At 37.7% G+C, this 72,089-nt stretch overlaps 1 protein-coding gene across 15 annotated transcripts; it reads right to left on the bottom strand.

Moving 5' to 3' along the window:
- Positions 1-15,706: 15,706 nt before the first annotated feature.
- Positions 15,707-61,341, bottom strand: LOC101740969 (lipopolysaccharide-induced tumor necrosis factor-alpha factor homolog). 15 transcript variants are annotated; one of them, XR_009974616.1, is made up of 13 exons: positions 60,718-61,341; positions 59,822-60,080; positions 53,208-58,503; positions 50,943-51,201; positions 49,131-49,389; positions 47,319-47,577; positions 45,507-45,765; positions 43,695-43,953; positions 38,620-38,736; positions 27,890-28,160; positions 21,108-26,664; positions 17,643-17,913; positions 15,707-16,312 (listed from the first exon to the last, which is right to left on the bottom strand). XR_009974616.1 is itself a non-coding variant. In XM_038014919.2 (4 exons), the coding sequence occupies exons 2-4, from the start codon at positions 21,121-21,123 to the stop codon at positions 16,210-16,212; spliced, it is 390 nt and encodes a 129-aa protein (XP_037870847.1). In that variant the 5' UTR covers positions 21,124-21,248; positions 21,491-21,802; the 3' UTR covers positions 15,707-16,209. The 15 variants fall into 15 exon arrangements, 2 of the variants coding, with proteins under 2 accessions (XP_037870847.1, XP_037877426.1); XR_009974619.1 differs by lacking the exon at positions 53,208-58,503 and having other exon boundaries at positions 21,108-21,248; positions 21,491-26,664; positions 58,542-60,080; positions 60,718-60,879; XR_009974618.1 differs by lacking the exon at positions 53,208-58,503 and having other exon boundaries at positions 21,108-21,248; positions 21,491-26,664; positions 60,718-60,879.
- Positions 61,342-72,089: the final 10,748 nt, after the last annotated feature.

Below are 72,089 nucleotides of genomic sequence, written 5' to 3'. Positions count from 1 at the left end.
AATACAAATCCAATAGTAACAAGTATATTAGATAAGCGCGAAAATTATAACGCAGACAAATACCTGGCTTAAGCGAACAGCGCTGACACACTGATCATTCACTGATGTACTAATTTAATCAAAACACAACCAATGTTGGGAGGTGCGGGATGGCAGAGGGGCAAAAGACGGTAGTCGCCTGTATTCTATTTCAACGCGCCTAAATAGTTAAGGATTTCTTATTTTGATCCTTCAATCAACATTACTATTGTTGATCAAAGTTTTGATACGATTCTCCCAATGATTCGATTCGCTTCAATCTACCCTCCATTGCGTGTAGTGCAAGAAACACATTTATTTATTTATTTTATTATTATTTGTGGTCATAGGTTAACAAAGATTAATAATAAATGTATCACTATGTCCTGCTAGTAAAGCGTACAAATATTAGGTGTAAGTATAATCTACATAAAAATATTAAACTTAAATTATAATTATTTAGCTCTATTCTACTTTATCATCTAAATTATCTAATGTTATCGTCTAAATATTCTGACATAGTATAGTAAGCCTTATCTAATAAAAATACTAATGTCGTTTTGTTACAAAAGGCGTGTATATAAATTTTGCTTGCTTTTAACACAGTCCAAAAACTAGAAAAATAGATGAAGAAGATAATGAATTTATCTTTCTCTATCAAGAATTTTCGCAACCACCTGATGCGTCCATAGATGTACCGACTATTAATCTATATATATAAAAATAAATTCCTGTTCATTAGTCTCGCTAAAACTCGCGAACGGCTGGACCGATTTGGCAAATTTTGGTCTTGAATTATTTGTGGAAGTCCAGAGATTTAAAATGTATATAAAAATGAAAATGCTTGGAATTATATTATTATAAAAACAAACAATTTTATTTTTCCTTAGATGTGTCCCCTTGATTATATTGTATTTTATACAAAACTTGATTGTATTTTATACAAAAGTTTAGGTATTTTATTTATCGATTGAGGCACTACGAAGTCTGCCGGGTCAGCTAGTAGAAACATAAATTAGTTGCGTTTCTACGAGTATTAAAAAAAAATATGTCCATATTATGTAGTCACCATATGGTCGCATTACTACAAAAATCTGTTTGGATTATAAAATATTACTTGCTTGTTATGACGTCATGGAATGTTAATACACAGCAATATATATATACACAACTGCTCGACAACTTCATAATATACTGTTAATATAACATTATGGTCAGAGTACAGATAACACGAATCCAATAATTCATGGAATGAATACAAATTTCTTTTATATAATTTTCAATTTTCTGCTTCAGCTTGTCCTTCCTTTGGAATAGGTACCGTTTTCAAAAACGGTATTTTATGCAGAAAAAATAATAATAATCCCCTAAAAACACACTTTTTTTTTATTGCTTAGATGGGTGGACGAGCTCACAGCCCACCTGGTGTTAAGTGGTTACTGGAGCCCATAGACATTCACAACGTAAATGCGCCACCCACCTTGAGATACAAGTTCTAAAGTCTCAGTATAGTTACAACGGCTGCCCCACCCTTCAAACCGAAACGCATTACTGCTTCACGGCATAAATAGGCAGGGCGGTGGTACCTATCCGCGCGGACTCGCAAGTGGTCCTACCACCAGTAATTACGCAAATTATAATTTTGCGGGTTTGATTTTTATTACACGATGTTATTATTTCACCGTGGAAGTCAATCGTGAACATTTGTTGAGTACGTATTTCATTAAAAAAATTGGTACCCGCCTGCGGGATTCGAACACCGGTGCATCGCTTCAACCCGAATGCACCAGACGGCTTATCCTTTATGCCACGACGACTTCCACTTTAGGCCAGACCTACGGCATTTAACTTTGTTCTAGACGCTTCTTCGATTTTGGCAACAATTGAAAATCACTGACAGTGAATATTACGTACAATACTGTAAGTGTTAATTTCAAAGACAACGAAACATGAAGATGATCGACACTTCTGATCTATGTGAGTTATTATAATAAAACAGACACGAGTGATGCGCTAGTGAAACTTCGTATCTATGTTTCAGCACACAAACATTTACTGCCATAAGACAGACATAAGCCTTTTTTTAATTCCTTATATGGGTGGACGAGCTCAGCTGGTGTTAAGTGGTTACTAGAGCCCATAGACATCTACAACGTAAAATGCGCCACCTACCTTGAGATATGTTCTAAGGTCTCAGTATAGTTACAACGGCTGCCCCACCCTTCAAACCGAAACGCATTACTGCTTCACGGCAGAAATAGCCGGGGTGGTGGTATCTACCCGTGCGGACTCACAAGAGGTTCTACCACCAGTAATATCACCCCAAGCCTCCCTCAAGCCTCGCCACATCGATCGGTCCTGCGCTGCAAGGATCCAACCGAACCCTGCGATCTCAATAGGTCGTTGGTCCACCTAATAGGAGAAGTATCGACGCTACGTCTTCCGGTACGTGGTCACCAGTCGAGACCTTTTCCGCCCCAGCAATGTACACTATCCACCGCCACTTCAACGTCGCAATCCTTTCGGCTATGTCAGCTACCAACAAAACTTGGTAAGGAGAAGGTAACTAAGGATGCTTCTCTTATGGCTGAGTCAATTTAATACAGCAGCAATGGATATAGGTAACTTGGGTCGTTTCCTTATAAAGGGTCTCAAATCGGTGATTGAATAAAATTTAGACATTAGATATAAGTATTAACAACTTATCTTAACAGCCCAATCACGATCGTACGAGTTAATGTTACTACACAACTTTTAGATAGATTAACTTGTGACATAATCTATCCAAATCAAAATATGCAAAGGGACATTAAGACATGTATGCCAGTGCTAATTGCTACATACTTAAAAATATTTTGTCAAGTTGACAAGAAAACAGAAGGTAAGTAAATAAAAATTGTTTATATTTTAATCCTACTAAATCAAATGTATATTATTATCTTATGTAAGTTCCTAAAAATGCGCTGCAATTAGGGCAATAATGATTAGCGTTGTTGCAAGAATTCATACAGTAGGGAACGCAAACACACGGCCAGCAACTGAAATAAATAAAACAATACTGTAGGTGGCATATAATTCATTCAATAAAACCATCGCCTAGTACTATGCGGCTACAGACTACAGGCTACAGACTACAGGCTACAGGCTACAGGCTACAGGCTACAGGCTACAGGCTACAGGCTACAGACTACAGGCTACATATAGACACTACATATAGACACTACATATAGACACGTATAGATGGGTGGACGATCTCACAGCCCACCTGGTGTTAAGTGGTTACTGGAGCCCATAGACATCTACAACGTAAATGCGACACCCACCTTGAGATATAAGTTCTAAGGTCTCAAGTACAACGGCTGCCCCACTCTTCAAACCGAAACGCATTACTGCTTCATGGTAGAAAATAGACGGGTTGGTAGTACCTACCCGTGCGGACCTTTGTGGTCAATTGGGATCAATTCAACTAATTGTCCGTTTCATAGGATCGGAGCTTCGCTCGTAAACCCATTTTATTAAAATATTAAATTCGTATCTCGTGGCGAAAAACAACAAAATTTATTTTTATTAAGACTGTCTAATCTCTAATCTAATCTGTGTAGGGCTGCCTCATGCTGAGTATTATAATTTTTTGTTCTCAATTCACGTTATATTTAGGCATAGTTTTAAAATAGCTTACCATTTACACTTGTTTCTAACACAATTTTACTAAAGCGACTTATTATTTTTTGTTTATTTTTTTACCAGTTTAAAGAATCAGTCTAACCTCAAAGCTTTCTTCGATTAAATCGATAGTAATTTTTCTGAATGAAACAAGCAAATAAAGTATTGGTAGATACTATTTACACTGGTAGGTACCACCACCCTGCCTATTTCTGTCGTGAAGTAGGAATGTTTTTCGGTTGGAAGGGTGGAGCAGCCGTTGTAACTATACCTCAATAATTTAATGCTCTAATAATTTAAAACTGAAACCTAGAACTCATGTCTCATGGTGAGTGCCAAGATTAAAATTGTTAATGGGCTCCGGTTACCACTTAACACCAGGTGGGCCGTGATCTCATCCACCCACTAAACAATAAACAAATGCTCCAGAAAAGTATGGCAGCCCTAATTTAACACATGTGAGAGTTGAAAACATATCAGTGTCAACTAATTAAAATAATAAACAAATAGATCGTGTTGATTTGGCCGTTAATTCAATGGATAAAATTGATTAAAATTTATGCATTAAATTTATTAAAATTCTACAAAAATTAAATCATTACTTTAACTTAATTTAACCAGACAAACGAAAGACCGACACGACAATACACGTAAAGTATTTGAATGCTAATATACACATACGTAGTGAGAATACCATCGAAATAATGTTATAATTCGTAAAACCGGTTTAGACGTTCATGCGTGCCCCAAGTTACGATTCTCCTGCACGCCGATACCGGCCCGGCACACATTCCAAACAAGAACAAGGCTTAAGTACAATTTTAAATTGATTCAAAAAATCTCTATTGTAAACGTCGCGGCCTGAAGGATAAGAATCCCGCTGTACTTTTATGAGCGATATGACTTTCTGGTACAGTCGTGTTCAAATCCGACGAGCATTTACCATTTTTAAGCTATTGCATAGCTTCTATCGCAGGCCTTGAGCGCGGCGACTGAATCAAGAAATTCCGTAACGAAAATAACCTGACACCCGCACTACACCTACTATGTAGCTCGCGTTCAACACATTCACACGTTGCGCTGGTGTAGTGTTTGTGAATAAGCGCGCGGCGTGACGTCGCACTGAGCATCATGAAAAGTCTGCCCATCTCTCTCTCTCACGCGGTCTAGCTTATGAGTGTGAAGGGGACAGTTAATGTTTTGCTTTTGTTAATGTGTATAAATATAGCGTGGTCTTATTTTTATTATTGTTTTAATATTAATTATTATTATCTAATTGTAATTGAATAAGTTGATAAAAAATGCTTTGCAATAGCTTTACCGCGGCAGTTCCCGAGTGCCACATGTCTTATTTTATTATTAAACACCTACTTAATTAGCACACGTACGCGATTTATTTCAACGATGATTGAAAAATATCGTGACATGAGATTGATAGCCTAAAAAATATTATGATTAGTCTAATTACTGATGTTAGGACGTCTTATGCGTCCGCTCGATACGTACCACCACTCTTAACGATTACTGCCCAAAAAAAAATTACTAAATTAGTTCCGGTTTGAATACTTTGAGAGCCGTTAGATTAAGACTAACGTCATTCCGATAGAGGCACCCGTCACGTGCGGACGTGCTCATCGTCCACTCGATCGCCCGGTCTTTGTTCGCCCGGCTTTTGTTAGCCCGGCCATTGTTCGCGCGGCCTGTGTTCGTGGTACATCTGCCGACTAAGTGCTCTTTCTGGAAGTTTTTATTTGTTTTGTTTCCTTTTGTTGTTTCTGTGTTCGTGGTACATCTGCCGACAAAGTGGTTTCCTGCAAGTATTTATTTGTTTTGTTTCTTTTCGTAATTTCTGTTTTGTTGTGCTTTTTCTTTGTCCTGTAGTAATCGCGCCGCATTGCCACCTGTGTTCAATAGAACCGCTCAGGTCCGAGAAGTTGGGGCCTCGCCGCAAGGCGAGTGTTTTCAAGACCCGGGGCCGCCCCACCTGGGTACTCAGCGATCATGGACGCTGTATTCGCGGAATTCCTCCGACTTCGCCACCCACAGCTCGCCTCGGAGTTTTTGGCCTTCAAGGCCAATCACACTGCGAGCCCTCTCGAGGACTCCGCCGCACTCGCTGCTCCTGCGTCGCCTGTACCTGCGTGCAGAGCTTCTGCATTGAGCACCGCAGCCTCTGTCGTGCCTGCCGCTCCCGTGTCGCCTATACTGGCGAGAAAAGCTGCTGCGTCGTCCGCCGTGACCATTGTTTCAGCTGAGCGATCATCCGCGGCCTCCGTCGCGCCCTCTAAAACACCTACACTTGCTCGTAGGTCGCCTGCACCCGCCTCCTCGTGCTCCGACTCTGACTCGGACATGGAGGTCGACCTCGCCCCCGCCTCATCGACGGATGGATTCACCCTGGTACAGAAGGGTAAGAAGCGTGCCGCGGAGTCTCGAGCTCCCGCGGCCGCTAAAATTAGCAAAGCCGTGAACGCGTCGCGCCCCCGCCCTCAGACTCCCGTTGCGCCCCCAGCCCGTGCCACTCCGTCGCCGCGTCCGGTGGCACAAAATAAAACCCAGACCCCTCCCCCGGTTATCCTTCAGGAGAAGGCAGCTTGGGATCGAGTTTGCCTGGCCCTTAAGGCCAAAAATATAAATTTCACGAATGCCCGTAACCTCGCGAACGGCATTCAAATTAAGGTTCAAACACCCAACGACCATAGGGCCCTCTCTTCTTACCTCCGTAAGGAGCGTATAAGTTTCCATACGTATACGCTCCAGGAGGAGCGCGAACTCCGCGTTGTAATACGCGGAATCCCTAAAGAGTTAGATGTAGAGCTCGTAAAAGCCGACCTGTTAGAACAAGGCCTACCAGTGAATTCTGTGCACCGTATGCACACCGGTCGCGGTAGGGAGCCATATAATATGGTTCTAGTCGCTCTCCAGCCTACCCCCGAGGGTAAGAAAATCTTTAACACACAGACCGTCTGTAGGCTCTCTGGTATCGCTGTCGAAGCCCCCCATAAAAAAGGCACTCCTAGCCAGTGCCATAACTGTCAATTGTACGGGCACTCTTCCCGTAACTGTCACGCGCGCCCCCGATGTGTTAAGTGTTTGGGCGATCACGCCACGGCCCTCTGCGCTCGCGACCAAAAAACCGCGACGGAACCGCCTAGCTGCGTCCTGTGTCGAACACAGGGTCACCCCGCGAATTACCGTGGTTGCCCCCGAGCCCCTAAAATAAATCGCCGCGTCGCCCGCCAAAACCGCCTCCGAGCTTCCGGCCCAGACATCAAAGCCTCGGCACCCTCTGCGTCGCAGGCTAAGCCAGCGTTCGTTCCGGCGGCGGTGCCCAGTGTCTCGGCCTGGGCAAAACCGCTGCCGTACACGAACACGGCTACAACTCCCTCCTCCGCGATTCGTCCCGCCCCCGCGACTCGTCCCTCTAACGCGACTTGCCCTCCGACCGCGTCCGACAATCTCGCTTTAGCGATCGACTTCTTTCAGTCGATCAACTTTGAGCGCGTTAACGCTTTGGGCGACGCCATTCGCGCTGCCTCCACTGCACAACACTTTATCGCCGTTGTGCAGGAATACGCCGACGTATACGCGTCATTAAATACGTACGTCCTCCCCTCACTCCGCCGGTAATCAATGGCGTATATAAGTAGAATAAAGCCCCTATCCGTAACGATAGGATTTTTTAACGCTTACGGTCTCGCAAATCAACGTGATCAGGTTTCTGACTTTTTGCGTGACCACCAAATTGATATCTTTTTAGTGCAGGAGACCCTACTTAAGCCCGCGCGCCGTGACCCTAAAATCGCGAACTATAACATGGTCAGGAACGACAGGCTCTCTGCCCGTGGTGGTGGTACCGTCATTTACTATAGAAGAGCCCTGCATTGCGTCCCGCTCGATCCTCCCGCGCTCGCTAATATCGAAGCATCAGTGTGCCGAATCTCACTGACGGGACACGCGCCGATCGTTATCGCGTCCGTTTATCTTCCACCGGATAAGATCGTTCTAAGCAGTGATATCGAGGCGCTGCTCGGTATGGGGAGCTCTGTCATTCTGGCGGGCGACCTAAATTGTAAACACATCAGGTGGAACTCACACACCACAACCCCGAATGGCAGGCGGCTTGACGCGTTAGTCGATGATCTCGCCTTCGATATCGTCGCTCCGCTAACCCCGACTCACTACCCGCTAAATATCGCGCATCGCCCGGATATACTCGACATAGCGTTATTAAAAAACGTAACTCTGCGCTTACACTCGATTGAAGTAGTTTCAGAGTTAGATTCAGACCACCGTCCCGTCGTTATGAAGCTCGGTCGCGCTCCCGATTCCGTTCCCGTCACGAGGACTGTGGTGGATTGGCACACGCTGGGCATCAGCCTGGCTGAATCTGATCCACCATCGCTCCCGTTTAACCCGGACTCTATCCCGTCTCCTCAGGATACCGCTGAAGCCATAGACATCTTAACGTCACACATCACCTCGACATTAGATAGGTCATCGAAACAAGTTGTAGCGGAGGACTTCCTTCACCGCTTCAAATTGTCCGACGATATTAGGGAACTCCTTAGAGCTAAGAACGCCTCGATACGCGCCTACGACAGGTATCCTACCGCGGAAAATCGTATTCGAATGCGTGCCCTACAACGCGACGTAAAGTCTCGCATCGCCGAAGTCCGAGATGCAAGATGGTCTGATTTCTTAGAAGGACTCGCGCCCTCCCAAAGGTCTTACTACCGCTTAGCTCGTACTCTCAAATCGGATACGGTAGTAACTATGCCCCCCCTCGTAGGCCCCTCAGGCCGACTCGCGGCGTTCGATAATGACGAAAAAGCAGAGCTGCTGGCCGATACATTGCAAACCCAGTGCACGCCCAGCACTCAATCCGTGGACCCTGTTCATGTAGAATTAGTAGACAGTGAGGTAGAACGCAGAGCCTCCTTGCCACCATCGGATGCGTTACCACCCGTCACCCCGATAGAAGTTAAAGACTTGATCAAAGACCTACGTCCTCGCAAGGCTCCCGGTTCCGACTGTATATCTAACCGCGTTATTAAACTTCTACCCGTCCAACTCATCGTGATGTTGGCATCTATTTTCAATGCCGCTATGGCGAACTGTATCTTTCCCGCGGTGTGGAAAGAAGCGGACGTTATCGGCATACATAAACCCGGTAAACCAAAAAATCATCCGACGAGCTACCGCCCGATTAGCCTCCTCATGTCTCTAGGCAAACTGTATGAGCGTCTGCTCTACAAACGCCTCAGAGACTTCGTCTCATCCAAGGGCATTCTTATCGATGAACAATTCGGATTCCGTACAAATCACTCATGCGTTCAACAGGTGCACCGCCTCACGGAGCACATTCTTGTGGGGCTTAATCGACCAAAACCGTTATACACGGGAGCTCTCTTCTTCGACGTCGCAAAAGCGTTCGACAAAGTCTGGCACAATGGTTTGATTTTCAAACTATTCAACATGGGCGTGCCGGATAGTCTCGTGCTCATCATACGGGACTTCTTGTCGAACCGCTCTTTTCGATATCGAGTCGAGGGAACCCGCTCCTCCCCACGACCTCTCACAGCTGGAGTCCCGCAAGGCTCTGTCCTCTCACCCCTCCTATTTAGCTTATTCGTCAACGATATTCCCCGGTCGCCGCCGACCCATTTACCTTTATTCGCCGACGACACGACTGTTTACTATTCTAGTAGAAATAAGTCCCTAATCGCGAAGAAGCTTCAGAGCGCAGCCCTAGCCCTAGGACAGTGGTTCCGAAAATGGCGCATAGACATCAACCCAGCGAAAAGTACTGCGGTGCTATTTCAGAGGGGAAGCTCCACACGGATTTCCTCCCGGATTAGGAGGAGGAATCTCACACCCCCGATTACTCTCTTTAGACAACCCATACCCTGGGCCAGGAAGGTCAAGTACCTGGGCGTTACCCTGGATGCATCGATGACATTCCGCCCGCATATAAAATCAGTCCGTGACCGTGCCGCGTTTATTCTCGGTAGACTCTACCCCATGATCTGTAAGCGGAGTAAAATGTCCCTTCGGAACAAGGTGACACTTTACAAAACTTGCATAAGGCCCGTCATGACTTACGCGAGTGTGGTGTTCGCTCACGCGGCCCGCACACACATAGACACCCTCCAATCCCTACAATCCCGCTTTTGCAGGTTAGCTGTCGGGGCTCCGTGGTTCGTGAGGAACGTTGACCTACACGACGACCTGGGCCTCGAATCAATTCGGAAATACATGAAGTCAGCGTCGGAACGATACTTCGATAAGGCTATGCGTCATGATAATCGCCTTATCGTTGCCGCCGCTGACTACTCCCCGAATCCTGATCATGCAGGAGCCAGTCACCGTCGACGCCCTAGACACGTCCTTACGGATCCATCAGATCCAATAACCTTTGCATTAGATGCCTTCAGCTCTAATACTAGGGGCAGGCTTAGGGACCCCGGTAACCGTACTCGTCGAACTCGACAAAGAGGTCGACGTGCAACCTAACCCATGCATCAGCCCGCTGAGTTTCTCGCCGGATCTTCTCAGCGGGTCGCGATTCCGATCCGGTAGTAGATTCATTCGCGAAACAATTGCTCTTGAGTTGTTAGGTCTCCTTCGGAGGCGCTCGGGCAGTTGTTAGCAAATCCCACCCCTCTTGGCTGAGCCTTTGCTCGCCCACCTGTCCTGGTGAAACTGGAAAGGCGTTCAGGCCACCAGTAAACTTTCAATCATAAAAAAAAAAAAAATTAAGACTAACGAATAATAATAACGAATAATGCAATGTCAAATGTAGTTGAGACTAAGACAAGACAAGACTAAGACAAGGTAGCGGCGTTCACGTTGTGGTGTCTATATGGGCCATGAGGCTATTGATCTGTCTACTCAAGAAAAAAAACTAGCACATAATTATATTCAGTTATCTCATCAAATTGTGGGTATACTTACAAAAATACGCATAGTAATATCGCAATTATATGAGTCCTTGTGGTCGCTTTACGCTCAATCCTGGTCTGGATGTCGATGTTACATGATGGACAAACCATGGAGACCGGTGTGGGTCCAACATTTGTATGGACGTTCATGTTCTGATTCTGTAAAGAAACCGTTTAACAAACACAGATCGTTTATATCGATACTATTAGGTTTTATTGTATATTGTAATAATAATTGGATTTATAGCATATATGTGATAATTACATATATTGCTTATCCTTCCTTCGAAGCAGGATTGGATTCATTTATTTACTTCTATTTTAGCAGCGAAACAGAAACGTGGAAGTTGTTTCATTTTGACAATATGGAAATAAAAGTTTTTTTAAGCCGAAAACTTTTAAAATAAGGATTTTTTTTGTCTATTCGTTTTGGGATTGTAATCTATTTCGAGTTTAATTTTGAAAAGTAAACGTTGCTGGAAGTGAGTCTTTTGGCAACATAGAAAACGCATTAAAACTAATGAATCATAAAGTCAGGGCGTGCCCATCAGCCATTATAAAAACAAAACGCGTGTAAATAGTTACTATAAATGTATAAGTTTCATTTTAATAATACTGTACATTATTATTCATCGGGATAATGTTAAATTCACAGATACATATGTGATATTAAACGTTATTTCATTGTGATTGCCAAAAATAAAATACTTTCAAAAAACAATTGAATTTAAAAAGTTAAATTATGCTGTCTTTTCACAAAAAAAAGGTAGATGAAAAAAAAATGGAACGCTTCGGTGTTACTTCAGCGTCGGAGTACTCCAGATTTTCGTTGTTTTTGTGATTTGATTGATTGATTTTGACCAGCTTTTAAATTCAATCCGTGTTTCACCATTTTTCTTTTTAAATTAAAAACCCTCTAGACAGATACCAGCTCTGGCGTCGAATAGATTTAAAATCACACATGGTATCCGATTTTCAATTTTACGTTATTTAAAACCGGTAATCAGATGCTAAACTCAAACACTACAAAAGTCTCCTTTTTGATACAACGTTTAATTACAAAACCAAATATCAACATTTAAAAGAACCACTGACGTTGAATATTTATTTTAATAGAGAATTCACGAATATTTCATAACTTACTAGATAGAGCACACTTTGAAATTAAATAAAAATTGCTATCGTAACTTCGATCAGAATGTCCCTGGAGAATGCTATATGTTTAAAATACACTGCTTTTGTAATGAAAACAAGTTAAGGCGTGTACATCTAGACGAGTCAATATTTTTTGGTTAAGATTATGAATATTAATGATTTATTGTTCTATTCACCACGCAGCATATGGAGTGTAAATATCGAATTGTATTTATCTAGATGATAATGCTTCATTAGGCATTTCATCCAATGCAGATATGCTTATATGTTTTCAAAGTACTTCAACGTAAATGTAAAATTGTATTCAACTGTATTGAACATAAATTTAGATTCACTAAACTGTCAATCCGGAATAAAAAGCGAAGACAATGAAATAAAATATCGTTATCCAGTGATGTGTCAGGGCTTCTGCGACATCTGTGACATTGTAACTATACATGAGACCTTAGAACTTATATCTCAAGGTGGATGGCGCATTTACGTTGTGGATGTCTATGGGCTCCAGTAATCACTTGACACCAGGTGGGCTGTGAGCTCGTCCACACATCTAAGCAAAAAAAAAAAAAAAACGGTCTATGAGGAAACCTGTATTCTGAACTCATTCATAGTTAATGCTGGAATCAATTGATTTAAATTTAAGCAGCAATCGCAAAATCAACCAATTAAAACTGAGCCAATAATTATGGTATTGACATTAACAATACATTACTAACAGAGTGCCAGCTAACAACTAACAAACGCTTCACTTTAACTGGTGGTAGGACCTCTTGGGAATCCGCACAGTTAGGTACCACCACTCTGCCTATTTCTGCCGTGAAGCAGCAATGCGTTTCGGCTTGAAGGGTGGGGCAGCCATTGTAACTATACTGAGACCTTAGAACTTATCTCAAGGTGGGTGGCGCATTTTCGTTGTACATGTCTATGGGCTCCAGTAACCACTCAATACCAGGTGCGCTGTAAGCTCGTCCACCAATCTAAGCAATAAAAAAAAGAAAAAGTACTTTATTCTCAAATGAAAACAACTTGGGCTCGTGATTATAGAACAATCAACATTCTACTGTGGTAGGGATCTGGATGTACCTAATTAATTTGCAACCTTCCACACCCTAGTAATTAACCGACTTCAAAACAGGAAGAGATATTTAATTGGACTGTATTTGTCTTTTATGTGTGTTAACCTGAAACTTTTTTAAAAAACTTAAACTTTTTTAGGTGAACCGATTTTTATGTTTATTTATGTATTTTTTTAATAATTTGAAGACTGGTGTGGCTCATGTAGTTCTTTAGTCAACCTAAATAATGCAGTGATGTTATTTTCATTTTATTTTGTCAAAGTCGATTTTCCTTATTGTTAATATTATGTAGCATAATTCGACGCTTGAAAGGCAAACGTGACTAAGCGACAATGCGTGAAATTTACCGTTGACTAATTTAAAGTTGAAATACCTGAAAAAAGTTCTATTTTAACGAATCTATCTGTAGGATTGAAATGATTTTAATAAACCTAGAAATATTTTTTTTTTTGCGCATCGAATATGGTTATTGCCTATCATTTATGTACAAAGCAGTTATTGTCGCTTAGTCACGTTTGCCTTTCAAGCGTCGAATTATGTTATTGGGTAAAATACTTCTAATTTAGTTTTTAAACTATTCAATTCATTTAAGATCCAGTGTGAAGGAATCCTTAACTAATGCCTCACCGCGATAACTCGATAAACAAATAGATAAAATATTACGTTATCCTTATCATGAACGGCTCTTCAAATTTTATTCACTGAATGGAGTTTGAAAGAATTTCATTTTAGCACAAAACATAAAGCCGTGTATGATTTTTCACATTATCTAGAAACGATAGGTTAGTTGATTGTATGTCCAGAAAACAATAGACTATATGTAGGAAGTTTCGAAGACCAGGGGCATCATAACCTATGACGACGACACTAAATTGAAAACGTGAGATCGTAGACTCAATTTCATTGGAATTTGTAATCTCATCTTTATCTTTCCCATCTTTGGGGACTATAGCGAAGAGTGTGTGAGGTCGTGGAATTTCCATTGGTGTGACGAAGCCCACAAATCAGTGTTATGCCACCGATGCAACAATTTTCGCGTCCAACGAAGTGAAAATGTGCAACTTACTGGGTAAACTGGAACGAACTAGCAGAAAAATTGAGCTTCTCATATACAGAGCAAAACACCATAGTTATGTTGGTCGATTGCAGCTTGCCGCTCACTATGCCAAACAAGTTAAATTTTGAAATAATAGAAGATTTCATATGTCTAGGCTCTGTCATAGCTAGCAACGGGCTCTGTGAGAAGCTGTGAGAAGTTTACTGGTGGTAGGACCTTTTGTGAGTCCGCACAGGTAGGTACCAGCACCCTGCCTATTTCTGCCGTGAAGCAGTAATTTCGGTTTGAAGGGCGGACAGCCGTTGTAACTATACTGAGACCTTAGAACTTATAACTCAAGGTGAGTGGCGTATTTACGTTGTAGATATCTATGGGCTCCAGTAAACACCTAACACCAGGTGGGCTGTGAGCTCGTCCACCCATTTAAGCAATAAATGCAGAAGCCGAAAGCAGAGGCAGAAGTCTAATGGGCTGGTCGAACTAGATACGCTCTACCCACAACACTTCACACAATGCCATCCACGCAGCTACGCATAAACTGAGCTAGCTCAAGATAGTCAACGAGGAAGTCGTTTAGAGAGGCCACGACGCTCAGTATTGAGGATTATCAACTAAAAAAGGAATCTCTAAATAAATCGGAGCATTGATTATAGTAGAAATAGAATGGTGATATATTTTTCCTACTAACCTACCAGTGGCCCGGGGGTTTCTGACTTCACCTTAGATGACGAGCGAGCTCACGGGGCTTAGCCAATAAGAATTTGCTAACATCTGCCCTAATAAAAGCAGTGCTTTGCTGAATCTACGACCGGATCGGAATCGCGACCAGCTGAGCAGATCCAGCGACTCCGGACGGTAAGGGCCCCAGTAATGACGCAATTAAATTAAACATACCTAATATATTTTATTGCTTCTTTTTTGTTGCTTAGATGGATGGACGAGCTCACAGCCCACCTGGTGTTAAGTGGTTTCTGGAGCCCATAGACATCTACAATGTACAGCAATGCAGCATGCAGCAGCATGAGCATAGACATCTACAATCTACAATGTACAATGTACAGCTGAGCAGATCCAGCGACTCCGGACGGTAAGGGCCCCAGTAATGACGCAATTAAATTAAACATACCTAATATATTTTATTGCTTCTTTTTTGTTGCTTAGATGGATGGACGAGCTCACAGCCCACCTGGTGTTAAGTGGTTTCTGGAGCCCATAGACATCTACAATGTAAATGCGCCACCCACCTTGAGATATAAGTTCTAAGGTCTCAGTATATAGGTAGTTACGACGGCTGCCCCACCCTTCAAACCGAAACGCATTACTGCTTCACGGCAGAAATAGGCAGGCTGGTGGTACCGACCCGTGCGGACTCACAAGAGGTCCTACCACCAGCAATTATTAATTAACCAGTATGGCATAATACTTTTTTGAATTCGAATAAGATATAGATTTTTTTTAAATACTACCTTTCCTATTGAATCACCAGCCCGCATCAGTGTCTACAAGCTATCTATAAACCTCGAGACATTACTGAATTACGGTCTGAAGAGAACGCTGTTGGCAGTAATCATTTAAAACCAAATGACTGCATGTCTATCGGGCCATTTAATTCTAGAAGTCTTTTTTAAAAAAAAACGAACATACTATCAAGTAATACGAAAGCGAATCCAGCGAAATTGTTATCAGAGTATTTCAGGATAATCGCGACGTCTCAGTATTGTCTGTCGAATCCTACGTCCTTGTTTCATCCAACACTATTCATGCCGGTCCTGAGATTTAGGTAATATAAATAAAACAATTTTTTTATTCTTTTACATAATGTAATAAAATACATTAACTAAATAAATGTGATCAAGAAATATACGAAAATGCAGCTTACAGGCGTAATATTTAAGTATCTTAAACTACAAAGTGTGGTCTAAAACGTAGGTACATTAAAGTTTGTTCTTTAAAAAATATAACAAAAATTGTTTTCCATCAAAAATAGTGTAGATTTCTTAGCATATTGAATTTATTGACAATCAACACTGATAATGTTTTGTTTTGAAAATACCAACATTCAGAATCGTATAGTTGCAGCCAACACTTAGGCAACTAATGACTGAATTTATACATTATACTGTAAAATAAAACTCTGTTTTTATATGTATCCTCAAACACATTTAGACCTATTTGTTCTTCAAGGTAAAAAGCGATATCTATTTAGTGCTATGCTCAGTTCATAGCTCAAAATAGAATTAAATAACAGAACTAGAATGTTATTTTTACAGTTAATGATCTATTGAACCAACTGAAATATTTAGCGATTGTAGCTTCCAATGTACGCGTTGCAATTCGGACAGTAATGGTTTGCATCTTTGCAGGAGTCCGTGCAGTAAGGGATACAAGCACATGGGCAACAACTGAAAAAAAATTAAATACATTCATATTCAAAAGTATACACAATATTTGCATGTCGTCGTGGTCTATAGGATAAGAGGTCTCGTATCAAGCAAAGCGACTGTGTGGATGTTCAAATCCCACAAATACCATTATTTCTATTGTTTTCACGATGAAGGAATGACATCGTGTAATAAAAATCAGACCCGCAAAAGTTGTAATTAGTTACTAAACAATTGAAATATAGACCTTAATAGGCTTCAGTAACAATTTTACATCGAGCGAGCATAAGCTCGTTTATCAGCCTTTTATGCAATAAAAAAAATGTTGCATGTTTGTAAAAGTATTGACGAATTCTCCCTACTTTCTTGATCTTCACCAGGTCGACACTGCAATTAAAGTCGAAGCTATCTATACTAATATTACCTATATATATAAATCTACACTGGTTTATACGGATGTTCCGTTATAACTACTGAACCATTCATCCGATTGACTTGAAACTTGGTATCCATGTAGAAAATACATGTATTTAATGGATAGGCTAATATTTATATGAGTGTTGGACTCCCTACACCAGTTGCGGGGGCGTTAATGATGAGAATCTTTGTGGGGGTGAGAAATAATAATGTTAATTTTAAATGCCCAGCAAAGCGGACGGGTACAGCTAATTTCCTTGTTTATTTTGTAAACAAGGTAAAGTTGATTGTTTTGGAAACGGCAACACAACAAGCAACGATCATTGCGGTCAATTGATGTAAATTTATCAATTTAAATGATTACGTGGCGACAAAACTATGTGAATATTAAAATACAACTTTGCGGTTTTTTTCATTTTTATTTTACTGCATTTACCTGGTGGATCTGGTATTGAGTGGTTACAGGAGCCCGCGGCGTAGATCTGAACCACAAACTGCCACGCTCATTGAGACATGAGGTCGAAGCTCCCATAGTATTGCATAACGTATTGCCCCACGATTCATACTGGAACGCGTGACTGCATCGCAGTAGAAATAGGCAATTGACGGTACCTAATTACTTCACGATGCTATTCCCTACATCGTCGAAGTCGTCCGTGAACACTGTCAAGTTGTTTTCTTAGAGCATTTGATACTTTCATGCGGGATTTGCGATATAGTCGCATCACTTCATACTTTTTTTTCCTACCTAACCGGTAGCCTTTAGAGGTTATGCCAGCGTAACAGAGCGAGTAGGTGAGAGCTCACGGGGCTCTAACCTGAAAGAATTTGCTACCGAAGAATTGCACCGCCAAATACTCAAGATCGGAAATCTTGATACTAGTGAAAGACGGACCACGATATCAGCCGTCAATTTATTGCGTTGATAACTTACCCTATTAGGCAAAGAAGCAAAGCAAACAGGTGGGTTTTAGTCACTGGCACGTGATCTACTCTGGTGACGATTGCCGCACTGCATGAAGGGCAGCTAGTGTTCGTGGGCTCAGGGCCCATTTGTTGTGCCGGAACAACTGTAACGAACTGCTGGGGGGGCGCGGGGGTGACGGAAGGAACGGCCGGGTATAGACCTGGCTGTGTCTGGTTGTTGTACGGAGGCGGATTTTGTTGAGGCGGTGCGTAGTGCACGCCAGACAAATCGGTTTTCTCTGAAATATAAAAAATACATAGTTTGGTTCGTTAAATTTTGCATTCTTTTCACTAAGGTAAGTTATTTCCTTCTTTTTTTTAAAGGCAATTAATTTAATAATAGAATTATTTATAGACAAATTTAAAATATTAAAATAAATATCAAATTAAATTAATTTTGAAATAAAATAATTAAAATTTTTTAGCGACGGTAACCACACATACCATCAGACGGCCCGCATGCTCGTCTGTCTACAAGGGCAATAAACAAAATTAGGTTTTTTATTTTATTTTAAGCCGAATGTTTTTCTAAGTATTAAAAGTTTCCCAAATCGCATAAAAATCAATGCACTCTGGGCTTTTAAATAAATGACCCGCTTAAATAAAGTTTTATAATTTAAATACTAGAATTTTATGAATACTTCTTAAATCTAAACAGAAAAAGGAAATATTATTCGTTTACGAGACTATCACGTTACTTTAATTTTATCATTAACATCGCTTCAGCGCTGGATCCGTAACATTATAAGAAAAAACAAATACAGCACTAAGCGCGATATGTGATTGTGCCAGTATGGAAAATCTACCACAGTATTGAAATCGGGAGCGCGAGCGAAAAGCACATATGAGCTATCTTAACGTGCGAGTGAGAAACAAATAAAACATTTTACTTCAAACCGAGTTAGTTCGAAAAGGACAGTTTATACTAAATTCAAAATTTCAAAAGTTCTCGTTCAATATACTTTCAAGAATGGCTTGAAGATGGATGGAAGATTTTGTTACAATGAACCTAATGTTTTGATTGTTAGTGTTTAACATATTTTACATAGACACAGAGCAATGTCCATTGATTTAACTTTGGTACAAAAAAACAATAACGCATGACAGTTCACATTAACAATACATTGCGGAACTTCCGCTTCGCACTACCTATATGGCTCGGTATATAAAACTAAGTACTCATCTTCGACTGATACATAGCTAATATTTTATTGTCTTGCCGAACCGACTAAAGAAACTTGTACGGCCACTCCCTGCCGTTGACGAGTGATCAATTTAATTCATATAAAATCTATTAGAAATCAGCCGTCGTTCGAACTTACAAAAGAATCTTCTTTTCATTACTGGGAAAAGACGGCAATGTGTTATCACCCACCTTGAGATATAAAGCCCAAGTGTCAATTGCATAGCATAATAACAGTCCCATTGAAAGCGGAACCCATTACTGCTTCGTGGCAGAAATAGGCAGGGTCACCAGACAATCTACCACCAGTTATAAAGTTGCCTATAACTGGTGGTAGGTTGCGCTATGACCTTGATCTGTGACCTGCGCCGATTGATTGCTTACAGATAAGCTATTATAGAGATGGTGGTATGGAAATGGTAGTGCAAGGTGGAGGGGGAAGAGGTCGACCGAAGAAGACATGGATAGAGTGTGTTAATGACGATATGAGACAGAGAGAGAGAGAGAGAAGTGAGTATTGAGATGACGGCTGATAGAAGAGAATGGAATAGAAAAATTCCCTGTGCCGAGCCCACCTAGTGGGATAAGGTGGAGTCAAAGAAGAAGCTATTATAGAGATGTCTTAATTGCCCATATAGGTGCACTTTAAGCCCATCTGATGTCAAGTTTTTTTTTTTTTTTTTTCCCTTGTAGGCGGACGAGCATACGGCCCACCTGATGGTGAGTGGTTACCGTTGCCCATGGACTTCAGCAATGCCAGGGGCAGAGCCAAGCCGTTGCCTACCGCTTAATACTCTCCACAAGCCTCGTTTGAAGAAGGACATGTCATAGCGCTCGGGAAACACCGTGGAGGGGAGCTCATTCCATAGCCGGATGGCACGTGGCAAAAAAGATCTCTGGAAACGCACTGTGGATGACCGCAGTGGCTCCAGGTAGTATGGATGAACTCTACTCCGGTGGCGGGCGGTGCGATGGTAAAAACGAGACGTTGGTATCACATGGTGTAGCATCAGTAGTTGGACAGCCAGGCCCCCACATTTATAATTATGTCATAGTGTCCCAACAATATTTTTTTTAGTAACTATCGTAAATGCTTAACATCCGGCCCAATTCGTAATATTATAGTACGGTACGGTCCATACTTTTAAGACTTTAAAAGTATGTTTACAATATTTATATATTTATAGATCACGACACTTGGGCATATTGATATTATAGTATTACAACGTGACATAAAAGATTAATGCAATTGGAACAACATCGTAATTAATCAAAGTGTGTTTATTAAACTGTGACGTCACCGCAGAGTAAAGTTAACCTATAGGTATCGATTTTGGTCACGTGACCCATTTTACTATCACAGATCATTGATATTTGATAGATTATTTTAACTATAAGGTTCTTTCACGATGACTTACTTCGAAACCTTCAAGATCTCATGATTTTCGATAGTAAAAATTCTAACTGAAGAAAACAAATTTTGCGAGAAATCGATTATAATGGTAGATTTCTAGTTTAATCAATAAGACCAGAGGACACGACAAACTTAATTTGCATATTTTGACAACTTATTCACGGTGACATTTTTATTGCCCTAGGTGAGTGAACGAGTTCTCGGCCCATATGGTATTAAGTGGGCACACCATATCGTAAATATCGCGGCCCGCCCTCAAATGTGGAATACAGCTCCCCACTCTTCAACTAACTGACCGATTGTTTCGCAGCAAAACTGGACAGCATGGCTTTTGGCTGGGCATGGTTTGAGAGGGTCACAATTTACCCAACGAATAATTTTCAGATAATACACACCGGATAAGACTAAGAATTCCATACGTACACGTGATGATCGCGTACGTGACCATGATTCTAGTGTAAACTATTTTAAATTTTAACCCCGCCCTATGATAATATCTCGGCAGTCGCGAAACTATGCCTTGAGATAATTTAGAAAAACAACTAGCTGACAAGCGCGCCCTTGGAACCGCACAGTGAACTGTTGTTGAATAAATTTGATTATTTATCACAATATTTTACAAGCACGTGTTTACTATAACGACTATTACAGCATATTATGACACGCGAAAAAAACATTAATAGATACTTATCTTCATTTAACTTTCAAAAATGACTCATTGTAATGTTTTTTTTACCATGGCCCTAACTCGGAGCATTAAATTATAACAGTGATGATGCCCACTTCACGGAATAACATTTGAACCGTGTCCCTAAAAAATAATTGCGAGTACTCACGTTCATTATGGGCCATTTCGATTTAGTTTCACGAATCACAAAATGTTATACCAGAGCTATTTAACGAACTATAAAAATGAATGGCGTCCACGTCCGCCTCGGACGATCCACGGTATCTGAATGTGTAATGTGAACGTCGAACTGTAAACAAAAAAACATTTCGGCTGACTGAGTCGAATCGTAGGCCTACATAGCTCCTTTTCTTCTAGTAATAAGTACTATTATTATTATTTTATCATAGTCACTATTCGAGTTTTATTTATTTATTGTACACTAACTGACCCGGCAGACTTCTTAGTGACTCAATCGATAAATAAAAGACCTAAACTTTTGTATAAAATAAACTTAAAACAAACAAAAGGAATTTTCATATTTATCTAAACCTTTTAAACCTTGTTGGACTTCTACAAATAATTCAAGACCAAAATTAGCCAAATCGGTCCAGCCGCTCTCGAGTTTTAGCGAGACTAACGAACAGTAATTCATTTTTATATAGATAGTCTAGAAATTGTGTTCTAAAATTAAACTAGTATTACAATTTATTTTTTATATGTAATTTTTAAAAAAATCAAGAATTTATTTATGGCAATGTATAGTAACAGAAGGTTATCTTTTTGAATCGTATGCTTTGTGGTATATGACAGTTTTTTTTATTTTTTTATCTTAATTAGCCGAGCGGTTTGGTCGAATACACGAATCTACTTGACCTTGAATTCAACTCTTACCGATGTAATTCAATTTTTTAATAAGTTATCACGAACACTTGAACCTGTTATAATGGACCGCTTATACATCATTGAAGAAATTAGGTAAACGAAAAAACAAAAGTGATATGCTTAATAATTACCTTGTGAAAACTAATTTAGCAGCAAGCGTTATAACGGTAACGTCGCTTTATGGTACTGCTAAAGCGCTAGTGTTGACCCACAATAGCACTACCCTATCTCTTTCTGTGGGTTTCGTAAAAGGTGAAATGTATTCATAGGATAATGGGCAGTGAATTCTGAGTATTATAAGTACGTACTGCGATCGCCAACTGACATTTTATGGTTCTAGAGCCTCTTGTACATCTGCACGGGTAGATACCTATCACCCTGCCTATTTCTGCCTTTTTTCCCTACCTATGCTGATTAGCCTTGAGAGGCTATTTCAGCTTCAACCTAACATGTAGGTGTAGGCTCACGGGGCTAAAACCGGAAGTGTTGCTAACACTGGCCCTTACAAGAGCAGTGCTTTGCAGAATCTACCACCGGATCGGAAACGCGACCCACTGAGAAGATCCGGTGAGAAACTCAGCGGGCTGTGTCTGTGGGATTAATTCACTCGTCGAGCCCTTCGTCGCAAGCGACGGGTTTGACGAGGACGGTGACCGGTGCTTGTGGTACCTAGAAGCACCCTATTTCTACCGATGAGACTGCCGCTATATATATATAAAACATTTTAAACTTCCACCTCATTTCTTAAGGTGCCCGTTTGTTTACCTATCTACAAAATAAATAAATAGTTAACACATTTTTCTCGTTTGAATCATACTAAGGGGAATTTCGAAGTAATCAAAACAATTTGACATAATTTGATAGCTACTATTAAATTGACTGGTAGAGAATGCCTTAGGCATTAAGTCCGCCAATGTAAAGTTTACATGAAGTGTAATAAATAAATAAATAAATTTAAGAAACGCATAACAAAATTTTATCAAAAAATAAAACGGACTTCAATAAAATAAAATGACAGTATTAATGTATTAGTTGTTAATAAACTATCCATTAGTTAGAAGGATAACTCAAAACGTTCTGATCAGATCTTGAGAAAATTCATAAGGGACCACAAAATAAGCACCATCCTTCAAATAACTAAAAAAAAAACAAAATCGGCTCATCTACAAGAAAAAAGTTTTTAGGTAATACACATAAAAAACCACAGTCCAATCGGACGTCATCCTTTTTTTAAGTCGACTATTAATTTTTATTAAGTTAATGTTATTATTATTACGTACAAAGTTATTATTCTCGAATTTTTATGAATTTCGGTAAATACTGAAAACCACGGACCGAAGCCAAGTGGAGCAGTTTTAATTTCGTCTGATGTTTCATCCTGCAAAAACTTCCGAACAATCCGGCACGTATTTAAAATTGTGGCTTTTTACAAGATAAAAAATAAATTTTTGGGTAAATCTAATAATTTGATGGAGTGGTGAAGGTACTTTGGTATGACTCATTTCCAAACTCTAGTAATTTCTTCCTTTAATTTTGCATATTTATGTGTTTTTTCAGTTATTGTTTTCTGCATATTATGGGTATTAGAAACTGCTATTTCAGAGCTAGCTTTTGGTGAACTATGTGAGCTACCTGATTGTGCCTATGTGTGTAATCGGTTTGTGTGAGTGTCAGGCACGCACTTGTTATATGTTGTATGGTTTCGGATTGACGATTACATTTTCTGCATTTATCATTTCGTAAATGAGAGTCTTTGATTACACATTGCATTTTCTATATTTTTTTTGTATTTATCACTTGATCCTGAATCGCGGCCATAAAGCCCTCCTTTTCTGGAAATAAATATCCTAATTTAATGTGATTTTGTTCTAGATCATGTATGTGCCTACCGTGAAGTTCCTTCTTACGCCATCTCTCTTTTTTTTCTGTTTCAAGAACTTTTGCAAATTTGTATTCTATGTCGTTTTGTTTCAGATTTGGGGGGATATATTTATCGTCTAATTTTTCAATAGCTTTGTGTATAATACTAGTATCAGATTTTTTTATTAAAGGATTTGCGCAGATTTTTTAACTAATTTTTCCATTGCATTTTTAAATATATCAGTCCTCTTCCACATGTCTCTCAGCTTTTCCTTATTATGATTATTATTAATATGATTATTTATTATATCAGCAGGGTTCTTTATATCTCGAAAGTAAATCTCTATCTTTTCGCACGAAAATGTACATACATAATATACTTACTTCAACGCTTCTACTTCGTCATTTTGATTACTGAGAAGTCTGATTTTGATATTCATCTTCGAAAACTCGAAGCATTGCATTATCTCTACATTAACTTCATATACGACCTGCGGAAGTGGTAAGTGCCAGAATTTCGGTAACGTTAAGCTTAACACGACTTTGAAAGTTTCGTGCATTCCAGTTTTGGGAATTATGGGTCGGGAATTCTGACATAATTAGCTAGACAGGTATAGGAATGCGGAGAATGGAGTTGAATGTAATGCGCATTGATAGGGACCACTTAAGCCTACACCAGGATCGCTAGTCCGCTGACATTCTTCAGTTCCTCCGTCAGCAACAAGATGGACCCAGCGAATCCGGTATTCGCTAATATATTCCCATTATATACGCAAGTACGTAATTTTTTTCACAGAAACGTTAGACTTAAATTTTATGTTAGAATTATACCATAAAACATGATATAAATGAATTAAGAAGAAGAGCGCTGTTCTTACAAATGAAACTACAATATCTTATCATTTCGCGAAGCGGCATAAAAGGTTATCTTTCTCTAGACAAGAGTGTTCAACTGTTTGAACGAGTTAGGTAAGAAATGTTGTATAAAATCAATCTATTAAAACTTCACTCAACTTTTTCTATTGCTTCTCTGTTAGCTTGAAACCATTAAAGGTTTGGAAGTGCTTCAAAAAATGTATATCAACTTCATCGAAATATAAGAATATTATGTTATTCTATGTTAGCGACAATATATTCGCTAACTTAGGCATTGCTAGCCATATAACAGCTCTGTAGCTGTGCAGACGCATGTGATTCCAATAGACAAGCCCCAGGCCGCTAAGGTGTCAATCACCGCCAACTTAAGCTTCCTTTTCAGGTATATCTCAGCAAGATAAAAATTTGGGATATTAATGGACGGGATGGGTATTTCGCTGTTCACGGCCAGACGCAGCGAGGAGCTTATAAAAAACCATTAAGGGGACGATGTGATATGGTTTAAGATACATAACATAGAATTCACCATCTCGTCCAGCAAAAGGCTGCGCCGGATCAGCGGTAGTAGTATGCCAAGAACCCAACAAACTATGGATACATGGGATGAAATGCATTATTGATAAATAAAATATTTTATTTATTTATTTATATATTAAATATATTATTGTAAATGCATACAATACTAAATGAAAGGTTCCAACATGTTTCATGAAATGCTCAATTCCGCGCAATTAGAAGTGAAAATCATAAAATCTGACTTAACCGATGTTGGACAACCACATACATGTTGTAACCCTTCTTATCTGTTTTCCAGAAATGTACATAGATTCGCACAAGACGTTTTATCTTATCGACCGTTTAATCGCACTTGGTGATCTTGAAAAAGCACACTATTGAGATAATAATATATCTATATATTAATACGTGAAGCAAAAACTTGTATCCCTTTTTACGAAAATTGCGCGGACGGGGGAGTATGAAATTTTCCACACTTATAGAGAATATAGAGAAGAAGTGCACAATGCTAATATATTTTTTAAATAATGCATATAAGATACATTAAATCAATAAAGAAAACATTACACACACTACATACCATGTATTTGACGCACACACGCTTGCACACTATTTATTGTGAAACTTTTGTTCTTGACGTCTGTTGTCAAATTGAGAATAAATTAAATATTGTTTGCCTTTGTTAATATTTTTTATAGTGTAGTCTTAGCGAAATTTGTGGTTATAGAAGTATAAAATACAATCATAATAGTGTACAAACTTACAGTTACAATTATTTATAGTCGAATTTCGACTACTGCGGGACCTCTAGTTCAAATAACTTTGTAACTTTTTTATTGTCCGTGTAGGCAGACGAGCATACGGTCTGATGGTGAGTGATTACCGTCGCTAATGGACGTCGGCAATCCCAAGGCCAAAGCCAAGCCGCTGCCTTTTTTACTCTCCACAAGCCTCGTTTGAAGAAGGACATGTCCTAGCATCATTTATTAATTAATCAAAATGATATGAGACACCATTAGTTGAGGTACCATTAGTAGTATAGCTATAGGTAGGCAGTATAACTGGCAGTAGGCCAGTAGTAAAACAATATTCCAGTCGATGAATAATTCACCTTAATCATCTGTGACCGGGAAAGCTGTAAAGTATTTAAAACGTCACAAATAATATATACACAATTTAAAAAAACCGAGATTAAATCTTTACAATTTAATTATGGCTGTATAGGTCTTTTTTTATACATATTTGTGCTATAATAACTCATCCCAATATTGGAAAATTTGTCGCAAAATAGTTTATTATAAATATAACAAAACATAAATAAAATGTTCTTGACCACAATATCTAATGATTTTTTTCAAATTGGGGAAGGATATATTGTGACATATTTAATATAAAGTTCACAAGAGAATAAACAGTTGAAGAGAGATATATGTACGCCCAACTGAAATAATGTTTTTTTTTTTTATTTGCATTTATCACAAACTCATCAATTTGTATAGGTTCCAATGTAGGCGTTGCAATTCGGACAGTAATGAGTAGCATTTTGACAGCTTTCCATGCAGTAAGGGATGCAAGCACATGGCCAGCATCTGAAAATATAAGATTGATTAATGATAATTAAGAAGACACAAGTAGGAAATCATATCAATCAATTAATTAGAACTATCATATCAATCAATTGGGACTATAATAATAACACGTATTATATATCACGGGCCGCTTTTGAAGCTGATCAATTAGTGTTAACTACTCAGACTGTTCTATCTGTATCTGTTATATTTTATACATTTTACTTCATAGGCTCACAATTATTTAAATATTAGACGCTCACTACCTTCTCTGGAAATAACGTGATTACCTGTCGTGTTGATCAAAAACTCTTGATTTCAGATTTTATTTTAAACTAGCTGACCCGGCAGACTTCGTAGTGCCTCAATCGATAAATAAAAGACCTAAACTTTTGTATAAAATAAGCTTAAAACAAACAAAGGGAATCCGTCCAAACATCAAAGGAAAAACAAAATTGTTATTTTATTTAATTCCGAGCATTTTCATATTTATCCACTTTTTAAACCTTCTCTAGACTTCCACTAATAATTCAAGACCAACCAACCAGACCAATTAGCCAAATCGGTCCAGCCGTTCTCGAGTTTTAGCAAGACTAATAAACAGCAATTCATTTTTATAAATATAGATTTATTTGGTCTGTGATCCATACAAAGAAGGAAAGACGCGTAGTTTAGTGCAAATAATAGGCAATAGTATCTATAGACCTTGAAACTTTTTGTTCTTAAAAAAAAAAGATATTCGCTTATAGTAAATTATAGTGAATCATAAATCCTATTCTACTGAATGTTCAAGTCATCGGACAACACTTTATTCGACTTGAAATAAGGTGTTTTAATTGCTCTAACGCGTATTTTTTCTGTGTGTTTGATATCATAATCGAGTCTCCTTTAAATCCTAAATAATCTAATTCATCGTTTTTTTTTGTCTCCGTAATTATTCATTGACGTTGTCGCAAAAACAGCGGACCACAAACACCCAATAACACAATATGGTCATAGTTAAATGTCGCTTTTGTGGACGAGCTCACAGCCCACGCGGTGTTAAGTGGTTACTGGAGCCCATAGACATCTACAGCGTAAATGCCGCCGCTCACATTGAGATATAAGTTCTAAGGTCTCAAGTATAGTTCCAACGGCTGCCCCACCCTTCAAACCGAAACGCATTACTGCTAAATAGACAGGGTGTACCTACCCGCGCGGACTCACAAGACGTTCTACCAACAGTAAAAATTAAAAATCTACTTACCCTATCAAACAAAGGATTAACGCAAAAAGATGAGTCTTGCTCGAAGCATCGTGTTGAACCCTAGTTACGATGACCGCGTTACAGGAGGGGCATGTTAAACTTGATGGTTCAGGGCCCATTGGTCGCGCTTGCACAACCGTCACGAATTGTTGAGGAGCCACGACGGGGACGATAGGAACATTAGCATATGGAACTTGCTGGGGCTGATAGTTGTAAGGAGGCGGATTTTGTGGAGGAGGCCCATAGTTCGCGCCAGACAGATTTCCTTTATCTGAAACATGAGTTTGTACCTACATTTAATAAGGAAAAGATATTAATATATTTTCTTTAGTTATGCTTTGATGGATGGACGAACTCACAGCCCACCTGGTGTTAAGTGGTTACTGCGGCCTATAGATATTTACAAATGTGCCACCCACCTTGAGATATAAGTTCAAGTTCTCAAGTATAGTTACAACGGCTGCCCCACCCTTCAAAGCGAAACGCATTACTACTTCACGGCAGAAATAGGCAGGGTGGTGGTACCTACCCGCGCGGACTCGCAAGAGGTCCTACCACCAGTGAATTTTTTCTATCAAATCAAACTAATATTATTATTATTGCTGTTGTTTTGTCTAGATGAGTGGAAGAGCTCATTAAAGCCCACCTAAACCCCCTGATGATAGGTATTTGGAGCGAATGGACATCACAACCTGAGTGCTGCCGCTCACCTTGAGACATGAGGTCGAATCTCATTTATATTCCGAAATTCCTGTCTTACCCTTCAAATTGGAATGCATGTTTGGTTTGAGGCCGAAATAGGCGGGACGGTGGTGCCCAACCATCTGGTCGTACAATATCCGTACCAGTATTTACGCAAATTAATTATTTTCCGGTTTTGATTGTTATTACACGATGCTAAGATTTATATATTGAAATTTCCTTATTGACGCTCACGTTTTTTCGAACAGGAAAAATTGCAAAATTATTTAGATACCTATCATCTCAAACCATACGTGACTTCAGTTTTGCACGACTTTATATTAAATTTAATAAAATAATACCGAAATATTTTAAAAGTATTTGATACGATAAGATTTATGTTTATATAACTATTTGTGTAATAGCTAAACACATTGCCTATGCGATGAGAGCCCATAATGACCGAAAACACAGATATCGCCACCCCCAATGAAGTAAAATCTGGTTTTTTTGATAGAAAACTTATGGTATGTAGTAGTTTAATTGTTTTTCAGCATTACGGATAAAGCGACGACAAAGCCATGCGGCCTTGGAACATGCACTATCAAATTTGTTGTTCTTATGCAGAAACTAAAGATAAGGAATTAAGGAATTGCGTAGAAAAATAGGTCTGGTTACTGCAGACAGTGATAGGTGCACGTGGCGTACATATATATATAGTACATAGCTTAGAGAGAGAGAGAGAGAGAGAGAAAGAGAGAAAGAGAGAGAACATACTTTATTGCACACCAAAACACAATTAACATCGGAAAGTCAAAAACAGTCAACAAGCAGATACGATACGTCTGAAGAATAGGCGATCTTATCGCTAAAAGACTTCTTCCAGACAGCCGTTTAATTACCCGAAATTCTGGACAGATAAAGATACAGCAGGTATATATGTTGCGGTGTACTATTAACAACACATTATTAAAGAAAATACATACATACAATAAATATATATAAGTATATGAGTCGTCTATTATCAAAGGTGGCAATCTGTGCATTTGGACAACAAAATTTTATTGATATGTCAATACAGATTGATTTGAATATAATCGTCTCCTTCAAAGAATACGGTTCAAAACCTGCATTAAATAAAGGTTAATAGTTAACCTGTTATTTATCTAAGATGTCGTTCCGAAGAGTTTTGTGACTGCCGATGGAATACAAAGTCAATAATTCGTTTTTCTGATTTACCAATCATTGTCCAAAAGTCAGATTGCCGCCTTTGATAATAGTCGACTCATATATCGTTAAACACAATAGCTTAGGTGTGCTATAGTAATATTGTATTAGATTTAGGTGATTTAGTGTTCGTTTTGTGAAATCACATGCCAAAATACGGGCTTTCGCTCATTTCAAATGTAAATATGTCAAGCACAATGCTCGCGAAAATATGCCCTAAATAAGAAAACATTTCAACTGTTTATTTTGTTATTCGATTGCAAAGGTGAACGAACTTGCTGGCCGAAGTTCTACCGGCGCTGTCCTAAAATGTATCTTAACTCAATTTAGGAGAACTTCGTCTTTAAAACTCCTTAGTATCCGTGGCATGTATATCATTTCCATCGCGTTGTGTTTACGACGCGCCAAGCGCCAAATATTCGCCCATAGATTACACAAAGGATGTCAGCAACAACACACTTAAACTTATACACGCACACGCACAATGAATTAACAGTAATCATAATATAATGTACTCACGTTCAAAGTTAGCCATTTTAGTTGTTATTTCACGACACGCAATATATAATGTCGGCACGAACACAATTCCGTACGTCCGCGTCCGACGATCCCCTGTTTTTGAATGTGTAATCGCGTGCATTCGATTGGCAGCTCGAGAGCATTTTTCGTTCATTCATATTCGTTCTTTTAAGCATTGATATCTTTGATATCTTTAAACGAGCAATTCTTGTATAATATATTATATTATGTTACGGTAAATGCACACTCTTGGGAAATGTACACTTTTACCGGTAAATGTGCACATTTGCCAAAAAGTTAGGTATACGTGAACTGAATATAATATATATGTATGTTTTCCGGCAAATGTGTACTCTTGCCTTCACGTTTTGGTAAATGTATACTCTTACATTCATGTTTTAAGAAAAGTTACAGTAAATACAAATAAATTAATGATGTTGTTGCAGTAAAAAAAAATGTATTTAAATAAACATAATACAAAAGGCTTTAATAACGAAAATTATTATAATTAAAAAATATAAATAACAAACAAAACATACTTTTCTTTGCAAATTATTATGTCGTAGGTTAGGTTAGGTTAGGTTGTAGTGGTGCGCATGCGCACCGCATTAATATAGTAGAATTATTTTGTCCGTTCAGTTTGGGTCATAAAACATAGCCCGTCCAGGGCGGTGAGCATGTTGCGCGGGCGCTACGCCATTATCGATAAAAAGTTCTTATGACGAAGAGAAATGTGATTTTGTGCATTCGCTCTCTGAATTTCTTTAGTGACACAATGGCTTCTCCTTTGTTTTGTACCAAAACGGCAGAATTTATTCAAATATTTTGCTTGTTGGCAAAAATATACCAGCACAAGCACGTGTTATTATCAACAATGTGTTAAAATTGTTCACTGAAATAAGAATAGATCCCGAAAAGTTACAAAGTGTTAATTTCTGGCGTTCTCGTTAACTTGCTGTGGCGATATGTGGTGTAAGTGTTCGATTGGTGATTTTTTCTTTCATTTTTATCACTAACCCACAAAATGACAAAACTAAAACGCTTATCGACAACAATAATGCGCCTCACTATGCCCGTCCCTAAGGCTCGGGAGTGGAAGAGAGAGCGAAATACTCGCTTCACCGCTCCGATTTTTTATGAGCCAAACGGCACGGACAAAATAATTCTACTATAGCACTTGCGATTTCGTATTTTGTATGCCATTCTCACATTTACCAAAAAGACATGGTCATTCAATTCATGGTCCAAAACCACATGGTCATTCACAAGGGCGGATCCAGGGTGGGGGGGTTATGGGGGTCATGACCCCCCCCTGAGCTGGTTCCAGGACCTAGGTGGACCACATATTGAACATAATGATTTTAGGACACAATATATTGTTGCTCTTTATATTGCTCCTTAATTAATATAATATAATAACTTTGTATGATGGCAAATGTTTGGGAACGAACGCATCGAAAAGGACAGTTCTCGATTCGAATAGGGCCAAAATACATCTTGTGCAGTCACTTGTCTTTCCAATCGCTTTCTATGGAGCAGAAACATGGAAAAGAGTTGATGCTTTTGAAATGTGGTGTTAGCGCCGCCTATTAAGGATTCCATGGACAGCCCACCGCACGAACATCTCGGTCCTACAACAGCTTAAAAAAGAGAACGCTCAACGCCTGTCTGCCACCTGTCTGCAACGTATAATGCGCAACTTTGGCCACGTTGCCCGTAGAGGTGTACAACTTGGAACATCTGATGGTCACTGGAAAAGTAGAAGGAAAAGGTTCTAGAGGCCGGAGCCCCAAACGTTGGTCCGACCAGATCTCCGAGCAAACCAGCGGACCACTTAGCGCTGCACTACACCAGGAAACTGACTGGAACCGATGGAGACTGGCAGTCGACAAGCTCAAACGGAGTCACGATCCTCAGCAATGAGGGAGCGATGGAGAAGAAAGAAAAGGCCCCAACAAAACAAGATGCCTAGTTTTAGATCTTTTAAATCCTAAATAAAAACAGTTCCTAATTAAGGAGATAGCAACCACAAAAATACACACATTCAAATCATACAATCGTGATTCGGTTTTATTAACCAGGCGCAAACTAAAGGAACTAACTAAACTAAGCAAAAGAAACTTTCTTTGCAATTCTACGCACACATTCTTCATCAAATAAGGCTTAAATATTAAAAACTTGGTGAATAACGACATGGCATTGCCAATGTCTATGAGCAACGGCTTACCACCACTTACCACCAAGTGAGACGTCAACTTCCACGTAAGCCACTTTATAAAAAAGAAATACAAAGTGGGTTTTTTTGTGTAGAAGCTAAGGGATTGTAATTTAGTCTCTAAAACAAATAAAGATTGATGTTTTACATAATGTTCAAGTGATGTGTAATTTAATTAGAGAAGTTGTTTTGTTTTTGCTGTTCGAAGAATTACTGCTATGAACTGCTGCTATATTGTTATTTACTTTTAAAGTTGTTTTTAAATTTTTAGCCATTGTTTTGATGCTGTACTTTCGTTGTCTGGTATTGCATTTGTTACCTGAAACTATAAACAACCTGAAATGACCTTTTAACATGAAATCAAAGTCTCGATTGCATTATATTATTGTACGATTTCTTTGAGGATGAAATAAACATGGAGATACCTGTTTTTTTTCAGGATTGTAAGATTACTGGTGGCCCGGAGGTTTTTACAGTTTCACCAGGACAGGTGGGCACAGCAAAGGCTCAGCCAGGAGGGGTGGGATTTGCTAACAACTGCCCAAACGCTTACGAAGGAGACCTAACAACTCAAGAGCAATTGCTCCGCGAATGAATCTACTACCGGATCGGAATCGCGACCCGTTGAGAAGATCCGGCGAGGAGCTCAGCGGGCTGATGCATGGGTTAGGTTGAATATCGACCTCTTTGTCGAGTTCGACAAGTAAGGTTACCGAAGTTCCTAAGCCTACTCCTAGTGTTGGAGCTGAAGACGTCTAATGCCAAAGTTATTGGATCTGATGGATCCGTAAGGACGTGTCTAGGGCATCGACGGTGACTGGCTCCTGCCTGATCAGGATTCGGGAAGTAGTCAGCGGCGGCAAAGATAAGGCGATTATCATGACGCATAGCCTTAGTACCGTTCCGAAGCTGACTTCATGTATTTCCGGATTGAGACCCAGGTCGTCGTGTAGATCAACGTTCCACACGAACCACGGAGCCCCGACGGCTAACCCGCAAAAGCGGGATTGTAGGGATTGAGGGTGTCTATATTTGTGCGGGCCGCGTAAGCGAACACCACACTCGCGTAAGTCATGACGGGCCTTCTGCAAGTTGTTCCTTGTTCCGAAAGGACATTTTACTCCGCTTACAGATCATGGGATAGTCTGCCGAGAACAAATGCGGCACGGTCGCGGACTGTTTTTATATGCGGGCGGAATGTCATGGATGCATCCAGGGTGACTCTCAGGTACTTGACCTTCCTGGCCCAGGGTATAGGTTGGCCGTGAGATTTTAATATTGTGCACCTACCGTCTATTTTTTCTATATTTCTAGACTTTCACGTTTCATTTCACACAGAACGACCTTACAGTATCTTGAAGTCTAGCAGTTTGTATGACTGTATAGTATTCGAAACTTTGGAAATAAAAAACGCGAGATTACACCCCAAAAGTGGATCTTGATTAGTTCTGTTCTTTGAAGACTACATCACAAAAATAAGAGGTGTTCAGTGTGAAACTCCTCCCAGCCCTAGCTTAGCTCCGAATACCACATTCTCTATAAGTGTGGAAAAGTTTTTGCTTCACGTATTAATATATAGATTAATACGTGAAGCAAAAACTTTGTATCCCTTTTTACGAAAATTGCGCGGACGGAGGAGTATGAAATTTTCCACACTTATAGAGAATATAGAGAAGAAGTGCACAATGCTAATATTTTTTTAAAATAATGCGTAAAAGATACATTAAATCAATAAGGAAAACGTTACACACACTACATACCATGTATTTGACGCACACACGCATGGATACTGTTTATTGTCAAACTTTTGTTCTTGACGTCTGCCGTCAAATTGAGAATAGATTAAATATTGTTTGTCTTTGTTAATACTTTTTATAGTGTAGTCTTGGCGATATTTGTGATTATAGAAGTATAAAATACAATCATAATAGTGTACAAACTTACAACTCTAATTAATTATAGTCGAATTTCGACTACTGCGGGACCTCTTGTATATAGATAATGCGTCATGTAAATGCATACTCGTGAAGGGAGTAAGGACAGCAAGCACATGTTTTTTTTTTACTAAAAATGAAACAAGCTATTTTATAATTTTACTACACATATCGGATTTAATCCATAAATTTAACATTTTTTTAAACACAACTTAAGCATTTAAACATATTTCTTTTTCATGTCTATATAAAAAAGAATCATTAAACAACAAAAAAAAGCTTTCCATTGCAAACTTTACTTGAAACTTAATTCATTTTAAGCTAAATGCGCCTTAACGTACAAACAAAACATCGTCTTCGTCTACATCAATTTTATCTCGTAGCTGATTCAGTTTTGACGACATAAAAACAATATATAAAGGATAAGTGTTCGTAATAGTATTTTTTTTTTCGTTTCTATTAATTACTTATTTGCGTTTACTTGTACAGAGCCCCGAATATCTTTAGCTAGGTTTAGTATAGAATACGTTTACTGTATTCCGTGAAATCATGCGCAATTTACCTCTTCTCAATCACACTCTTCTTCCCGAGTTCCTTCTGCCCCCCATCTCTAACTTTACGAGGAGTGAAGCGTATATTAACTATTCGCATTAGAAAACTAGTAGGTGTTAATATTCTACCTATTTCTAAAGCATCCTCCAGTTCACCTCTGAAGGATTATAAAAATAAGAAAAGGACGCCGGTATTTACTTTATGATATCTATAGACTCACAGTAATCAACAAATACAAACAATCTACATATCTTGGTTGGTTTATTGGTTAAGCACAAAAACAAAAATCACTCTCATGACGCATCATAAAACTTAAACGGTAACTATATGTAATATTAAAATAATTAAGAAATTACTTAGCAATGAAAATCAAGAATCAATAGAATCAACCGTCTTTTTAATTTGAACGTATATTACTCATGGGCACTTATCCACCCGAAACTCGACTCGGAAAGCATTCTGCAAGTATACTTTGGAGTAGACCACAAAAACCGTTGGTAATTTTCGACTAATATGGGGTCGTTTTTATTCTTAACTAGCTGAGCCGGCAGACTTCGTAATGACTCAATCGATAAATAAAAGACCTAAGCTCTTGTATAAAACAAACTTAAAACAAACAAAACGAATCCGTCCGACGGGGGACATATCAAAGGAAAAACAAAATTGTTTGTTTTTATATAACTCCAAGCATTTTCATATTTATTCACCTTTTAAACCTTCTCTGGACTTCCACGAATAATTCAAGACCAAAATTAGCCAAATCGGTCCAGCCGTTCTCGAGTTTTAGCGAGACTAACGAACAGCAATTTATTTTTATATATATAGATTTTTCAATGTTGTCATGGGCGACTTTAATGCCAAAGTGGGTGTACAGATGTGTGACGAATCAAGAGTGGGACCACATGGATTTGGAAGCAGGAACGATAGGGGGCAAATGCTCGTTAACTTTCTAGAGCAAGAGGAGCTATTCTTAATGAACTCATTTTTTAAAAAGCAGCCCCAAAGAAAATGGACATGGCGAAGCCCGGACACTGTAACGAAAAATGAGATTGATTTTATCATTGCGGACAAAAAACGGTTATTTAGGGATGTCTCAGTGGTCAACAGGTTTAACACCGGAAGCGACCACCGGCTAGTAAGAGCTACGCTGAGCATAGACACTCGATTGGAAAGATACCGCATGATACAGTCTACACTCCGACCTAGCCAGCTCCAAATCAGTGCAGGTTCAGAAGTTTTCCATAAAACCTTGGAAAATCGATTTGTTAACTTGGAAACCACTGATGATGTTGACGAAAACCTCGAAAATCTGGTCACACTCATGAGGGAAGAGGGTGCAAAATTTTTCAGCGGGAAGCGAACGGGAAAAAAATCCGAACTCTCAGACGAGACGTTGCGACTCATGGCCATACGGCGTCAGGACACATCCGCCTCTCCGTCAGGACGATCGGCTCTCAGCAAGCAGATAACGAAATTGGTTCGACGTGACCTTCGACGCTCCACTACTCGAAGAATTGAAAGAGCCATTGAACAAAACCGTGGGTCGAAGGTATTTAACCAGCAGCTTAAGAGAAGTCGTTTATCGAAACTCAAGACCTCCGATGGTAGCGTCATTATGTCGCAGATGGGAATTCTCGCTGAGATTGAAAAATATTACGGTCAGCTGTATGAGTCCTGCACCACCCGTCCTGTACAGAACTGTCACGATTGTAGAGCCCCACTCACGCGCCATTTCACCGATGAGCTGCCGGACGTCAGTGTGGACGAAATAAGATTGGCTCTGAGACAACTCAAGAATGGAAAAGCCCCCGGAGATGATGGTATAACAACTGAGCTATTGAAAGCAGGAGGACCACCTCTCTTAGTAGAGCTACGGAAGCTTTTCAGCCACGTCATTCACCGCGGGAGAACTCCGAAGGCGTGGAACAACAGCATTGTGGTACTTTTTTTCAAAAAAGGAGACAAAACTCTTTTAAAGAACTACAGACCAATCTCTCTCCTGAACCACATCTATAAGTTGTTCTCACGAGTCATCACAAATCGCCTGGCAAGAAAGTTCGACGAATTTCAGCCCCCAGAGCAGGCTGGGTTTCGGAGCGGCTATGGAACCATAGACCACATACACACAGTGCGGCAGCTTATAGAAAAGACCACAGAATTTAATCGGCCCCTGTGTTTAGCATTCGTGGATTATGAGAAGGCTTTCGACTCCATCGAGACTTGGTCTGTTCTGGACTCTCTGCGGCGATGCCAGGTAGACCATCGCTATGTCCAGGTGTTGAAATGCCTTTACGACTGTGCCACGATGAATGTTCGAGTACAGAATCAGCAGTCTAACCCTATCCAATTGCGTAGGGGAGTGAGACAGGGGGATGTAATTTCCCCGAAACTGTTTACTAACGCATTGGAAGATATGTTTAAGACGCTGAACTGGAAAAAGATGGGCATAAACATTAATGGCCAGTACATCTCACACTTGCGGTTTGCAGATGACATAGTTCTCATGGCGGAATCGTTGCAACATCTGCAGCAGATGCTGAACGGCTTAGCAGATTCTTCACGACGAATTGGACTACGGATGAACATGGATAAAACCAAAGTGATGAACGGAGCCGAAACGTGGACACTCACAGTAAGGTTGGTCCGTCAGCTCAAAGTCGCTCAGCGAGCCATGGAAAGAGCCATGCTCGGAGTTTCTCTGAAGGATAAAATCCGGAATGAGATTATTCTACAGAGAACTAAAGTCATCGACATAGCTCAAAGAGTCAGCAAGCTGAAGTGGCAGTGGGCTGGCCATATATGCCGTAGGACTGACGATCGCTGGAGCAGACGGGTTCTCGAGTGGAGACCGCGCAGCGGAAGACGTAACGTGGGACGCCCCCTGGCTAGATGGTGCGATGACCTCCGCACGGTGGCCGGCCAGAAGTGGATGAGGAGAGCAGCAGACCGGGCTCAGTGGTGTAGATTGGGAGAGGCTTATGTCCAGCAGTGGACGACTGTGGGCTGTTGATGATGATGATGATATAGATTTTTAGTCTGTTTGAATTTTGCACGGTAAAGAGTGTTAATAAGTAGGACTAGCGTGGAGGTATCACGTAATATGCGTTCAGGACCTTTGATTATATACACGTATATATAATCAAAGTTCAGGACATTTCAAAAATTCTGCTTAAAAATACCACACATAATTAAACTATCAATGTTTACTCGTTAAAATTATAATAAACCAACCTCTGACCATCAAAATATATTATTTTAGACTTTAGATCATTAAAAGTATGATTTAAACAAAAGCTTTGAAAGAAATACAAATTTTACGAAACTGCTTATTAATTGAAGAGAACATAAAAATCAAAAACAAAAACATTTGTTTTTGTGTTTTAAATAGGTACCTACGCAATGACTGAAAAATAATGATTCATTAGAAACATTTAAATTTCGAATCAAGACAATAATAATTATGACGTCAATTCTATTAATTTTATGAACGCACAGTATGTAGCTACTTAGTAACATATACCTACTCTACGTAACTTTTAGCCACAATGATTAGTCAGAATACAAAACGCCATGTAGGCTGCCACGAACAATCGTAAACGTACAAAAATTAAGATGATTAACCGATGTAACTCCCGATATACGCGTTGCAGTTCGGACAGTAGTGTGTGGCGTTTCGGCAGCTTTTGCCGCAGTAAGGAATGCAAGCACAGGGCCAGCAACTGAAAAAAAAGAAATAAAAAAATCTCAATTATTTCTCAAGCCGACCTTCCTCTTAGCAGAAGGAACGGGTTTCAGCCTCCTTAAGCCACTTCTGTTACTTCCCTGTATATATTGTTACGCCGGTAAGAGTAATGCCATCTATCGCCGAATAGTCGAACGAATATCGAAGGATCTAGTAGCACCTAGAACGCTCGAGTACAACGCCATCTTTTGTCAGATAGCGGAAACACAATATTATGCTCGGAATGTGTGGAATATTCTCGATAATTCTAGGGATGTAGTATCGGCTATAAAAGCGTTGCAGAGATGGTACGCAGTCAGTTAGTAATCGGAACTACTCGAACCGAAACAGTGAACGGATCACCTGAAGCGAAGCGGAAGAAGTGAATTGAAAATTTTAAAGTGTTTGTGAAGTATTTTAAGTGTTCTAAGTGTTGAATACAGTTTTAAGTTGTACTTTGGTATAACTCGGTAGGCAGCGGCTTGGCTCTGCCCCTGGCATTGCTGAAGTCCATGAGCGACGGTAACCACTCACCATCAGGTGGGCCGTATGCTCGTCTGCCTACAAGGGCAATAAAAAAAAGGACTTTTTATTTATCCCGAACCCCAGCGCGTAACAATATCATACATATAATAAGCTACATCCTGGGACTTCCCTATATATCTAATATATAAAATTCTCGTGTCACAGTTTTCGTTGCCATACTCCTCCAAAACGGCTTGACCGATTTTGATGAATTTTTTTGTGCTTATCCAGTATCTATGAGAATCGGCCAACATCTATTTTTCATCCCCCTAAATGTTAGGGGTAGTCCACCCCTAAATTTTTTTATTTATTTTTTAGACAAAATTTTTAATTTCTATTTTTTTATGATACAACATACAAAAATACATACAACCCTAAATTTTCACCTTTTTACGATCAACCCTTATTTTTTATTTGCTAATTAAAAACTAAATTTTTTTGCAAGAATTTTGTTTTTATTTTGTCATGACTTAGAATTAAAAAAATCATATTACTCTGAAATTTTCACCCCTCTACGATCAACCCCTATTTTTTATTTGTTAATTATAAATTTTAAATTTTTTGGCAAGATTTTATTTTTTATTTTGTCATGACTTAAAATAAAAAAAATATATATTACTCTCAATTTTCACTCTTATACGATCAACCCCTATTTTTCCATCCCGATTTTTATTTTTTTTATTCTATGCACAGATCCGCAATAAGGTTGCAAGATGGCAATCAAATATTATAATTGTAGTACGATAAATTCTTATTCAGAGTTTATAATTTGAAGTTCCTTTAATTATGTTTTTTTTTTAAATTCAATCGATCAGTTATCCCCGCCAGGTGTCGCCACTCATCCAGCAAACATCACGTAGTAGGGATGAGGACGAAGCCGGTCTCCTGTCTTACTCACTATACATTTTTCAGCCATGTTTCTTTGGTTTTATTTGTGTATCAATCGTAGCTTGCCAGCCATGTTTTTTTGGTTTTATTTGTGTATCAATAGTATGTTCAGTAGGTCTGAGAATCGGCTACTATCTATATTTCATACCCCTAAGTGATAAGGGCTGTCCACCCCAAACATTTTTTCTTTTTAATTTTTTTTCTTTGTTATAATGAGGTATATATAGTCCCCGGCACGTAACTTGGCAAGAGTCGCTAGATGCGCAGAAGTCGTTTTTTAGGTCTCTTTGGTTGTCAAGCGGGACGCGGGGAAAGACGTAGCACCGTTCCGAGCGCGCGATTGGTAAGTCAGTCGACCCTCCCCTCCCGCACCGCGTCCACGTTCCGTTTGCTCCCGGTTACACATGCGCCTACTAAAGTTGTAGGAACCCTTTGTTTATATTGAGTTTTTGTTACGAGTTGTTATTATTGTTTTAAATTTAGTTTTTGTTACGAGTGTTATTGTTTTAAATTTGCTTGCAAATACCAATGACCATAATTATAGTCGATTCAGTCACTGAGCGTTTTATTATTTACGCCAGTGACGACAGCGACTCTTCGTTATGTCGACGATGAGGAGCCAACTCCTTCCACCAGCTCAGGTGCTACCATAGATTTAATCCAAGGGGTAGCACTATTAGAAAATGATAGTGACGACGGCGACACATAATTTTTAATATTAAGCATATTTTTTTAAATACATTTTTTTACTTTTAATTGTATTTTATTTATAACACCTAATACACTTCACGAATTCCTCTCTTTTCTTTAACTTTCTTCTAAACACACAGGCTTAAAAATAAATTATGGCAAATAAAAAATTTAATAAAATAAAATAAACATATATGCGGGCAATAGAAGTGACAATTTTTTTGTTGCAATGTACACTATGCGCGACATTACCCCCACTACACCAAAACCTTGCCAACTTACGTGCTGCTTACTATATTATGTGGTTGAATGAGGTTTTTGAGAATTTTATATATTAGAACTAGCTGACCCGGAAAACGTTGTGTTGCCTTAAATAAGATTTCTAGGGAAATTCTACTGTAGAAAAAAAACCTCATTTAACCACATATTACCTCATTATAAACAAAAAAAAAACCAAAAAATTAAAATAAAAAATAAATGTTTGGGGTGGACAACCCTTTTCACTTAGGGGTATGAAAAATAGATAGTAGCCGATTCTCAGACCTACTGAACATACTATTGATACACAAATAAAACCAAAAAAACATGGCTGAAAAATGTATAGTATTGTATAGCTCTCAAATATCATTAAGTGTATAATCTATGATGTATAGTGAGTAAGTAAGACAGGAGACCGGCTTCGTCCTTATCCCTACTACGTGATGTTTGCTGGATGAGTGGTGATACCTGGCGGGGATAACTGATCGATTGATAGTTGATCAGTAGTCGACCGGAGAGGGCAGGAGATCAAATACAATTAAAAAAAAAATCATAATTAAAGGAACTTGAAATTATAAACTCTGAATAAGAATTTATCGTACAATTATAATATTTGATTACCATCTGGCATCCTTATTATATACCTATATATCTGTGCATAGAATAAAAAAAAGATGTGTGGTGTCGTGGGACACCGGATAGGAACGAAGTTCCCAATTATAAAAATATTAATTTAAAGTTCTATTCGAGGTATGAAGAAAGAGAGAGAGAGACAGACAGACAGACAGAGAAACATGCGACGCCGCACAGCTTACAATAGCTTACTATAGCAAAAAGTGTCGTGACAACTTTTCGTAAGAATTTATAGCAAAAAGTGTCGTGACAACCTTTTGTAAGAATTTATAGCAAAAAGTGTCGTGACGACTTTTCGTAAGAATTTTTTCCGTCTAGGCCCCTTTCACAACGCGCGATAAGGAACTTCGTTCCAAAAGTGTCGTGACAACTTTTCGTAAGAATTTATAGCAAAAAGTGTCGTGACAACTTTTCGTAAGAATTTTTTCCGTCTAGCCCCCTTTCACAACGCGCGATAAAGAACTTCGTTCCAAAATATTAATCGGGTTGGAAAAATAGGGGTTGATCGTATAAGAGTGAAAATTGAGAGTAATATGATTTTTTATTATTTTAAGTCCTGACAAAACAACATAAAAAACTTGCCAAAAAAATTAAAGTTTATAATTAACAAATAAAAAATAGGGGTTGATCATAGAGGGATGAAAGATGAAGAGTAACATCAGATTTTTTATTTTAATTCATGACAAAATAAAAATAAAAATGAAAATCTTGCCAAAAAAATTAAAGTTTATAATTAAGAAATAAAAATAGGGGTTAATCGTAGAGGGGTGAAAATTTCAGAGTAATATGAATTTTTTTATTCTACGTCATGACAAAATAAAAACAAAATTCTCGCAAAAAATTTTAAAGTTTTTAATTAGCAAATAAAAAATAAGGGTTGATCGTAGAGGGGTGAAAATTGAGGATTGTATGTATTTTTGTATGTTGTATCATAAAAAAATAGAAATTAAAAGTTTTGTCTAAAAAATAAAAATAAAAATTTTGGGGTGGACTACCCCTAACATTTAGGGGGATGAAAAATAGATGTTGGCCGATTCTCATAGATACTGGATAAGCACAAAAAATTTCATCAAAATCGGTCAAGCCGTTTCGGAGGAGTATGGCAACGAAAACTGTGACACGAGAATTTTATATATTAGATTGAATTTCCCTAGAAATCTTATTTAAGGCAACACAACGTTTGCCGGGTCAGCTAGTAGGTATATAAAATAATAAGAAGATCGTAATAAGAAGGAACGTTGAATGTGAAATACCCAACGATCTTAAGCTAGAATTTTCTCCAATAAAATAGACAAAATTTAAATTATCTCCGACTTTTAATAGAATCCGCATCTAGTTTTACAACAGCAACCTGACCACTATTTTCCTACACAACTCCTTAATGCCCAATTTCGCATAGGCGGGTGCATCCATCTTCAGTATTTCAACCGCGAAGCAATCAGGCGTTACGATTTAAACGTCCAATTGTAAAGCAGACTACAATCTTATGTCTCGTTGTGGATAATGACATGAATGCTGCATAAATGCTAATGTGAGCAGTGAGATCATCTGCCCAACTTAATTTCAGTCATAAGTTTGTATGCAATTGTACGTAATTCAGACATTCAATGTTACTCATAACAATCTTTCGAACTCTTTAAATTGTAGCTGTATGTATAGAGCATAAATATTTATTACTTAAAAAAATTTACATGTATGAATTAATACCTATTTCGGTTTGTTTCTGGTTAACAAATTGTAAATTTTAATTTAAAAAAAACTTAGACTTTTTTTAAATATTTAAGTTCACTGAATTTCACACTTAATACTTTTTAGAAGTTTTTTTTTTAATTTTTTATTAAAATAAAATCCATAGATTATCATGCCTTAAATATGGAATACGAAATATGGTAAAGTTTTTTGCATAATAAAGCAATACCTATCTCAATTATTCTATTGTAACTTCGAAAAAAAAACACATACCATAGACAGCAAAGGAGTAAAGCACACAGGTGGGTTTTCGTCGCCGATACATATTCTACTCTGGGCGTGATGGACGCTTTGCAGCTTGGGCAGGTATAGCGTGCAGGCTTAGGGCCCATTTGCGGCGCTTGAACTGTGATGAACTGTTGAGTCGGCACAGTGGGAACGACATGATATAAATCTGTTTGCATCTGGTTATTGTATGGCGGCGGGTTTTGAGTAGTTTCTGCTATGTCTACGCCAGACAAATCGCCTTGATCTGAAATATAGCTTTTTAATTTGAGAATTCTGTTAACTGACTGACTGATCTAAAATTATCTACAAAATCGTTCAGAACAAAATCTTTTTTTTTTTTTCAATTCGTCGTCGTGGCCTAAAGGATAAGACGCGCCCGGTGCATTCGTATCTAGCGAAGCAACGGTGTTCGAATCCCGCTGGCAGATATCAATTTTGAATACGCTTTTATTAGCTTCAGGCGTATGAATGTTATGGAATGTAACGGGATCTTTGAACATGATTTTGACCCCCTTCAAAACGTCGGATTAACTCGAAATTTGGTATACTTATTAAGAACCGATGACAATTCAATATTAAAAAAATATTGAAAAAATTTAAATTCAACTAAAAAATGAAAAATAAATAATACTTAAAAAAAAAAACTAAAAAAAAAACGCTTTTATAGAAAATCCAACTAAAAAATAGAAAATAAATTTTAATAAGTTTGATTTAAAAATAGTGTAGGTAAGCTCGTCCAATCACCGAAGCAATAAAAAAGGCATTTTTCAAAAAAAAAAATTTGGTTCGACAGTTTTTGTATATAAGAATTTTACGGCCTACGCATAAACGAGCTCACAGCGCATATGATTTTAAACGGTTACCGAATCCCATAGATACAACAATGCCAACACCCAACTTGAAACACTAAAATGAAGTCTCGATTTACTAACGGCTGCTTCTCGGAAGAATTAGGTCATTATAAATAATATATCAGTACATACCCCTTTGGGCTCAGACTTTTAATACCTCCGTTGCATTTACGAAGTATTAGTAATACTGATAAACATAAATAAGTACGTAATAAATAAAAAACTCACGCTGCACCAGAGGCATTTTCATTTTATTCTACCACACTGTTTTACCGAACACTATCTATATGTAACCACGTCCGTCTCAGACGATTCACTGTATGTGAATGCGTAAACAATTAACCATTGTTTATGAAATACGCAGAACAGATATGTATTTCAAAAACAAAAAAAATGTATTTTTCAATAGCTTATACATAAACCAAAGACACCTGCATTACAATCTTATGACTCGTTGTCAATAATGACATTAATGCTGTATAGTATTTTCGAACTGCGACTGTTTAAAACCATGTGAGCAGTGAGACCATCTGCCCAACTTAATTTCAGTCATAAGTTTGTATGCAATTGTACGTAATTCAGACATTCAATGTTACTCATAACAATCTTTCGAACTCTTTAAATTGTAGCTGTATGTATAGAGCATAAATATTTATTACTTAAAAAAATTTACATGTATGAATTAATACCTATTTCGGTTTGTTTCTGGTTAACAAATTGTAAATTTTAATTTAAAAAAAACTTGAGACTTTTTTTTAATATTTAAGTTCACTGAATTTCACACTTAATACTTTTTAGAAGTTTTTTTTTTAATTTTTTATTAAAATAAAATCCACAGATTATCATGCCTTAAATATGGAATACGAAATATGGTAAAGTTTTTTGCATAATAAAGCAATACCTATCTCAATTATTCTATTGTAACTTCGAAAAAAAAAACACATACCATAGACAGCAAAGGAGTAAAGCACACAGGTGGGTTTTCGTCGCCGATACATATTCTACTCTGGTCGTGATGGACGCTTTGCAGCTTGGGCAGGTATAGCGTGCAGGCTTAGGGCCCATTTGCGGCGCTTGAACTGTGATGAACTGTTGAGTCGGCACAGTGGGAACGACATGATATAAATCTGTTTGCATCTGGTTATTGTATGGCGGCGGGTTTTGAGTAGTTTCTGCTATGTCTACGCCAGACAAATCGCCTTGATCTGAAATATAGCTTTTTAATTTGAGAATTCTGTTAACTGACTGACTGATCTAAAATTATCTACAAAATCGTTCAGAACAAAATCTTTTTTTTTTTTTCAATTCGTCGTCGTGGCCTAAAGGATAAGACGCGCCCGGTGCATTCGTATCTAGCGAAGCAACGGTGTTCGAATCCCGCTGGCAGATATCAATTTTGAATACGCTTTTATTAGCTTCAGGCGTATGAATGTTATGGAATGTAACGGGATCTTTGAACATGATTTTGACCCCCTTCAAAACGTCGGATTAACTCGAAATTTGGTATACTTATTAAGAACCGATGACAATTCAATATTAAAAAAATATTGAAAAAATTTAAATTCAACTAAAAAATGAAAAATAAATAATACTTAAAAAAAAAAACTAAAAAAAAAACGCTTTTATAGAAAATCCAACTAAAAAATAGAAAATAAATTTTAATAAGTTTGATTTAAAAATAGTGTAGGTAAGCTCGTCCAATCACCGAAGCAATAAAAAAGGCATTTTTCAAAAAAAAAAATTTGGTTCGACAGTTTTTGTATATAAGAATTTTACGGCCTACGCATAAACGAGCTCACAGCGCATATGATTTTAAACGGTTACCGAATCCCATAGATACAACAATGCCAACACCCAACTTGAAACACTAAAATGAAGTCTCGATTTACTAACGGCTGCTTCTCGGAAGAATTAGGTCATTATAAATAATATATCAGTACATACCCCTTTGGGCTCAGACTTTTAATACCTCCGTTGCATTTACGAAGTATTAGTAATACTGATAAACATAAATAAGTACGTAATAAATAAAAAACTCACGCTGCACCAGAGGCATTTTCATTTTATTCTACCACACTGTTTTACCGAACACTATCTATATGTAACCACGTCCGTCTCAGACGATTCACTGTATGTGAATGCGTAAACAATTAACCATTGTTTATGAAATACGCAGAACAGATATGTATTTCAAAAACAAAAAAAATGTATTTTTCAATAGCTTATACATAAACCAAAGACACCTGCATTACAATCTTATGACTCGTTGTCAATAATGACATTAATGCTGTATAGTATTTTCGAACTGCGACTGTTTAAAACCATGTGAGCAGTGAGACCATCTGCCCAACTTAATTTCAGTCATAAGTTTGTATGCAATTGTACGTAATTCAGACATTCAATGTTACTCATAACAATCTTTCGAACTCTTTAAATTGTAGCTGTATGTATAGAGCATAAATATTTATTACTTAAAAAAATTTACATGTATGAATTAATACCTATTTCGGTTTGTTTCTGGTTAACAAATTGTAAATTTTAATTTAAAAAAAACTTGAGACTTTTTTTTAATATTTAAGTTCACTGAATTTCACACTTAATACTTTTTAGAAGTTTTTTTTTTAATTTTTTATTAAAATAAAATCCACAGATTATCATGCCTTAAATATGGAATACGAAATATGGTAAAGTTTTTTGCATAATAAAGCAATACCTATCTCAATTATTCTATTGTAACTTCGAAAAAAAAAACACATACCATAGACAGCAAAGGAGTAAAGCACACAGGTGGGTTTTCGTCGCCGATACATATTCTACTCTGGTCGTGATGGACGCTTTGCAGCTTGGGCAGGTATAGCGTGCAGGCTTAGGGCCCATTTGCGGCGCTTGAACTGTGATGAACTGTTGAGTCGGCACAGTGGGAACGACATGATATAAATCTGTTTGCATCTGGTTATTGTATGGCGGCGGGTTTTGAGTAGTTTCTGCTATGTCTACGCCAGACAAATCGCCTTGATCTGAAATATAGCTTTTTAATTTGAGAATTCTGTTAACTGACTGACTGATCTAAAATTATCTACAAAATCGTTCAGAACAAAATCTTTTTTTTTTTTTCAATTCGTCGTCGTGGCCTAAAGGATAAGACGCGCCCGGTGCATTCGTATCTAGCGAAGCAACGGTGTTCGAATCCCGCTGGCAGATATCAATTTTGAATACGCTTTTATTAGCTTCAGGCGTATGAATGTTATGGAATGTAACGGGATCTTTGAACATGATTTTGACCCCCTTCAAAACGTCGGATTAACTCGAAATTTGGTATACTTATTAAGAACCGATGACAATTCAATATTAAAAAAATATTGAAAAAATTTAAATTCAACTAAAAAATGAAAAATAAATAATACTTAAAAAAAAAAACTAAAAAAAAAACGCTTTTATAGAAAATCCAACTAAAAAATAGAAAATAAATTTTAATAAGTTTGATTTAAAAATAGTGTAGGTAAGCTCGTCCAATCACCGAAGCAATAAAAAAGGCATTTTTCAAAAAAAAAAATTTGGTTCGACAGTTTTTGTATATAAGAATTTTACGGCCTACGCATAAACGAGCTCACAGCGCATATGATTTTAAACGGTTACCGAATCCCATAGATACAACAATGCCAACACCCAACTTGAAACACTAAAATGAAGTCTCGATTTACTAACGGCTGCTTCTCGGAAGAATTAGGTCATTATAAATAATATATCAGTACATACCCCTTTGGGCTCAGACTTTTAATACCTCCGTTGCATTTACGAAGTATTAGTAATACTGATAAACATAAATAAGTACGTAATAAATAAAAAACTCACGCTGCACCAGAGGCATTTTCATTTTATTCTACCACACTGTTTTACCGAACACTATCTATATGTAACCACGTCCGTCTCAGACGATTCACTGTATGTGAATGCGTAAACAATTAACCATTGTTTATGAAATACGCAGAACAGATATGTATTTCAAAAACAAAAAAAATGTATTTTTCAATAGCTTATACATAAACCAAAGACACCTGCATTACAATCTTATGACTCGTTGTCAATAATGACATTAATGCTGTATAGTATTTTCGAACTGCGACTGTTTAAAACCATGTGAGCAGTGAGACCATCTGCCCAACTTAATTTCAGTCATAAGTTTGTATGCAATTGTACGTAATTCAGACATTCAATGTTACTCATAACAATCTTTCGAACTCTTTAAATTGTAGCTGTATGTATAGAGCATAAATATTTATTACTTAAAAAAATTTACATGTATGAATTAATACCTATTTCGGTTTGTTTCTGGTTAACAAATTGTAAATTTTAATTTAAAAAAAACTTGAGACTTTTTTTTAATATTTAAGTTCACTGAATTTCACACTTAATACTTTTTAGAAGTTTTTTTTTTAATTTTTTATTAAAATAAAATCCACAGATTATCATGCCTTAAATATGGAATACGAAATATGGTAAAGTTTTTTGCATAATAAAGCAATACCTATCTCAATTATTCTATTGTAACTTCGAAAAAAAAAACACATACCATAGACAGCAAAGGAGTAAAGCACACAGGTGGGTTTTCGTCGCCGATACATATTCTACTCTGGTCGTGATGGACGCTTTGCAGCTTGGGCAGGTATAGCGTGCAGGCTTAGGGCCCATTTGCGGCGCTTGAACTGTGATGAACTGTTGAGTCGGCACAGTGGGAACGACATGATATAAATCTGTTTGCATCTGGTTATTGTATGGCGGCGGGTTTTGAGTAGTTTCTGCTATGTCTACGCCAGACAAATCGCCTTGATCTGAAATATAGCTTTTTAATTTGAGAATTCTGTTAACTGACTGACTGATCTAAAATTATCTACAAAATCGTTCAGAACAAAATCTTTTTTTTTTTTTCAATTCGTCGTCGTGGCCTAAAGGATAAGACGCGCCCGGTGCATTCGTATCTAGCGAAGCAACGGTGTTCGAATCCCGCTGGCAGATATCAATTTTGAATACGCTTTTATTAGCTTCAGGCGTATGAATGTTATGGAATGTAACGGGATCTTTGAACATGATTTTGACCCCCTTCAAAACGTCGGATTAACTCGAAATTTGGTATACTTATTAAGAACCGATGACAATTCAATATTAAAAAAATATTGAAAAAATTTAAATTCAACTAAAAAATGAAAAATAAATAATACTTAAAAAAAAAAACTAAAAAAAAAACGCTTTTATAGAAAATCCAACTAAAAAATAGAAAATAAATTTTAATAAGTTTGATTTAAAAATAGTGTAGGTAAGCTCGTCCAATCACCGAAGCAATAAAAAAGGCATTATTCAAAAAAAAAAATTTGGTTCGACAGTTTTTGTATATAAGAATTTTACGGCCTACGCATAAACGAGCTCACAGCGCATATGATTTTAAACGGTTACCGAATCCCATAGATACAACAATGCCAACACCCAACTTGAAACACTAAAATGAAGTCTCGATTTACTAACGGCTGCTTCTCGGAAGAATTAGGTCATTATAAATAATATATCAGTACATACCCCTTTGGGCTCAGACTTTTAATACCTCCGTTGCATTTACGAAGTATTAGTAATACTGATAAACATAAATAAGTACGTAATAAATAAAAAACTCACGCTGCACCAGAGGCATTTTCATTTTATTCTACCACACTGTTTTACCGAACACTATCTATATGTAACCACGTCCGTCTCAGACGATTCACTGTATGTGAATGCGTAAACAATTAACCATTGTTTATGAAATACGCAGAACAGATATGTATTTCAAAAACAAAAAAAATGTATTTTTCAATAGCTTATACATAAACCAAAGACACCTGCATTACAATCTTATGACTCGTTGTCAATAATGACATTAATGCTGTATAGTATTTTCGAACTGCGACTGTTTAAAACCATGTGAGCAGTGAGACCATCTGCCCAACTTAATTTCAGTCATAAGTTTGTATGCAATTGTACGTAATTCAGACATTCAATGTTACTCATAACAATCTTTCGAACTCTTTAAATTGTAGCTGTATGTATAGAGCATAAATATTTATTACTTAAAAAAATTTACATGTATGAATTAATACCTATTTCGGTTTGTTTCTGGTTAACAAATTGTAAATTTTAATTTAAAAAAAACTTGAGACTTTTTTTTAATATTTAAGTTCACTGAATTTCACACTTAATACTTTTTAGAAGTTTTTTTTTTAATTTTTTATTAAAATAAAATCCACAGATTATCATGCCTTAAATATGGAATACGAAATATGGTAAAGTTTTTTGCATAATAAAGCAATACCTATCTCAATTATTCTATTGTAACTTCGAAAAAAAAAACACATACCATAGACAGCAAAGGAGTAAAGCACACAGGTGGGTTTTCGTCGCCGATACATATTCTACTCTGGTCGTGATGGACGCTTTGCAGCTTGGGCAGGTATAGCGTGCAGGCTTAGGGCCCATTTGCGGCGCTTGAACTGTGATGAACTGTTGAGTCGGCACAGTGGGAACGACATGATATAAATCTGTTTGCATCTGGTTATTGTATGGCGGCGGGTTTTGAGTAGTTTCTGCTATGTCTACGCCAGACAAATCGCCTTGATCTGAAATATAGCTTTTTAATTTGAGAATTCTGTTAACTGACTGACTGATCTAAAATTATCTACAAAATCGTTCAGAACAAAATCTTTTTTTTTTTTTCAATTCGTCGTCGTGGCCTAAAGGATAAGACGCGCCCGGTGCATTCGTATCTAGCGAAGCAACGGTGTTCGAATCCCGCTGGCAGATATCAATTTTGAATACGCTTTTATTAGCTTCAGGCGTATGAATGTTATGGAATGTAACGGGATCTTTGAACATGATTTTGACCCCCTTCAAAACGTCGGATTAACTCGAAATTTGGTATACTTATTAAGAACCGATGACAATTCAATATTAAAAGAATATTGAAAAAATTTAAATTCAACTAAAAAATGAAAAATAAATAATACTTAAAAAAAAAAACTAAAAAAAAACGCTTTTATAGAAAATCCAACTAAAAAATAGAAAATAAATTTTAATAAGTTTGATTTAAAAATAGTGTAGGTAAGCTCGTCCAATCACCGAAGCAATAAAAAAGGCATTTTTCAAAAAAAAAAATTTGGTTCGACAGTTTTTGTATATAAGAATTTTACGGCCTACGCATAAACGAGCTCACAGCGCATATGATTTTAAACGGTTACCGAATCCCATAGATACAACAATGCCAACACCCAACTTGAAACACTAAAATGAAGTCTCGATTTACTAACAACTGCTTCTCGGAAGAATTAGGTCATTATAAATAATATATCAGTACATACCCCTTTGGGCTCAGACTTTTAATACCTCCGTTGCATTTACGAAGTATTAGTACTACTGATAAACATAAATAAGTACGTAATAAATAAAAAACTCACGCTGCACCAGAGGTATTTTCATTTTATTCTACCACACTGTTTTACCGAACACTATCTATATGTAACCACGTCCGTCTCAGACGATTCACTGTATGTGAATGCGTAAACAATTAACCATTGTTTATGAAATACGCAAAACAGATATTTATTTCAAAAACAAAAAAAAGGTATTTTTCAATAGCTTATACATAAACCAAAGACACCTAATAAAATACTAACGGACCACAAATGTCAATTGTAGTTGATATCGTGAAATTAGTTTGACAGCTTCATAAAAGAGTATAATATAGTTTTCTAGGTTTCTGTTTCCGATTCTATTTTGGAACTAGGTAAATCGTAAGACTTGCCTAAGGAATCCTGAACCTTGAATGCTCTGAACATTAATATCGTATGATATTTTTATCGAATTGATCCCAAGCAGAATTTGTTCAGACCTATTAGAAGTGTAAGATAGAATTGTTTTGTAAAGAGTCGGAGGGTGGTTTAAAGTGAAGCGCAAAAGTTTGAGGAGTCGTTCGCATGTACAGGTTTGACCAAATTCGTACCAGTAATACTATCGCATTACATATGTTGCAATACGCGCCGTCCAAGATAAAGCAGCAATGTCTGAATTTAAAAATAAAACCCTATATACTTTTAAAAAATCGTTTGATACTACAATTAATTGCCAGCCGTACATAAATTACGAAAACAGCTAAAAACATCATTGACGTGGACGGAATGAACATTACAATCGATCATTATTAATATACACGCTTCCGATATGATTTTTTTTAATTTAAAACTAGCTGACCCGGCAGATTTCGTAGTGCCTTATCTATAAATAAAAGACCTAAACTTTTGTATAAAATAGACTTAAAACATGGGCTCTGGTAGCCCTGCATTTCATATAAGTTCGGCTATTGAATTTTTATGTTAATATGTGATTATTAAAGGCGGTCTGCTAATATGTAGAATATTACGAGGTGCCTTTTTTCTAAGCCAGGGTCGAACCTTCTACGAGGTCCGTCCGCCTAGGGGCTATGGTATCTGAGACTCTGTGTCGAATACAGTAATGATAAAAATTCGTTTTTTTATTATGATTGCATAGAATAGATGTTCGAACGAGGTCATAGCCCACCTGGTGTTAAGTGGATCCCATAGACACCTAAAACGTAAATGCCGCCACTCACCTTGAGATATGACTTCTAAGGTCTCAGTGTAGTTACAACGGCTGCCCCATCCTTCAAACCGCAAACGCATTACTGCATCACGGCAGAAATAGGCAGGGTGGTGGTACCTACCCGTGCGGACTCACAACAGGTCCTACCATCAGTAATTATGCAAATTATAATTTAGCAGGTTTTTATTTTTATTACACGATGTTATTCCTTCACCGTTGAAGTCAATCGTGAACTTTTGTTGGGTACGTATTTCATTAGAAAAATTGGTACCCGCCTGCGGGATTCAAACACAGTTGCATCGTTCGAAAGGAATGCACCGGACGTCTTATCATTTAGGCCACGACGCCTTCACAACTATTAATGGGGGGCTAAAGGCCCCAACAAAACAAGATACCTATTTTTTTTTTTTTTTTTTTTCCACAGGAGAAAATCGCCGGATCCCCACCCGCGCGGCAGGTGGGGTATGTGGGAGTTGAACCTCACTAAAAACTCCTGCCGCTCACAACCGGCGCCCTACCTCGGACCGGGCCGGAGCCCAGTCGGGGCTATTGAAACGGCGGGACAGGGTTGACGCAGAGCACATTACATCCATCCCACCGTCCCACGGACGCCGGACCGGTGGCCGCCAGCGAAACGACCACCGGTTCCCTCGTTCAGCGGGCCGAGAGCCCACTTTGATGGCGCCGCGTTACACCTTCCCCCAGAGCGGTCGGGGGAACGCGGTCTGCCATCACCCGGCTTCCTATTGCGGGTGAGCGTGCAAGCACGCCACCCCACGTCTGGGTCTCTCCCCGCACAAAACGGGTGGGACCCCTAGCTCTTAGGGGGCCAGGTCACGGATACGACCCCGGTCCCGACCCCCTGCTCGGCGGCGGCGGGTTTCTGCGTAGTGAGGAGAGCTTTCCCTCACTCGCCCCGCCGCCTCCTTCTGCGAGATGGTGCACTCGCAGAAGTCGAGCATAGCCTTCCATGACTCATCGCTGCCAAGCATCGACGCCACGACGCCAGGCAGCGACAAGTCAGGTCCTATCTTTGCGACCAGGACACGGCGCTGCACCTCCCAAGCGGGGCAGACAGCGAGCGTATGCTCCGCCGTGTCCAGGTCGTGTCCACAATGGTGACACCTCGTCGTCGGCTCAGCCCCTATCCGGCGCAGGTACTTCCCGAAGCATCCGTGCCCGGTCAGCACCTGCACCAGACGAAAGGTGAGACGTCCTTCGCCACGATTCACCCAGTCATCAAAGACCGGGTAAACCGCCTCGACGGTCCGTAGCCCCCACGTGGGGTTGGCCAATCGCCTCGACAACAAAAAACAAGGTACCTACCTAGTTTTAGATCTTTTAACTCCTAAACAAAGACAGTTCCTGATTAAGGAAATAGCAGCCACATAAATACACACATTCAAATCACAATCCTGATTCGGTTTTATTAACCAGGCGCAAACTAAAGGAACTAACTAAACTAAGCTAAAAAAACTTTCCTTGCAATTCTAGGCACACATTCTTCATCAAATAAGGCTTAAAGATTATAAACTTGGAGAATAACGACATGGCATTGCCAATGTCTATAAGCAACGGCTTACCACCACTTACCACCATGTGGGACGTCAACTTCCACGTAAGCCACTTTATAAAGAGGAAATACAAAGTAGGGTTTTGTTGTATAGATACTAAGCGATTGTAATTCAGTCTATAAAACAAAATAAAATTCATGTTTTACACATTGCGTGATCAGGATTCGAGGAATAGTCAGCGACGGCAACGATAAGGCGATTATCATGACGCATAGCTTTATCGAAGTACCGTTCCGACGCTGACTTCATGTATTTCCGGATTGATTCGAGGCCCAGGTCGTCGTGTAGGTCAACGTTCCTCACGAACCACGGAGCCCCGACGACTAACCTGCAAAAGCGGGATTGTAGGGATTTGAAGGTGTCTATATTTGTGCGGCCCGCGTGAGCGAACACCACACTCGCGTAAGTCATGACGGGCCTTATGCAAGTTTTGTAAAGCGTCACCTTGTTCCGAAGGGATATTTTTCTCTGCTTACAGATCATGGGATAGCCTGCCGAGAATAAATGCGACACGGTCGCGGACTGTTTTTATATGCGGGCGGAATTTCATAGATGCATCCAGAGTGACTCCCAGGTACTTGACCTTCCTGGCCCAGGGTATAGGTTGGCCGAAGAGGGTGAACGGGGGTGTGATATTTCTCCTCCTAATGCGGCAGGAAATAAGCGGTGAGATTTGAATATTGTGCACCAACCGTCTATTTTTTCTATATTTCTAGACTTTTACGTTTCATTTCACACAGAAAGACCTTACAGTATCTTGAAGTCTAGCAGTTTGTACGACTGTATAGTATTCGAAACTTTGGAAATAAAAAACGCGAGATTACACCCCATATGTGGATTTTGATTAGTTCTGTTCTTTGAAGACTACATCACAAAAATAAGAGGTGCTCAGTGTGAAACTCCTCCCAGTCCTAGCTTAGCTCCGAATACCACATTATCTATCTATATATATAAAAATGAATTGCTGCTCGTTAGTCTCGCCAAAACTCGAGAACTGCTGGACCGATTTCGCTAATTTTGGTCTTGAATTATTTGTGGAAGTCCAGAGAAGGTTTAAAAGGAACATTATCATGAAAATGCTCGGAATTAAATAAAAATAACAAATTTGTTTTCCTTTTGAAGTGTTCCCCGTCGGACGGATTCCTTTTGTTTGTTTTAAGTTTATTTTATACAAAAGCTTAGATCTTTTTGACGTGAGAGCGTCTTATAATTCGATGGAACCGGCTGCACGCACGAAAAAACATGACTCATGCGGCGTTACCTCGCTCTGAGGCGTTCCATTTATTTAACAATCGGTTGAGGCACTACGAAGTCTGCCAGGACAACTAGTCAGAAATAAATATAGGCGAAAGTATCTGTTTCAATAAAGCCAACCATGACGACATTTAAGTAGAAACAAAAATCAAATAAATTTGATAAAAATACTGTTTTTCTGTAATCAACTATCATATTCCTCGAAATGATATTTTAATCAAAGAAACTTAAGAAAATGTTCAATGCCCATTGTTCGCGCATCTCACCGTCCTCGGTAAATGAATCAAACTTGTTTTACACCCATCATTTATAACCATACGCATAGTTTTCATTATGTCTAATAACTCAGTACTTAACTAGTTTATTAAAAAAGTTCCGCCTTTGTGAAAGTTGAATACCGAACACAAACGAAGGCGGTACAATTGCCAAATTAGAAAAATAATGGGTTATGTAAATGCATACTCGTGAGGGGAGTAAGGACAGCAAGCACATGTTGTTTTTTTTACTAAAAATGAAACAAGCTATTTTATAATTTTACTACACATCTCGGATTTAATCCATAAATTTAACATTTTTTTAAACACAACTTAAGCTTTTAAACATATTTCTTTTTCATGTCTATATAAAAAAGAATCGTTAAACGAAAAAAAATTGCTTTCCATTGCAAACTTTACTTGAAACTTAATTAATTTTAAGCTAAATGAGCCCTAACGTACAAACAAAACATCGTCTTCGTCTACATCAATTCTATCTCGTAACTGATTCAGTTTTGACGACATAAAAACAATACATAAAGGATAAGTGTTCGTAATAGTATTTTTTTTTCTTTCGTTTCTAATAATTACTTGTTTGCGTTTACTTGTACAGAACCCCGAATATCTTTAGCTCAGTTTACTATAGGATACGTTTACTGTATTCCGTAAAATCATGCGCAATTTACCTCTTCTCAATCACACTCTTCTTCCCGAGTTCCTTCTGCCCCCCATCTCTAACTTTACGAGGAGTGAACCGTATATTAACTATTCGCATTAGAAAACTAGTAGGTGTTAATATTCTACGTATTTCTAAAGCATCCTTCAGTTTACCTCTGAAGGATTATAAAAATAAGAAAAGGACGCCGGTATTTACTTTATTATATCTATAGACTCACAGTAATCAACAAATACAAAAAATCTACATAATATCATGGTCGGTTTATTGGTTAAGCACAAAAACAAAAATCACTTTCATGACGCATCATAAAACAACTTAAACGGTATATGTAATGTTAAAATAATAAAGAAAACTTAACAATGAAAATCAAGAATCAATAGAATCAACCGTCCCTTTAATTTGAAATTATATTACTCACAGGCACTTGTCCGCCCGAATAGCCGACTCAGAAAACATTCTGCAAGTATACTTTGAAGTAGAACCCGAAAACCGTTGTTAATTTTCGCCTAATTTGAGGTCGTTTTTATTCTTAACTAGCTGACCCGGCAGACTTCGTAATGACTCAATCGATAAATAAAAGACCTAAACTTTTGTATAAAACAAACTTAAAACAAACAAAACGAATTGGTCCGACGGGGGACATATCAAAGGAAAAACAAAATTGTTTGTTTTTATATAACTCCAAGCATTTTCATATTTATTCACCTTTTAAACCTTCTCTGGACTTCCACGAATAATTCAAGATCAAAATTAGCCAAATCGGTCCAGCCGTTCTCGAGTTTTAGCGAGACTAACGAACAGCAATTCATTTTTATATAATAATATATAGATTTGAGTCTGTTTGAATTTTGTACGGTAAAGAGTGTTAATAAGTAGGACTAGCGTGGATGTATCACGTAATATGCGTTCAGGACCTTTGATTATATACACGTATATATAATCAAAGTTCAAAAGGACATTTCAAAAATTCTGCTTAAAAATACCACACATAATTAAACTATCAATGTTTACTCGTTAAAATTAAAATAAACCAACCTCAGACCGTCAAAATATATTACTTTAGATACTCATACTAAATTACTTCACTCATATTAAAAGTATGATTTAAACAAAAGTTTTGAAGAAATAAAATTTTTACGAAAGTGCTTATTAATTGAAGAGAACATACAAAATCAAAAACAAAATCATTTGTGTTTGTGTGTTTTAAGTAGGTACCTACGCAACGACTGAAAAATAATGATTCATTAGAAACATTTAAATTTCGAATCAAGACAATAATAATTATGAACGCAATTCTATTAATTTTATAAACGCACAGTACGTAGGTACTCAGTAACACATTATACCTACTCTACGTAACTTTTAGCCACAATGATTAGTCAGAATACAAAACGCCATGTAGGCTGCCACGAACAATCGTAAACGTACAAAAATTAAGATGATTAACCGATGTAGCTCCCGATATACGCGCTGCAGTTCGGACAGTAGTGTGTGGCGTTTCGGCAGCTTTTGCCGCAATAAGGAATGCAAGCACAGGGCCAGCAACTGAAAAAAAAAGAAATAAAAAAATCTCAATTACTTACTTAAGTCGACTTTCCTGTTAGCAGAAGGAACGGGTCTCCGCTTCCTTAAGCCACTTCTGCTACTTCCCTGTATATATTGTTACGCCGGTAAGAGTAATGCCATCTATCGCCGAATAGTCGAACGAATATCAAAGGATCTAGTAGTACCTAGAACGCTCGACAAGTACAACGGCATCTATTGTCAGAGAGCGGAAACACAATATTATGCTCGAAATGTGTGGAATATTCTCGATAATTCTAGGGATGTGGTATCGGCTATAAAAGTGTTGCAGAGATGGCACGCAGTCAGTTAGTAATCGGAACTACTCGAACCGAAACAGCGAACGGATCACCTGAAGCGAAGCGGAAGAAGCGAATTGAGAATATTAAAGTGTTTGCGAAGTATTTTAAGCATTCTAAATGTTGAATACAGTTTTTAGTTGTACTTTGTTGGAACTTTTTATTTATCCCGAACCCCAGCGCGTAACAATATCATACATATAATAAGCCACATCCTGGGACTTCCCTATAATAGATATATAAAACAATAAGAAGATAGATCCTAATGAGAAGAAACGTTGAATGTGAAACACCCAACGATCTTAAGCTAGAATTTTCTCCAATAAAATAGTCAAAATTTAAATTATCTCCGACTTTTAATAGAATCCGCATCTAGTTTTACAACAGCAACCTGACCACTATTTTCCTACACAACTCCTTAATGCCCAATTCCGCATCCATCTTCAGTATTTCACCCGCGAAGCAATCAGGCGTTACGATTTGAACGTCCAATTGTAATGCAGACTACAATCTTATGACTCGTTGTCAATAATGACATTAATGCTGTATAGTATTTTCGAACTGCGACTGTTTAAAACCATGTGAGCAGTGAGGCCATCTGCCCAACTTAATTTCAGTCATAAGTTTGTATGCAATTGTACGTAATTCAGACATTCAATGTTACTCTTAATCTTTCGAACTCTTTAAATTGTAGCTGTATGTATAGAGCAGATATATTTATTACTTCAGAAAAATGTACGTGTATGAACTAATTCCTATTTCCGTTTGTTTCTGATTAAGAAATTGTAAATTTTAATTTAAAAAAAACTTAGACGTTTTTCTAATATTTAAGTTCACTACATTTCAAACTTGATACTTTTTAGATCAGTTTTCTTTTTCTTTTTTATTAATATAAAATCCACAGATTATCATGCCTTAAATATTTTTTTGCAAAGTTTTTCTTCATAATAAAGCAGTACCTATCTCAAATATTCTATTGTAATTAAAAAAAAAAAACATACCATAGACAGCAAAGGAGTAAAGCACACAGGTGGGTTTTCGTCGCCGATACATATTCTACTCTGGTCTTGATGGACGCTCTGCAACTTGGGCAGGTATAGCGGACAGATTTAGGGCCCATTTGCGGTGCTTGAACTGTGATGAACTGTTGAGTCGGCACAGTGGGACCGACATGATATAAATCTGTTTGTATCTGGTTATTGTATGGCGGCGGGTTTTGAGTAGTTTCTGCTATGTTTACGCCAGATAAATCCGCTTGATCTGAAATATTACTTTTAAATTTGAGAATTCTGTTAACCGTTGGACTGATCTAAAATTATCTACAAAATCGTTCAGAACAAAAGCTTTTTTTTTTCAATTCGTCGTCGTGGCCTAAAGGATAAGACGCCCGGTGCATTCGTATCTAGCGAAGCAACGGTGTTCGAATCCCGCAGGCAGACATCAATTTTGAAAAAAATGAAAAATAAATTATTGTTTAAAAAAACTAACAAAATACGCTTTTATAGAAAATAAATTTTAATAAGTTTAAATTAAAAATAGTGTAGGAAAGCTCGTCCAATCATCGAAGCAATAAAAAAAAGGCATTTTTTAATATTTTTTTTGGTTCGACAGTGTTTTTTTATAAGAACTTTATGGCATAGACGCGTAAACGAGCTCACAGCGCATATGATTTTAAACGGTTACCGAATCCCATAGACATAACAATGCCAACACCCAGCTTGAAACACTAAAATTAAGTCTCGATTTACGAATGGCTGCTTCTCGGAAGAATTAGGTCATTATAAATAATATATCAGTACATACCCGTTTGGGCTCAGACTTTTAGTACCTCCGTTGCATTTACGAAGTATTAGTAATACTGATAAACTTAAATAAGTACGTAATAAAAAAAACTCACGCTGCACCAGAGACGTTTTCATTTTATTCTACCACACAGTTTTACCGAACACTATCTATATGTAACCACGTCCGTCTCAGACGATTAACTGTATGTGAATTATGGTGAATGCGTAAACAATTGACCATTTTTTAATGCCGGCCACTCACATGCGCGCAAACATTCGTACAATGTACGTAAGGGCCGTCAAACATTCATTCGCAAACTTAGCAGCTGTGCAAATGGCTTCGCATACTCAATTTGCGAACCCGTTTGCACTTCCTCCTACACTTGTTTACGAATGTCTCACGAATTTCTCCTCCTTTTTAATTCGTCAATAGAACATTGAAGAGAAAAAGAGTTTTGAATTCTTTCCCAGACATCATTAACAGCCATGCTGTTTTTATGGGATTTCTTTTGATGAAGATACGCTACACAGTAGACGTCACGAACTATGAAAATGGCGATACATCCGTTACCTTCGCAATCGTCGGCGCAACTGGGCAAACGAATGTGTGGGAGACTACGCGAAGGTTCGCGGTTCGCGCGCTTTGATGTCTGTTAAAAAACCGACACAGCTTGGAAAATCACGAATACAGCGAAAACTTTGCATAATCATTTGCAAATGTCGTCCTACACTTGCGGTTTTGCGTATTCGTGCGCATGTGAGTGACCGGTGTAAGAAGTACGCAGAACAGACATGTATTTCAAAAACAAAAAATGTATTTTTCAATAGCTTATACATAAACCAAAGACACCTAATAAAATACTAACGGACCACAAATGTCAATTGTAGTTGATATCGTGAAATTAGTTTGACAGCTTCGTAAAAGAGAATAATATAGATTTGTAGGTTTCTGTTTCCGATTCTATTTTGGAACTAGGTAAATCGTATGACTTGCCTAAGTAATCCTGAACCTTGAATGCTCTGAACATTAATATTGTATGATAATTTTTTCGAATTGATCCCAAACAGAATTTGTTCAGACTTATTAGAAATGGAAGATAGAATTGTTTTGTCAGTAAAGAGTCGGAGGGTGGTTTAAAGTCAAGCGCAAAAGTTTGAGGAGTCGTTCGCATGTACAGGTTTGACCAAATTCGTACCAGTAATACTATCGCATTACATATGTTGCAATACGCGCCGTCCAAGATAAAGCAGCAATGACTGAATTTAAAAATAAAACCACATATATTTTTAAAAAATCGTTTGATACTACAATTAATTGCCAGCCGTACATAAATTACGAAAACAGCTAAAAACATAATTGACATGGACGGAATGAACATTACAATCGATCATTATTAATGTACACGCTTCCGTGTTGAATTTTTTTATTTAAAACTAGCTGACCCGGCAGACTTCGTAGTGCCTCAATCTATAAATAAAAGACCTAAACTTTTGTATAAAATAGACTTAAAACAAACAAAAGGAATTCGTCCGACGGGAGGACACATCAAAAGAAAAACAAAGTTGTCATTTTTATTGAATTCCGAGCATTTTCATATTTATCTACCTTCTCTGGACATCCATAAATAATTCCAGACCAAAATTAGCCAAATCGGTCCAGCCGTTCTCGAGTTTTAGCGAGACTAACGAACAGTAATTCATTTTTATATATATAGATAGATATGAACCCCGTGGTCGCTTGAAAACGAAAGTCAATAACGACGATTTAAAGACGGTAGTGGAAGCTGACGATACTCAAACTACCGCTAAGTTAGAAAAAGCTCTCAACGTCAGCATCAAATCAATACAGATCCATTTGCGTCAAATTAAAGGCAAGGTAAGAAAATGTGATGCAACACGTTGATGTACGCCTTAGCTTGCTTAACAGGCATAATAACGAAGGGATTTTGAACAGCATTGTCACTTGTGCTGAAAAATGGATTATTTTTGATAAAATTGTAAGTGGTAGTTGTGTTGGTTAGGCCCTGGTTCAGAACCCGGGCAATGGCCCAAATGAAAGTCACCGTGCCCTTCTTCTTCTTCTATGCTTTCTTCATTACTAAAGGTGGTGTTCCTGAAACTTGATCGTGGTCTGTCTCGTCAGCTGTTTCCATCTCGTCCGGTCCTCAGCTTCTCGAATGGCGGTTGCGACTGGCAGCCCAGTTAGGGTGGTTATTCGATCACACCATGGGCTAGATGATCGGCCGCGAGGTCTCTTTCCTTCTACTTTGCCCGTCACAATCACAATCACATCGTGTCCTAAAGGATAAGAAACATGGTGCATTCGTAGCGAGTGATACGACCAGGTCGATCCTTATATCCCGCAGACAGGTACCAATTATTCGATTATTAAATACGTATGTGTCTCATGTTCAAAACAAAGGAATCTATACTAATATTATAAAGAGGAAAGATTTGTTTGTTTGTTTGTTTCGAATAGGCTCCGAAACTACTGGACCGATTTGAAAAATTCTTTTTCCATTAGAAGCCGACATTGTCCCTGATGAACATAGGCTACTTTTTTTTTTTTTTTTTTTTTTTTGGTTTCATGTGTGTTTTAATGTTTCCGAAGCGAAGCGAGGGCGGGTCGCTAGTCATTTAATAAAAATCGAACCCAAATAAATTGTAATTTAGATGATTAGTATAATATTATATAAATGATACATAGACTGAAATTTTGCAACTCTTTTATCTTAATAAAATGAATATTTTTGAATAAAACATTAGGTACATACATTCATAGCATTCGCGTCAGTGATGCCTTTGACCGGATTTTGATTGTAGTTTCCTTTCAGTGATTCATACTTCAGTCACATTTAAAATAGTATATTATTTGTGTTTATTACGCATGGCTAATTGGACGAAATCATACGATAATGTTACTGGCGAAGGCAACTGAGAAGTTACATAATTTTTTTATCGTTTCATCTAGTTTGAAGGACCAAATAGGGATAAAGATACTAATACATGTTATACAACAAGCAAATTTTTTTACAGATCTAGATCAGTAAAAAATGCTTATGTCCCGTGTCATTTACATTAGCAGATATAACCGAAGCTGCACGTTGACTTTCCTATTAAGCCTATATTTTAATCCTTGTCATAAGCTGTTTTTATGCAATTGTTTTATGGAAAAAGTATCTCTTTTATATTAAAGAGCAAAGGCATAATCTAAGTATATAAAAAAAAAATATTTATCAACAATTTCCAATCAATAGAATACAAAAAAAATAGTTTTTACAATTCGTAATTTATATTTCAATTCGTATTATCTACGGCTATCTAATCTAATATAATCTAATCTATCGGTCTTTGTATGATATGACCACCGCTTTATTTAGTATTTCCATATTTTCTTTGCTATTGTCAGGGGTTGATAAATGGATTGAGTTTTTAATGTGTGATGCCATTGTTAAAAACTAGTCTGATAAAATAATTAGTTCAATTCCTCTTTTAAATGACGTAGACAGGAAAAGAAACATCCGACACACTTAAAATTAAGTGGTTAGTAAAGCCCATACCAATATGTGCTTTGTCGCTTGTCTCATGAGATATGAGGTCGAAATTTCTAGATCTAGAAGAAGACCTTCTTCCGTAGGTGTCCTAAAGGAGATAAAGAAATCCAAAGGAGAATGGGTAGCAATACTCTCTGAATAATTCACCACCACACTGCGATTATCAAATAGAATTTACTGATAGTAAGGTGTCTGGTGAGCTCCCACTGTTGGGTAGCACCACACTGCCTGTTTCTGGCACTGCTGTTCCGGTATGAAGGATGGGTTAACCATTACAGAATACAGTTGAGACTATTGCTTTATATAGCAAGGCGAGTGGTGGCATACACACTGTAATGTAACTCTCAAGTTGAGCTGTGAGCTCACCTACCCGTCCGGAATAGCCCCCAAAGCGGAACACCCCCCTACGTAGCTGGAATAGCCATAGAATAGGAAAAAGCGATAAAATGTCTGTCAGAGTCCAGCTTATCTTAGGCCAGCACCAACAAAGATAAATAAAAAACAAAGATTTAAATCTTCAAAAATATAATTTAGTATAAAAACGCCGACAATATTGAACCGAGCGCAGTATTGTCGATTCGAATACTTTTTCTTGAAACATGAACCTTTATCTAAATCGAATTATACAAAATCTGATAAAATATGTGTTTTAGATTACAAAAAAGTGGTTTTTTACAAATAACTGTGCTTCGAAACATCGCATTCCATGAGACTGATATTTCGTTAGCCATATGTATCTCATGATGCAAAAAAACTCATAATTTTTCATTAGTTTACGTAAATCTCTTATAATGAATAACTTATATTCAGATTATCAAACACTAGTCATGGTGATTAAGATATAAACTGAACTATATATTTATTGACCTCTATGTGAATGGGCGCAAAAGCCACTATTTACAATAATTAACATGATTTATAGTTTAGTTTATTCTATGTTATTATTTACTTATTATTAGTAAGATGAAACTGTTATTCTACCATATTTAACATTTAGTAGACACTGTTTTAATGTGAAGATGTACAGAATATGCTTAATGTTTATTTTATTGCTTAAAAACACAAATTATTGTTAAAATAATCAAATATTAATAAAGCATAAATATTAACAATAAATTTTGTTATAATTAACATTAATAATTTGATTAAGTATCACAATTGTTATGCAAATCACGTTGTTGGCGCCATCTATTATTAGGCTGTATAATAATAATGTTAGTTTATATTAGATAAAAATAATTTATGTAAAATAAATGAATGACAGGGTCATGTAAAAATCACTAAAATATTTATTGTGAATTTTAAGCTATATTTTATGAATTGTTTCACAGTAATTTCATTTGTTTGTATAAAAGAAATTGTAGTAGCTATAGCCATCACAAATTAGCTAATTGTATAAGAACTAAGACGTGGCTTTTTGTAATAAACAAGTAATGTTAACGTTTTATAGAATTGTATTGTATTTTCATTGTAATAGATCTTATGTGTGAAAATCCTGGCGTAACTCCGACATGTACTATAAAGTGTCATTCGAGTCGTTTACCGGACTATATAAAACGGATATAATAAATGAAAAACACATACAAAAGACCTATTAAAACTCGATCTACTTTTAGTTTCACAGTGTAAATTTTCTCGCTTCCCAAGAATGAAATTAACAACTATTTTTGTACTATGTTCAATTCATAGCTCAAAATAGTATATGATTTATTCACGAAACACTATAAATATTATTAAGAGAAAATTCGGGTGCCGAGAAAATTGTAATGTAGATTTTTCAAAATTCCATTGACTTTTGCTACCGCGTAGACTACCCCAAAAAAAAACCCCAAATTGACAACTCAAGTTACAGTGAAAATAACGTTGTAAAAAATCGAATTCATCATTCCATATTCTCTTGTTTCTTTCTCTAAGAGCTAGAAATGTTTTGATTATTTTTATTTTATATAAAATGGTTACGAATTATGGAAGCTACATAAATAAAGCTTTGTTAGTTAATACATATATAAAAACTAAGAGCATGGCGACAATACCATTTTAGTGTGGATCCTATCATCGAAGTCATAGTATATGGTTTGGATTTATGATCCCACGAAGACACAGGCATATATTTATGTATGAACTAAACACAGTTCGCATTTTTACTATTTTGTTGAGAGCATTAACTGCTGTAGTTTCCGATGTACGCGCTGCAGTTCGGGCAATAATGCTCAGCATTTTGGCAGCTATTCGTGCAGTAAGGAATGCAAACGCATGGCCAACAACTGAAAAAAATTAATAATAAATTTATTTATTACTATTAACGGATAAATTTAGATTTTTATTCAAGGTTTTTGGTTTGGCAAAACTAAATGTGCCTAGATTACGTATTCGGTAGCTCAATTCTAGAGTATTTTACTATTTAAAAAACAAAACAGTTAGTTTCAAGTTTGACATGTCATATGACAATGAAATTCTAAAACAAAAAAGCTGTTTTTTTTTCTTTATTGCTTAGATTGGCTATGAGCTGGTGTTAAGTGGTTACTGGAGCCCATTGACATCTACAACGTAAATGCGCCACCTACTTTGAGATATAAGTTCTAAGGTCTGAAGTATAGTTACAACGGCTGCCCCACCCTTCAAACCGAAACGCATTACTGCTTCACGGCAGAAATAGGCAGGGTGGTGGTACCTACCCGCGCGGACTCCACAAGAGGTTCTATGTATGTATGTATGTATGTATGTATGTATTTATTGTTTCTTTGTATTGTAAGAATCTTTGTTAATTATTTCTATTAACTGAAAACATCTCTTACCCTATTAAGCAAAGAAGAGCAGCAAACAGATGTGTCTTTGTCGTGGAAACACGTTCTACTCTAGTGACGATGGCCGTATTACAAGACGGACATGTATAATGTGAAGGATCAGGTCCCATTTGCCTTACTACTGGTACGACTGCCACGACCTGTTGAGGAGGTACGGCAGGATATGCAGGATATATTCCTGGTTGTGGTTGGGTGACGTACGGTGGCGGGTTCTGATGCGGCGGTACGAAGTGTGTGCCAGACAAATCTGCTTTATCTAAAAAAATTGTAAAATTAGTACCTTGGGTGAGCGGTAAGCCTTCAAATCTGTTAAAGACGAGAGCGCCTAGCACAGACTTGATTGATTTCATTGATTGATTTTATCATTACAAAACTGTCTTTAGAATGTAGTACAGTTGTCTCATGGCATAGATTCATAGTAAACAATCAACAAAACCTCAATAGCTGTCACACTCCTAGATCAGATAAAAAAATTACGAATCCTTAGAAATCAAAAATATACAACTGATATAATAATTTAAGCAATCATGGAAATAATATTACGCAATAATACGTGATTTTACATGTGGTCTTATAAAAGGTTCTTATTTTGCTGCTTTGCGTATCTTTAATAATATATAAATCTACAGTGGTTTTCACGGATGTTCCGTTATAACTACTGAACCATGCATCCGATTGACTTGAAACTTGGTATCCATGTAGAAAATACATGCACTTAATGGACGGACTAATATTTATAGGAGTGTTGGACTCCCTAATGATAATGACAATAAATAATAATGTTAATTTTAAATGTCCAGCGAAGCGGGCGATTGCGGTTAGTTTAAAATAAAAAATAGCTCAACATACTTTACGATAAATCGATCGAAATTGCTATTTTAGTCAGTCTAATTAAATTCTCGAGCTTTTACGTGTTCATAACTCGTTACTCTGATAACGTTAAGAGATAGGGCAATTCAGCGAACTCAGTATCAATACGCGGCTACGTACATATGTACGTGGCTGTGTGTTTCTATACGCATTTAGCACTAAATCAACCATATCGTGTAAGGTGTTTTATACTATAATAAAATTATAAAGAGGAAATATTTATTTGTATTAAATAGGCTCCGAAACTACTGAACCGATTTGAAAAATTCTTTCACTGTTTGGAAACTACACTATTCCCGAGTGATGATTCCCTTTTTTGAAAAAAATTAGGGATCCTTACTATAACTCCAATAATGTAACCCAAGGTTTAAAAAAATTACCTAAAGTATTCTTTACATCACGTGCCCTGCGATAGCTATTGATGATAGAATAAAATAATGTACTACGACTTTGTAGAACACATTATTATTTACAAAAAGTGTCGCGACAACATATTTCTAGCTATTATAGTTATGTGTTCTTGTGACCCGAGCGGAGCCGGAGCGGGCCGCTAGTCATCTATAAATTTAGACAGAAAATTTGAACTTTTTTAGTACCGATCACAAAGTAACCAATGGGCTGACAATAAAACAAACAGCCTTGGCATAATAATTTATCATAGTTATAGCTAGTTTAATCTTGCCCTTGTTAGTTGTTCGTGACCACGAAAAGTGAATAGCACACGAAACGTTGAAAATAATAAAAAGAGAACAAATAAAAACGATATTAAATAAACTGAAAGCAGTTTTAATTGTGACTACCATTCGCGGTGACCGAAGAAAATACTAAATAATGTCACATTTAACATATTTTATAATTCTTGTTAAGCTATGGCATAGGTTTTATCGCGGGCCTTGGGCGCGGCGACTGAATCATGAAATTCCGTAACGGAAAAAAACCTTACACCCCTCACTCCGCCTACCATGTAGCTCGCGTTCAACACATTCACACGTTGCGCTTGTGTAGTGTTTGTGAATAAGCGCGTGGCGTGACGTCACACTGCATGCGCATCATGAAAAGTCTGCCCATCTCTCTCTCGCGCGGTCTAGCTTATGAGTGTGAAGGGGACAGTTAAGGTTTTGCTTTTGTTAATGTTTAATATAGCGTGGTCTTATTTTATTATTGTTTTAATATTAAATTACCATTGTCTAATTATAATTGCATAAGTTGATAAAAAATGCTATGCAATAGCTTTACCGCCGCAGTTCCCGAGTGCCACACGTTTTTTTTTTCTTCATTGAAAGTGGTAACCGGAACCCATTGCCAACGTAAATACCGCCACGCACCTTGAGATATGAGTTCTAAGGTCTCAGTATAGTTACCACGATTGCCCCACCTTTCAAACCGAAATGCATTACTGCTGACAGAAACAAGCAGGGCGGTGGTACCTACGCGTGCGGACTCCTAAGAGGTCCTAGCACCAGTAAGACCGGCCAAGTCAATGAGTGTACCAGGCTCACCACAAACCGGTAGAAGTGGTGATTACTCGGGAGGCGAATAACATTTTCCCACCACCAATGATACTCAATGACGACCACAACCGCTCTGACAAGAGTGATACTACATTGAAAAATACACAACCATAATGAATATTACAACAAGCATATTACATATATACATAATGAATCAATATATTCTTTTAAAAAACTACACATAAATGGAATATCTTATTGGCAGTTTCATAATTCGTGAAGTCGCGTAGGAAGGAGCGTATTATTAATTTCGTACTTCAGCCGGTTTTCATTAGAACAATTGAAAAGAATTAAACATGATTTCTAGTAAAAAAAATTTTTTTTTTTTATTCCTTAGATGGGTGGACGAGCTCACAGCCCACCTGGTGTTAAGTGGTTACTGGAGCCCATAGACATCTACAACGTAAATGCGCCACCCACCTTGAGATATAAGTTGTAAGGTCTCAGTATAGTTACAACGGCTGCCCCACCCTTCAAACCGTAGTATTATCGTATTAGGAAATTTTACCACTATTACTACCACCATTACCATTCTACTACGGATTTTTGTTTCCAAGAACCGTTCCGATAGACCTTGAGGATTACATGTTGCGCTTCTATAGATATGTATCGAACACAAATTTACAACAGTACGATTGAGAAAAGTCTACTCACATTCAACATTGGCCATTTTAGTTTAGTTAGACACAAATCACGAACTAAATTCCCAGTTATACGATTATACGAACACCACAATCGACTGTCTGTTCAAATGATCTATTGCAAAGAAAATATATCGGCTGAATATAACAATAATTTTCATATCTGATAACAAATTATCTAGTTACGCTCTGTTCCGGTATGTTTGTTTGTTTGTTTGTTAATATAGTACGCAGTAGTCATAATGCTTAGTTTTTTGCTATTTGCTCTTTTTACTTAGTGTCAAACGTAGTTCAAGTCCACACAAATTTGAGTTAACTTTTACGTGATCGAGAAGTTAAAAAACTCGCACTAAGCACGCTGTACCCTTAGATGTTTGCTAATTCTCAGCTATACATGAGATTGCACTCCTAATTATCTTGTGGCAACGGTAAGCTTATCTTCCAAATTTGAGAGCATAGTGAGTCTGCGCGGGTAGGTACCACCACACCGCCTATATCTACCGTGAAGCAGTAATGCGTTTCGGTTTGAACGGTGGAGCAGCCGTTGTAACTATACTGAGACCTTAGAACTTATATCTCAAGGTAGGTGGCGCATTTACGTTGTGGATGTCTATGGGCTCCAGTAACCACTTAACACCAGGTGGGCTGTGAGCTCGTCCACCCAACTAAGTAATAAAAATAAAATAACCATAAATTAAAGTGTGAACTATTGTGATAGTATTTTCTATCAGGATACATAAGTAAATTGTCTTTTAACTATTAAATTACGCATAGAGCTTTGAATTTTTGTACATCTTAAAGCCTATTACGAGAGCTTGAGATTATATTGGCTTACAAAAGCATAGTTAATACTCATAATAATATCTCCTGATAATAATAATAAAAACGAAAATAAAGTCGCGAGCTAAACATACATCCCAGATAAAATATCTAGATAACGTTTTCAATGTTGATAGGACAAATTGTAATTGTGACGCACGTCTGGTTTATATATACATGGGGAATTTCAAAGCAAGAAAACAATTAAGTGGAATACCCGGAATATATTTTTTTTTTATTGCTTAGATGGTTGGACGAGCTCACAGCCCACCTGGTGTTAAGTGGTTACTGGAGCCCATAGACATCTACAATGTAAATGCGCCACACACCTTGAGATATAGTTCTAAGGTCTCAGTATAGTCACAACGGCTGCCCCACCCTTCAAACCGAAACGCATTACTGCTTCACGGCAGAAATAAGCGGGGCGGTGGTACCTACCCGTGCGGACTCACAAGAGGTCCTACCATCAGTAATTACGCAAATGATAATTTTGCGGGTTTGATTTTTATTACACGATGTTATTCCTTCACCGTGGAAGTCAATCGTGAACATTTGTTGAGTACGTATTTCATTAGAAAAATTGGTACCCGCCAGCGAGATTCGAACACCAGTGCATCGCTCGATACGAATACACCGGACGTCTTATCCTTTAGGCCAGGACGACTTCAATCAATATATGAACAGATTTAGAGTCAGGCCCAAACATTTGCAGCCTAACGAGTAAATCATGTCTGTGTATGTGTATATAATTATCGAAGTATATGGTATCTTCTCTTATTTTCTCCTTAAATGTAATAATAATAATAATGTAATAGTAATAATCGTGATAAAAATTAATGGCAAATTTACTTGGATAGCAACTGGCAGTAATTACAACAATTTGAACGATAGCTCGGATCTAAAAATAGGCAAGATGGTACAGTATTAGTGTGGTCTCGTAATGTCCTACCACTACTAGCCAATTATAAGGTTAGAAAAAAATGCTACTATAGACGGATAATGGACTATAAACACGACCTAAAGACAACACCCAAATGACACATACAACTCATTTTTTTTCTTTCTAGACGAAGTACATTGACGTCGCAGCGTACGTGCCACCTCTCAGCATTAGACATAATGATGATGTGACCAAAGACAATGTGCAAACGGCTATTCCCATCAAACATACTACCACTTCGCACAGAAATAGGCATGAACCCTAGTTTTACTGGTGGTAGGACCTCTTGTGAGTCCGCGCGGGTAGGTACCACCACCCTGCCTATTTCTGCCGTGAAGCAGTAATG

The sequence above is a fragment of the Bombyx mori genome, chromosome 13 (assembly GCF_030269925.1).
Source record: "Bombyx mori chromosome 13, ASM3026992v2".
In the NCBI taxonomy this organism is placed as follows: domain Eukaryota; kingdom Metazoa; phylum Arthropoda; class Insecta; order Lepidoptera; family Bombycidae; genus Bombyx; species Bombyx mori.
The sequence above is the reverse complement of the archived record's forward strand: the minus strand, read 5'-3'. Positions and strand labels throughout refer to the sequence as shown.

Coding starts and splice junctions, on each gene's coding strand:
- LOC101740969 (XM_038014919.2), bottom strand. Junction 16,313..17,642: donor TTGCTTCTTTGCCTAATAGG/GTAAGTTATCAA, acceptor ATTTTTTTTCAG/TTGTTGCCCATGTGCTTGTA.